Consider the following 72,089-nt stretch of genomic DNA (forward strand, 5'->3'; position numbering starts at 1 on the left):
TTGAATCTAGCCTGTGACATATATTGTCTGTGGGACCCTGGAAAAATCATTTTAATAATAGGCATTACAGACAATTCCTTAAGAAAAAATAACAGGGAATGTACAAATCTGAACTAGTATAAGGAATATTCTCACCTAGGAGCTCCTTATGCTAATGAAATCACAGACCTTGTCTGCAACGTCTGTCTGTCTCCAATCCTCTCAAATCATCATGGTCCAATTTATCGCTGTTGGTGGGTGTGTGACACACTAAGCATGTATGGAAGGCAGCTAGATGATTCAGTATATAGTTCAGCATTTTGAGTCAAGAAGATCTGAATTTGAATTCAGTCTCCGACACTATTTGGAGTAGTAAGCTGTGTGACAGATGGGCAAGTCACTTAAACCCATTTGCCTCAATTTTCTCATCTGTAGAGTGATCTAGAGAAGGAAATAGAAAAACACTTCAATATCTTTTCCAAGAAAACTCCAAATGGGGTCATGAAGAATTGAACATGACTGAAATGACCAAATAACAAAAAAGTGTCACTTTGTATTTTTCTTATGAGACTTAAATTCTACTTTGTGAAGCCTTATGAATTTATGAATGCATTATCCTATTCACTGACTAGAATGAGAGTATCTTATGGACAGTAATAGTATCTAATTAATATTTGTGCACTAGGTAGTGATGCATTGTAGAAAATTTTCCTATTTTTTAATGACATATTTTTTGAGTAAGATCTCCTGGGTCCAATTACCCACTCTGCCACTTACTACCTATAGACAAAACACATCCACATATTATACTGAGGTTAGACTAGATGACCTCTAAGGTGTCTTCTAGCTTTAAAGCTACGATACAATAATTTATGCTCTGGTAGATTGGACAGGGAATGGTGAGGACACAGATGGTTCTGTTATCAATATCTCTGTATATGCCATCTCTCTAATGGAAAAAAATACTTTTTTTGATCAACAAATTTCTCTTTTAAAGCAGCCCTTGGGAGAATTAAACTTCATTCACAATTAAGTGTGAATTACTTTTAATCAAATAAGTTCCTAACAATTAGTTTATTTAGTGTGTTAGAGGGATAAAAGACTTACTATTCTGGACTTATGTTGCTATTATTTTCTCTACCAAGTAGAATAATCTTCAGTTTGAGAAGGACAAAGCAAAATAACTAACATAGAGAAGAAAACCTAAAAGAGAAGGTGGTTTCCCCCTCAACACTCAACTGCTCATTAATGAGCTCAAGTCATCAGACTCGAACTAAATATATCCTTGGATACTGATATAACTACCCTGTGTAAAAGGTATTTTAAGTGATCTTTGAAATCTCATGGAGAGGCCCCGAGGAATTAGAGAAGAACAAACATTTTACTGATTTAAAAAGTTAGAAGGAGAAGATTGATTCTCTAAATGCAGATTGATGAGCTTGACTTTAATTTCTGGTTAAAATTATCATATATATTATTACCGGGATTATTGGTGAACATCTGGAAAAGAAAGCACAAAGGAAAAAGAACTAATGCGTCTTGATCAAGAAAAGGTCATGACAGACTAACTTTATTTCCCTTCTTTGGCAGAATAGATGAGAGAAATGTCATAGACAGAGCTTGCCTACATTTTAGCAAGCATTTCATGAGGTTTCTCTTGCTATTTTTGTGAAAAAGATGGCAAGATAAGGGTTAGATGATAGTACAATTGAGTGATGTAGGACAGGTGGAAGAACCAGGTTTAAAGAGCAGCCATGTGTGATTCATATCAGTTTTGAAGAGGAATGCCTTAGGGATCTATGCTGGAATCTACTAAATTGAACATGTTTTTAATCAGTGATATAGATAAAGGTATAAATAAAATCCTCATCAAATTGGTAGATGACACAAAGTTGGGAGGATAGCTAGTGTTTCATGACAAAGACAGGTTCTCTGAAGCGCTTGACAAAGCAGAATTTTGGGCCAAATCAAATGAGAAGAAATTTACTGAATATAAGTGCAAAAGCTTATCCTTGATTAAAAAAAATCTCATAGTTTCAAGATGGGACAACACTGGTAATTAATCTGGATTAAATTATTTCAATTGGATTGAAAACTAAATATAGCAGTGCAAAATGCTAATACAATGTTAGGCCATTTGAAGACATAGGATCCAGGATCAGAGCAGAGATTGATCCATTGTATTCCATCATGAATGGATCATATTTTGATTATTAAATTCTGTTCAGGACATCTTTGGAAAAGACATAGAGAATGTTCAGTAAAGTGTGATCAAAATGATTAAAGGGATCCAAATTGTGTAATATACAGAGTAGTTAAAGGAACAGGGGATGTTCAGCATGAGTATTAAAAATATATAATTCAAGTAATGATTATTTCATAGTGGTCAAGGCCCTCGAAATGAGACACAATTATCTCAGGCATCTTTTTTGTTGTTAAATCAATGACACAGATGCAAAAATGCAATTTTTATTTTTAATAAATATACTTATTTTTCCTCTCTGTTGGATCAGACAATAAGTGTCATGGTTATAGAATTTAAAGGTAAAATACACCTTAACTTGGAGGGCAATTATCAGGAACAAAAAAGTCTTAAGAAGTCGAATGAAGAGACAAAAAATAATTAAATTCGAGTAAATATATTTTTTTTCTAACTAAGAATGATGTACCAGGTATCATATTAAGTCAACATACAAAAAAAAATAACAAAAACAAACAAAACCAAACCAAAAAATAGTCTCTGTCTTTGGGTAGTATCCTGGTTTTCTAGTATATGTGTGTATGATGTGTGTATATAGATGAAAGAAGGTGAAGGTGGAATGTTTTATATGTAAATAAAGATGGTTATATATGTTGTTTATATGAAAGGGTGAGGTTGATTGAAACAATCAACCAATCAGCCACTCAACTTCACTTAAAGTAGCTACCCTTACGGTGAGAACTTGGCCACTGAATTAATCAATCAAAGGTTTTAAACTGGGCATGAAAAGTCTTTAGAACCATGATGGGCAAACTTTTTAAAGAGGGGCCCAAAGGAAAGGAAATACTCATCTGTCAGTCTGTTTCTAAAGCAATTCTTTTGAAGTTTCATTTTATTGTATCCTACTCATTGTATTTGTCAGATTAGGAATAATAAATATCATGTGGCTGGATAGAACATTTAAGGGGGCTGCATCTGACCCGCAGACCATAGTTTACCCATCACTGCCTTAGAAAATTTAGAAAGTGAGATCCATTGGATTAAGTTAAATAATACCTTAAGGAAGAATATTGGAATTGAAGACTCACTCACATCCCATGAATCATGAATAAAGGAGCCAGCGAATTTTGAGAACTGAGCATTGGAGTGTCAGGCCAGCTCTGTGGTAGAAAGAGTAGTAGCTAAAACACTTAAGCAAGGATGGTACAGGTCTGTCTCTGCAGGTAGCATGGCTTAATGAAATATACGGGGGAAAGATCAAATGATTTTAGTGCCCACAAATAAATTAATACAGTATGGCAACCAGAGTAACTAATGTGATGTTATTAAAAGTGAATAATTGAGAATGAAGGATAATACTCTTACTGTATTCTGTTTTCATTATCTCACGTTTGGATCATTTTGATTTTATATTAAGGTATGTTTCAGATAGAATATGGACAAATGGGATTATGCCTAAACAAGGGAAAGTTGGATTGTGATGATACCATGGAATTAACCAGAAATGTTTAACTTGAGGCAGAGAAGATTTAAGTGGAACATAAGATCATAGGTCATAGATTTATAACTTGGAGGTAACTTAAAAGTCTTCCAAACTGACCTTTTTATTTTATAATAGTGGCTTTCTTCCATTATTTGAAGCACTCTCATATGGAAATAGATGTAGGCAAATAAGCTGCACTGGTCAAAACCAGGACCAATTTGTGGAAGTTGAAATGAAATAGATTTTAGTATTACCTAAGGGAGCAAACAGACAACTTTCCAACAATTATATCTGCTGCCAAATAGAAAGAATTGCCTCAGGGGTAATGAATTCCCCATTCCTGGTAGATTACAGGTATGACCCGACTGGATATGTAGGAAAGCTGTATTAACCATGTGGATCCTATGAGATCAGAGATTCTTAAGTTTCTGTGTGACATAGATGTCCATGGGAGTCTGGTGATGCCTCTGGAGCCCATTTCAGTATAATAAAATGCTTAAAATAAAACACAAAATATATCAATATGTATAGCTATTTAGGATAAGGTTACACATAGGGAGATATAAAACACTTGCAATAATGCTATCAAGGCTGAATCTAAATAAAATTGTGAATTCTCTTCATTCTCCTGTCCAAAAGTCTTAAGGGACTTCCACTGTTATTTACTAATGTCTCCCTTTTCCAGGCAATACCCTACCTCTACATCCCTCTTTCCACTTTTCCTCTTTCATGTTTATTATGCAAGTATCTTATTCTATTGGGAGTTTATCTCTACTGGCTGTCCCTTTGGATCTGATAAATATTAATATATGATAAAGCTATTAACCTACAAAGCTGTGAGTGAGCTAATGAGACCATGCATCCAGATTTTCCAGGACAGTGTCCATTTTGAGAAAAGGAACTGTACTTTTAATGAGGCTTTGCAAGGCGAATATCCTTTGTCAGACCATTTGGCCTGATTTGGAGTTTGGAGCATAATACCAAGATCATTATCCTCATGTTATTGATTCAGTTCAATTCAACAGTGTGAAAACACATACATTAACCCACTGTGTGCATAAAACTCTACTGGGCATCAAAGGAGGAGCTACAAAGCTACATAAGATTGAATACATGCCTTCATGGAGCTTATCATTTATTTAACTATAAATATCTCTTTGTGTGTATGTTGCAGGAGGATGTCATGATGCAACAATTAACGAGCATTCAACAATTAATTTATAGGATCATAGATTTATATCTATGTAGGAAACTGAGAGGTCATCCAGTGAAACCTTTCATTTGGAGGATTGTATGAGTAAACTGATTTTAAGTGACTTACCCAAAGTCACACACTACCAAGTGTTGCTATATTATGGTGAAGTGATAGGATTGGTCATTTTGCAGTTGTCTGACTCTTTGTAACCTCCACTGGGATTTTCTTGGGAAAGGTACTGGAGTGGTTTGCCATTCCCTTCTCCAAAACATCTTTAAACCCTTACCTTCTGTCTTAGAAATGATAAAAAATATTAGTTTCAAGAAGAGTGGAAAGGGGAAGGCAATTGGATCTAAATGACTTGCCCAAGGTCACACAATTAGGGAGTGTCTGAGACCAGATTTGATCCCAGAGCTTCCCGTTTCTTAGTCTGGCTCTCTATCCACCGAGCCACATAGCTTCCCTTCTTCAACTCATTTTTACAGATGAAGAAACTGAGACAAAAATAATTAAGTGATTTTTTTTTTGCTTAGGATCACACTGCCAGTGAATGTCTCAGGCCAAATTTGGACTCATAAAGCTGAGTCTTCCTGATTCCATTGTGCAACATAGCTGAGATTATATAACATATATTTGTAGTGGATCTGATCAGTACAGCTTCATGATTTTTTTTTCTAGTTTTGTCCAGCAGCATGTGAATAGAAAAGCAAAAGAGTTGGGTGATGCAAATAATCCAATATTTGAATTTACCGAGTCAGTTGTAGGGAAAGTATCCATTGAGGTGGGAAGACTTTAAGAAAGCCAGAAAACTTTAAGAAATACGGAAGTCAGAAAGGAGTACATTCCAGTCAAAGGAGGCAATCTGTATAAAGGTTCAGAGATAGCAGATGCTTTATGAAGAATAACAAGTAGAATCATTTGCCTGAAATGTAGAGTGTGTGAAGAGTAGCCATGTATGATAAACTTAAGAACTCAGGTATTCCAGAGCCACGTCCTAAAAGCCTTTGGAGTTTATCCTTAAGGTAATAGTAAGTCACCATAGACTTTCTTTCTTTCTTTTTTTTTAAGTCTTTAGCTTTCATCTTAGAATCAATACTATGTAATGATACCAAGGCAGAAGAATGGTAAGGACTAGGCAATAGGGTTCAAGTGACTTACCCTGGGTCACACAGACAGAGAGTATCTGGGGCCAGATTTGAACCTAGGATCTCCAATATCTAAATCTGGCTCTCAATCTATCCAGCTGCCACCTCCCTCCCTCCCAAGATATTTTCAATCAGAGTCTAGTCTAGGTAAATATTGCTTTGGAAACTGTGTGGCCAATGGATTAGAAAAGGAAAACTGAAAGCAGGCAGATCAATTAGGGGGTTAAATTAATATTCCAATATGTTATTAACATTTCATCCATTTTGAGCCATCTTATATCTTTTGAAAATGTTTGCTTTGACTCTAAGGATTTTGTTATTTTCCTGAAAAATCCATTCACCCTCATTGATCAAGGTATAGGCCAAGTATTATTTTCTGGCCTCAATACAACATAGATATTGAAAGTTGATCCCAAACAGCCAATGCGAGGCTCCTAGCCCAAGAACCATGACTACTAGCCAATGACTCCAGGCATGCCCAGAGTCATATTTTATTTTTTTTAGTCTTAAAAAGTTTTAATTAATTAAGAATATTTTTCATGGTTACATAATTCAGGTTCTTTCTCTCCCCTCCTCTCACTTCCCTCCCACAGTCAACACATAATTCCACTGGGTTTTACATGGGTCATTGATCAAGACCTATTTTCATACTATTAATATTTGCATTAGAGTGATCATTTAGAGTCTACATCCCCAATCATATCCCCATCAACCCATGTGATCAAGCAGTTGTTTTTCTTGTGTGTTTCTGCTCTCACAGTTCTTCTTTTGGATTAGAGTCATATTCTAAGCTCTGGCATTTTTGGAATTTGGGCCATCTTTGAATGACTGGACTTGATGAGACACCAGACCTTGGATCTATGAAGATGGGGTTAACTCTACCCTACCCATCTTTTAGATTTAATCACCAGAAGCATATATATCCCACTTACACTTGAGTGGAGGAGGTCGGTAACCCATATGTGCAAAAATGAGTGATGAACCAGAATCGACTGACTGTCTCCTGGGCAGTCCTATACAAAGTTTTAGTTGTAATTAGTACATATAAAATGGGATAAAGGCACAGGAAGTGATGAAAGGAATGGTCTTTAAAAGTGACAAGAACTTAATATGACTCTTTTTTCACCTTGAACTGGAACCTAGAGGAGCTCTGGCTGAGGACCTTGGACTACTTTCTTTTTGAACTCCCACATGGGTGAGTGAAAAAGATTGACTTCTTCCTGGATTTTCTGAAGGAACTAGCCTCAGGAGAAGCCTTCCCTCTTGGGAGAGGCTTAGTGGCTGAAGCCTTTGCTTTATTCATCACCAGGCCCTCAGCTCAAGGTTGAGGCCCATCTGGTTGAGGAATAATTAGTCCTGCCTGGGTTGAGCCAGGGGCAGGAGCAAAATACTTAATGTGTTAGGTTAGATATTGTGCCCTCTCTTTTTTTCTCATTTTCTTGCTTTCACTCTCTCTTCCTATTTATAAATAAACTACCATAAAAGTCATTCTGACTTGAGTCTTTCATTTGGAATTAAGTACTTAATTCCTGGTGACCCTACTCTCTGAAAAATTTAGTCCAACCCTTTTATTTTTACCCCTTACACATCTCTCCCCCTTACAGATCTTTTTTTGTGGTATGAAGATGATATTAGAAAATAAGTCTTATTTCATTAATTTAGAGATAAGAAGTGAAGAAGCTGACTTGAGGAAGAATTGGAGTTTGAAGCACAGCTGAGACAGTATGTCAATTTCAAATTTTGGCAGTTGTAACCATTATTTTTGTGACAGTTACTCTCTCTGGGTGTGGCAGTCTGACAGTTGGTCTCTGGCAGTTGGCAGAGTTACACACAGGGACTTTCTCTCTCAGGGCTGGAGAAGGTAACATTTTTGCCTCTCTCTCTCTCTCTCTCCCTCTCTCTCTCTCTCTTTCTCTCTCTCTCTTTCTCTCTCTCTCTCTCTCTGTCTCTCTCTCTGTCTCTCTCTGTCTGAGTGAAAGACCTGAAGGAGCTTATTGCTTTCTTTTCCAACTTGGGAAACACTATTGATTATCTATTACTGTTTATAGATTGATTAAACTCTGAGAAGACCAAAGAAACCCTGGTCTTTGGTTTGGACTCAGAGTCTGTTAAGGTTCAGAGTCCTAATTTGATTCTTGTTGAGACTGGAGCAGCTAGCCATTGTTATTTTTATAACTTTAAGGCAAAATTAAGAAGTCTAAGGATAATAAGGGTAGTTTTATTTAGAATAGTATAAATTTGGGTTAGTCAGATCAGGGAGAATTAGTGTAGCCTGTGAAACCCAGGAAAAGCACTTCCTTGTGGAATCAGAGAGTTTTATTTGGGTGGAGTTAGAACCCCTTACAATTAGAAATCCTTTTATCCTTATATATTTTAAATAAATAGTTTATTTTTCTATAACAAGAATCTCTTCAGTGTTCCGTTCACTTGGCCCTGAAAGGAAGTTCATCTATGAGCTTCACTTCACTTAATCACTGAAGATACTTTTGATTACATCTATCAAAAGTATCTGAAATAATTTTAAAACTTAATTTACATAGTTTTTGACCTTTATTTATATAGTTTGCCTTATAATTTTTACAGTGGATTCAAGTAACTGATTCAGCCCATGAATCAGAAAAATTGGAAGTTGGGAAAGTTCCAACATAATAACTGTCATTTGACTGTGCTATCTGACTTCTTGTTTAGACCAGAGACAGTCAAAAGTTTCATATCACCCAGCTTCACTCAGGCTAATGCCAAAATGTCTTGGCCTAATTAGAAGACAAGAGCATGCTCCTTTTCCAGGAAATTATCTGGAATTTTTCTTCCTATTGACATCTCAGAATGAAACTACCCAAGCAGACAGAAACAAATATAAACTCATCCATAATAAAAAAATTCAAATATCAAATTAGATCTACTTACTTTATTTTACTTTTTTACTTGTTTATATATTTTTGAATACACTCCTGCCCATTTAGCTCTCCATAGGTGGGAACAAAAGAGTATCAATTGAAGTGCTCTCTCATTCTTACCTTTCATCTGGTTTACCAGAGAAAGATATCCTTCCTCAGTCATCACTTCCCAATATTTGTTTTCTCTTCTATTTGACTGTAACTTTTTTTGAGGGCAGAGGACAGTCTTCTACAAAGGCAGCTAAATGTTGAAGTAGCTAGAGTTCTTGGCCTAATGTCAGGAAAAAAGTGAGTTCAAATTAGGCCACAGAAAATTTCTAGTCGTGTGATCCAGATCAAGTCATTTAACTTCTGTCTGATTGGGTTTTCTCAACTGCAAAATGAACAATATAAAAGTACCTATCTCACAGAACCAAACGATATAATATTTATAAAGTACCTGGCAAACAATAGGTGTTTAATAAATATTTATTTTCTTCCCTTTATATTCATTCATTTATTTATTCATTCTTCACTTCTGCCTTTCAGAATCCTTTATATTCCTTCAAAACTCAGCTTAGGAGCAACCTCTTCTTTGAATCTTTCCCTCATCTATCCATTTGTTAGTCTCTGTCTTTCTGTCTCTGACTCTGTCTTACTCTGTCTGTCTGTCTGTCTCTTTTTTATTGTTAGGAGGCAGTTTGGAATAATGAGAAGGATAAGTTCTAAATGATAGATCTGAATATTGAAAAGTGAGCAAAGAAAGAATTATTTAATGTTGAAACTTGGGTTGAATTCACTTGGATTTATAGTTATGATTTAAAGCCACCGGATATATTTTTGTATCTTGGAATTTTCTTTTGCTATAGTAAAGTTTATTTGTGTAAATAAACTAACCTTAGGTGCCAGACCACAACTACAGCACCAAGGTAGAGTAGGAAATGGTGAAAAAAATACTGAGAATGCAAGGCTATAATCTCTGAAGAATGGCTCCCGTTTTTACTCTCAGGTATTGACAGCAAAAAGAGGAACCTGAAATCAGAAGGAACAAGAAACTTGAGTAGGAAGCTTTCTATTTCCTATTTGTCCATGGGAGCTGTTCCCATTTGTCACATTTAGGGAAGGATTTGGACCTGGAAACCCTTATGGGGTCATGGATATAGGCAACTCAGTCCCTGCCTACAAATGCACTATAAGTTATTCTCTGTTCAGGTCTGACCAGTCCTTGCCAGAACTATACAATCCACTTCACCTCTGAGAATTTGTAGAGACCATTCTCTATGTCTAGAATTTATTGTCTCTTCATTTACACACTTATTTTAGATCAAATTCAATTGAGGTGTCACTTTTTCCAGGTAACTTCCCCCATTTTCTCCACTGTAACTTGCACTATTTGGTTTTCTTTGTATTGTTTTTATTTTTGTATATATGTATTCTTTAATTAAAATGTAAGTTTTTTGAAGGCAGGATTTTAATCCCTCACCCACACTTTGGCATTCCTAATACCTAGAACAATGCCTGATATACAAAAGCATTTAATAACTTTTTATTGAAATTGCTTTATACTAAAGTCACTTTTGATATCTAAATTACACACACACACACACATACCTGAATATGTAATGTAGGCAATATGTCATATTTAGGGAGTGACAGGAATAGTCATATGGACAAAAGAATGTGGGGAGACTTGAACTTTGCTTCCAGTTGTGGTATCAATTAAGTAATTATTAAATTTCTATTTTGAGTTAGACACTGTCCTAAATACTCTGATACCCAGATTTGTGGCCTTAGAAAAGTCAATATACCTCTCTTATAAAAAAAAAAGTGATAGGAATTAATAACCTATTGGGTTCTTTCTATTACATAGATTTTATGATTCCATAAATGGAATCTAAAATAACTTTATACTCGATTTTGTTCTTCTGCTAATAGTTCCTAATGGGCTGAATTCAGAGTGCAATACACTGTAAGTGGGATATAGGCCCAGAGTGGACTGGAGATAGCTCCTACTGACTTAGAGATCCAATTGTTAAATTTTTTCAGTGTGAGCATTTACACCTTGGAAATTGGTAAATACTACAAATCAGGGTCTGATGTATTGATTTTTGACTGATAAGTCTTTAAAAAGTGATGAAGAAATGCTAATATTTCAGAATAAAGAGTATTATACATTCATTTTTAAGTAATCCAGTTGTTAAACAGCATGCCTCTGGATGTAGCAAATAAAATAGAACATAAAGCATAGTTTCTGTGGTTAGCATTATCCTATATCAATCTAGTACAGGAAGAGGAAGTTGACACTGTGACTCCAAGGAAAAATTAGGGGAGTGGAATACAATTCACTGAAATGGAATTCAGCCAGGATATGGAGCTACACATTCTTCCTACTGCATTAAACCTTATGGAATGTTTTTGATGACTAAACTGATTTTAACCCATTTTTAGATTATTTTTTTGAAAGATAGCATCTCCAAAGAAATAATAACCCATACCCTAGCCTAACATACAAATTCAAAATAAATGCCCGATTGGATATATAAGTACCAAAGTTTTTTGGATAGTTCCAGTGTGCATTTATTCATCAACCCCCTTAATGACACTTAATAATACTCCTAATAAGTTAAGAGTCCCATGTGGCAAAGACTTTGACATATGCAAACAATATACATAAGAATTCTCATAAAATATATTTCAGAAAAGAACTTCCAATAAGATGGTTGAAGAAAGGGAAAATAATTCTAAATATAACCAAAATAAATCTGTGTTTTGGAGTAGATAAATCTTTAAATGAACATTTTCCCCCTAGGGTAGTTGCAAAATGATTAACAGAGATTTGTCGAGTGATTTTCAAAATCAAGGGCACAAAAACATAACCCTTTGACTTTTGACATATTTCAAGCATCAAAGTCAGTAAGTCCCAGGGTAAATGGATTATAATTGTACATTTTAAATGGGAGTAACTGTACCTGAATCAAGTGTGATTACCATTGGGTCCCTGAAGGCAACTTTAGGTACTCAGCTCCTATTTGATTTCATATTCTATGACTTACAATCCACAGTTTTTTTTCATGAATCTTAACCAATCAGAACAATAGTCTTAGGACATCAAAGTAATGTGAAAAGACATTTATCTAAAATATAGTTGCAAAATAAAATATATAAAAAGGCTATATAATAAACAGAAAACATCACCTATTTCCCCTAAACCTTTTTCCTAACCTCTAGAAAACGAAATGCTGCAAGTTTATCTTATCCCTGCTTTGTGCTGTTAAATCAATAGGGTGAAGCCACTAGCTCCCAGCTTTTCTATTCTCTCCTCACTGTCTTTTTTTTTCATTCCTCTTTCAGTGGTCCTAATTCTACCATCAATACCTTTGATTTCTCTTTTGAAACTATACAAGCTTCTTTCTACATGAACAGCATACTATCATCCAACCAGAGTCCATATTTGGAGACCATCATTACCTGGCAAGCTTCCCATGAGCTCATGTCAGATGAAGTTCCCCCCTTCTAAAGCAAATTTACCCAATTCTACATTTCTATTTGTGCTATGTCACTGCCAAATGATGTTTGTTATGTTATTTCTAATGCATTTTCTAATTATGGTGGGGGGTTTATCTGGAAAGTACTTTCTTTATTTTGAACTTATTCTCAAAATACTTTCAATTATGAAATACTGAAACTTTGATGTGAGTGCTTACATTTAAGCTTAATAAATTGAAATACTTATATATCCTATGCTGAATATACACAGTAATCCATCTATAAATGTCCTTCCTTCCTTCTTCCCTTCCTCCCTTCCTCCTTTCCTTCCTTTCCTCATTCCTTCCTTCCTCCCTTTGTTCCTTCCTTCCTTCTCTTCCTTCCTTCCTCCATTTCTTTTTTCCTTCCTTCCTTCCTTCCTTCCTTCCTTCCTTCCTTCCTTCCTTCCTTCCTTCCTTCCTTCCTTCCTTTCTTCCTTCCTTCCTTCCTTCTTTCTTGTTTTTTCTTTCTTTTTTCTTCTACCTCTATTATTTTTTAAAAGAATTCTCACCTTCTGACTTAATATTTATTCTAAGACAGAAGGGCAGTTAAGCGATTGGAGTTAAGTGATTTCTCCTCAGTCACACAGCTAGTTTGTCTCTGAGACTAAATTAGAATCCAGGTCCGTTGAGAGGACTGCTCTGGTACTCTATTAACTGTGCTACCTGGCTATCTCCATTATTCTTACATGACAGAATGTTCTTCTAACATGATATATGACATTTAAAGATTACAATTTTAATGAAATCTAAACGAACAATTTCTGATATTCAGTTGGAAATTAAGTGTTAAATTTAATTGCCTCTTTCTATTTTGGCCTTTTCTGATATTGCTTCCAGAGTATAACACAATTTGAAGCAAATTCTATCCTCTTACATTTACTATTTGTTTGAGCCTCTCAAAAAAGTCAATAAACCTCTCCAGGTCCCAGAGAAATCTCTACAATTATTAGTTGAAGAGAATATACCTGTATACATTGGTAAAGGGAGTTTGGCAATTGTGGGTTATCCTATCTAATACAAATAAAATCACTGGTCTATCTTCTTCCTTCTCTGCCTTCCCCACTCATTTTTTTAACATCAAAAGCCTGGGTTCTTCAACCCCAGGAGTTTTCATAGGTTCCTTTAGACATATTTTGTATATTATGAACCCCTTCTCAGAAGTATGTTATTTAATATATAAAAGAAAAATTTAAGATTACAAAGAAAACCAAGTAAAACTAGGTATTTTGAAATATTTATCTATGTATATGTAATAACCCTCTTGAATTAATTATGTATATAATTTTAAAGTTTTTCAAAGTGTTTTATATATTCAAATGAACAAAGATATACTTTCAAGAGCCAGTAAGCTTTAGAACTATTTGGTTTATGGACCTCACATTAAAGACCTTTGTTCCATATGTATGTGGTCAAATCAGTTCTAAAAAAATGGTCCATTTTTCCTTTCAAACAGGATGTTCCACTCCTCCCTCCTCTAACCCATCCCCTTCTTCTGCAGAATGGAGAGCATGAGCTTCAGGCAGAGATTTAAATGCTGGAGTGGATCCAAGAACAAGGGAAAACTTGAAATGGAGTTATCACTGAAATAAACTCGCTGCTTCATTATGGAAGACCACAGTAATGCTTGTTTCTATGTCTGATAACAAAGTTTTATTTTTCTCCAACGATGAGTTACAAGAAATGTCTATGTAAGGCAGTTAACTCTTTCCAGCAGAGTCCTGCATTGAAGGCAGCCAGTGGAACGAAAGCATTTGGCCCGAGGCCTAGTGCTATTGGTAAACCACAATTTCTTGCACTGCCACTATAATTTAAATTAAGTAGAAGCCAGGCTTATAAACCCACATTATGACCCAAACTTTATGGTCCTTTTATATCTCCTGGGTTCTGATCACAATGAAACTTTCTCCGTCTAAAGCAATTTAATACAAACATTCCTTTGGCAGACTATAAAATGTGATTTTGCAGTCAACCTTTTATGGGTATGTTGGGTGCATATTGTATGCCCAGTTGGAAAAGAGGAAGAAAAAACAAGATGACAATGTAGGCATTGAAACACATGTGTTGGAGTTAGCAGAAAGCAAATTTACACATAAAAAAAAATGGATAAATCTATTCCTCCTTTCTGTTCCCCTCCACATCATTTCTTTTTTTGTTTTGTTTTGTTTTGTTTTTGTCTATAGAAAGCATGTGTCCAAAATTAAGGCTAAATTTTTTTGGCTTGCTTAAAAGGAATAAAAAGGAATCGGTAGAACTAAAAGTTCCCTACCTCTGAAACTTCTCTTGTCCTGTTTCCCCAGATTATTTCTCTTTGCAGGTAGTGGAAAATCCTGATTTTGCCTGTGGTTCTAGTTCTTAGCAATAACCCATGAAAATATGAGTTGCACATAGAATGAGAAGCATATAGCAAAGTTTTAGGTCCAAAACTTGTTTTTGTAGTTAAGCTAAAATAATGCCAGATGTTTCTTGAGATTTAGTAGAATTATATCATACGTATTTTTTAAAATCCTGAAAAATAAATCAATAATGAATCATGGAGATTGGAAATACAGCAGAGAATGATAAGAAATGGACTTTTTTTGAGTGTTACTGCTAGTGCCACACAAACTTAGTGGGCACTGAAATGTATGAATTGATGGAATTCTGGGAATTATAAGGCATTTGAGTATCCCAAAAGACCATTCGAAAGTAGAATAATCTCAACAGCAGAAACACTTACCAAAAAATGGCATAATTCAGATGTTCTATAATTCCCCCAGAGAAAAAAGAATCATTCCCTTTTCTTATTGGGTCTGGCTATTCTTCCTATATGTCAGAATAAGAGGAGACAGGTGGCTTTCTCACATCTGGCAAAGGTAATAAATATCCCTGTGTTAACGGCTCTAAAATGAACACTGGGAAACAAAGAAAGCAGTGGGGTGGTAAGGACCACCCGCCTATCACTTTAACATACACCAGCATTTGCTTGTTTGTTCTTTAACCAAGGATGCTGGTTAACATAGACAATAAATAGTGGTAAACAGCCACAAATGGAAATGCATAAGAACAAAAGAAAGAAACTAAGCTGATGAAAAGCTTTACTTGTTGAAAGATGAACATTTTGTCCATTGCCCAGGGCAAAAAACACTGACAGATGATGGGTGGATGAGCAAAGTTACATTCTGAAATCTGCTTGCTAAATACATTCAAACTTCCATCATTCCATTTATCTTCTCCAGTGGCTGCACTACCACTAATGTGGTTTTTTTTTGCCCTTTAAATGGCACTGTGCATCTCTGTAACCTCACTCAATAGTACTGGACCAATAATCAAGGAGATTAAGGGAAGAGATTGATGGGAATAACCTTGCAGGGATGGTCTTCAATAGGTGATCCCCTGCTGTTGAAACATTCAGGGGTAGGGGATGCTTAAGCACTGCTATTAACTCAGCATCTGCTCCCTTCAGTTTGTTCTTAAGTGTCTGCGGAGCCTCAGCAGGGGAAACAAGTGAAGATTCTACTTCTCTTTAGAAAACCTATCATGCCTTTCTTCAGAATGGCCAAGGGAAAACATAAGATTCCAACGCTGTGACAAGTGGTGAATCTAAAGGCCTATCCAGATGTGACTCCCATGATTTTCTTTTCATTAAATAAATTAAAAACTAATTTATTTTTGTTTGTTTGTAGTTGTATTTATCCTTCCAGTTCTGAATATATCCCTTCACTTCTATTTGGCAATGAACCAGTTCAACAAAAAGCATTTTATTAAGTACTTAGTATGTGTCAAGGACTGTGTTTTCATGCTGGGGATATTAAGAAAAGTTAAAACTGTCCTTGCCCTCCAGATATTCACTTTATAATGGCCAAAACAACATGTAGGTAACTAGGTGCATACCATTGGCCTACAGAATAAACAGAAAGTAATACCACAATGGAAGGCACAAATATCTGAGGGAGTAAATCAGAGCTTTTTAACAAAGATTTAAAAATTGAAAAAAAAAGTAAAACGATTAAAAAAAATCAATCAACACACTAATCGAGTTTGATAGTATAAGTAATAATCAAAACCCATAATTTCTCCACCACTGGAAAGAAGCATTATCTTTTCTTAAACAGAAATTGAGACATCAATTATATAAGATTAGGTTTTTCTTTGGTTTTAATTGTACTTTTCATTCATTTTATATAATCATTGTAGATTTTCCCTATTTCTGCTTAATTTACTCTGTGTCAATTCATTTAGGTCTTCCTATGATTCTTTGAATTCTTACATGTATCTATCTATATATGTATAGATATAACTTGTATTGTTATAATTCAATAATATTTAGTTCCATTCCTGAAACATGTTTTCTTTAGATATTCTTGTAAGGGATCATAGACTTTCATTTGGAAGTATTGCCACATTAAAACATAAAAGCCATACTTTAAAATTTTTAATTTTTCTTTTCTAGGTCTGCCAGATATCTTTCCAAATTCAATATGAGTCATGAATTCTTCCTCTGAAATTCTGAAGGACAATGATGGCAAAATGTTGAAACTACATCTTGACCTTCCTATGCCATGACTGCTGCAGAAAAATTTCAGTTGTAATAAGAAAGAACTCTGTTTTCACAGGAAAAGTTACTCTTTTCATGAAGCTATCATGAGCGTTACTGAGTAGGAGGTAATTGGCTTCTGCCCTTTCCAGAAAAACAACCATAATGGAAAATTTAACATTTTACTCATGGTAGGGCTCATAAAACCGCCACTGTACAATGCTCCCAACTGATGTTTCATATTTTGATTCATGATGGGGAAACATGCATTGTTGAACTTCAATATAATAATTAGGCTGAAAAACATTCAGAGCACTCAGAATTGACTTTACTAGAAAATGTTTGCTGTTTCCTACTTCCAGTTACATAAAAAGAAAATGTCTTGGCACCATAACTCAATTTGTACCAAAGTAGAAAAGAGGAGTAAAATTGAAAAATAACAGCCAATGGATTTTATTTTAATATGTCTCCCTCCAAAATTTATTATTGAGGAGACTTGGAAATATTAAGAAAGGACCCCATTGGGATAGTTCTCCAATGGCATGACTACTGCTATTTACAGGTCAATTGAAGGGTATAATGCCTCCAGATAGCAAAAGGATACAAATATTACGTGTAAGAACATTTCTATAGAACTTGATACAACATATACAAAATACTTATCCCTCAAGTTTGCACTGATTTCCATGATCAAAAACAAAGTTGGAAGGTATTGCAGATGTCATTTACTACAAGGAATAACTAGCTAATTTTTTTCTCCTTAACATTACTGGCAATAGGTTCATTCATTTTCTGATGGATGAACTAGAATAGTGAAGAGGAACTCACTGACTTCTAAGGTAATCTCGGCAACTTTTGAATCCTTCTTATTGTCAGGAATTGCATCCCTCGCCCCTAACCTCAACATTCATATCAAGCCTTGATAAATAGAACTATCTTCAGTATTCACTTATTGCTTCATATTCTGCCCCAATGCCAAGCAGAACATGTCTAACCTCTCTTCCAAATGACAACTCATCAAATATTTGGAAAGAATTTGTGTTCCCTTACATTTACCTACCACGCCCTCTGCACCTCCTGACTGGCAATCAATCTTTTCTTCACTTTTCTTCACAGGCTAAATATCCCCATATCCTTCAATTGTCTCTCAATTTAAAAGAACCTTTCAAAATCAGGATACCCCTCCTTTTTCTTCCTATCAAATTTCTTTTCAACCTATTTTTAAGCATGCAATCCAAACTTGAACATAACACTTCAGAACCAGATTTACTATAACAAAGAAAAATGGAAATTTCCCAAATGGATTGAATGAACGAATGGATTAATGACATTTTTAATTATTAAAAACTAATTATTTGGGGCAGCTGGATAGCTCAATGGATTGAGAGCCAGGGCTAGAGATGGGAGGTCCTAGGTTCAAATCCGGCCTCAGACACTTCCCAGCTGTGTGACCCTGGGCAAGTAACTTGACCCCCATTGCCTACCCTTACCACTCTTCCACCTATAAGTCAATACACAGAAGTTAAGGGTTTAAAAAAAAAACTAATTATTTGCCAATCACATGCTAAAAGAAAAAGATACTCCCTGCCTTCAAGGAGTTTACAATCCAATAGTTCTGTCAAGACAATGGTGTCTGACAATGGGATTTGTATTTCTGTAACATTACTTAAAAATACATTATGTTCCAAAATCTTAATGCAATTCTAAAGTGTTAAAACTTGATGGAAGAGGAATAATGGGAGTCTGGCAATGGATAGAGTTTACCTACATATGATCGTTGAGAATATATTTTTTTTGATCCCTGTGGATCTGACAAAAAAAGAACTTTTAACTGAAAACAAAAGAGTCTGAGGAAGAAAAAAAGAACTTTTAACTGAAAACAAAAGAGACTGAGGGTGAAAACTGAAAAAGAAAAACATTTATCCACCAAATTAGTTATATTTAATGAAGAAGACTTACCTTAATATTTCCAGAAAATCATAGAAGATTAAATTCAAGAAATAAGACAGTAATTAAATCCAAATTCCCATATACATATACACAAGTTCATAAAGTATAAAATGATATAAAGATGATTCAGAGCAGGCAAACTTTTTTAAAATTTATTTAATTAATTTAGGATATTTTTCCATGGTTATACGATTCATATTCTTTCCCTCCCTTCTTCCTTCCCCCCAATCATACCTAATGAGCAATTCAAGTTGGTTTTACAGGTATCATTGATCAAGACCTATTTCCATATTATTAATATTTCCCATGAATGGGAATATAGACTCTAAATGAATAAATATGGAAATAGGTCTTGATCAATGATACCTGTAAAATCAACTTGAGTGATCATGTAGAGTCTATATTCCCATTCGTGTCCCCATCTAACCATATGATCAAGGAGATATTATTCTTCTGTGTTTCTCCATCCACAGTTCTTTCTCTGGATGTGGAAAGCATTCTTTCTCTTAAGTCTCTCAGAATTGTCCTGTATCATTGCAATGCTGCTGGTAGAAAAGTCCATTACATTCAATTGTGCCATAGTGTAGCAGTCTCTCTGTACAGTGTTCTTCTGGTTCTTCTCCTTATGCTCTGTATCAATTCCTGCAGGTCCTTCCAGTTCACATGGAATTCCTCCAGTTCATTATTCCTTTTGGTACAATAGTATTCCATCACCAATAGAAACACAATTTGTGCAGCCATTCCCTGATCAATGGACAGCCCCTTCATTTTCCAAGTTTTTGTCACCACAAAGGGCACCACTATAAATATTTTTGTACAAGTGTTTTTCCCTATTATCTCTTTTGTATACAAACCCACGAATGGTATAGCTGGATCAAAGGGTAAGCAGTCATTTAAAGCCCTTTGGGCATAATTCCACATTGCTTTCCAGAACGGTTGGATAGATTCACAACTCCCCCAGCAAAGACATTAGTGTCCCAGTTTTACCACATCCTCTCCACCATTTATTACTTTCCTTTGCTGTCATATTAGCCAATCTGCTAGGTGTGAGGTGGTATCTCAGAGTTGGTTTGATTTATATCTCCCTAATTGAGAGAGATTTGGAAGACTTTTTCATATGCTTATTGATAGTTTTGATTTCTTTATCTGAAAACTATCTATTCTTGTCCCTTGCCCATTTATCAATTGAGAAATGGCTTGCTTTTATGTACAATTGATTTAGGTCCTCATAAATTTGAGAAATTAGACCTTTGTCAGAGGTTTCTGTTATGAAGAATTTTTCACAATTTGTTGCCTCCCTTCTAATTTTGGTTGCATTGGTTTTGTTTGTACAAAACCTTTTTAGTTTAATGTAATCAAAATTATTCATTTTGCATTTTATGATATTCTCTTTCTCTTGCTTGGTCTTAAAATCTTTCCTTTCCCATAGATCAGACAGGTATACCATTCAATGTTCACCTAATTTACTTATAGTTTCCTTCTTTATATTTAGGTCATTTACCCATTCTGAATTTATCTTGGCATAGGGTGTGAGATGTTGATCTAGACCTAATCTCTCCCATACTATTTTCCAATTATCCCAGAAGTTTTTGTCAAACAGTGGGTTCTTGTACCAAAAGCAGGGATCTTTAGGCTTATCGAATACTATCTTGCTGAGGGCATTTAATTCAAGTCTATTCCATTGATTCTTCCTCTGTCTCTTAGCCAGTACCATATTATTTTGATCACCACTGCTTTACAGTACAGTTTAAGATCTGGTACTGTTAGGCCCCCATCCTTAACATTTTTTTTCATTATTTCCCTTGATATACTTGATCTTTTGTTCTTCCAAATGAAATTTGTTATAACTTTTTTAATTAAATAAATTTCTTGGTAGTTTCATAGGTATGGCACTGAACAGGTAAATTAATTTGGGTAGGTTTGTCATTTTTATTATGTTAGCTCTTCCTACCCATGAAAAATTATTGCTTTTCCAATTGTTTAGATCTACTTTTAATTGTGTGAAAAGTATTTTGCACTCGTGTTCATATAATTCCCATGTTTGTCTTGGCAAATAGATTCCTAAATATTTTATATTGTCTAGAGTGATTTTGAATGAAGTTTTTCTTCCTAAATCTTGCTGCTGAGTTGTGTTGGAAATATATAGAAATGCTATTTATGTGGGTTTATTTTGTATCCTGCAACTTTACTAAAGTTGTTGATTATTTCCACTAGCTTTTTAGTTGATTCCCTAGGATTCTTTAAGTAGACCATCATATCATCTGCAAAGAGTGATAATTTAGTTTGTAATGTTGAAAATCACACTGCCATATTTGCATGGGGCAAGTTGGAAATTTGCCCCAGTTATAATGTGGAACTTGGCATGAGCCAGGCTGCTGTTGCCACCTGAGAAGTTGGAAGCCAGGGTATATAAAGAGCTGGCAAACCCTGCTTACTTCATTTCTCACTGGACTTCTCACTTCACTTCTCATTTTGCCTTATACACCTTTGGGATCCAGGGAGGTGGAAGTGAGAATATGGGTAGGATTATAGGATTTAGACTAGAAAAGGGTCAAACCAATCCTGCAGGACCATACTAACATCACATCTGGCAAACCAAACCAACCTTTAGCCAAAAAATAATTTTATTTTATTTTCAAAGAGACTACATCATTCTGGCCCAGGGCTATCTACCCTGGGTCAGCAGAGGAGCATTCAGGAAAGACCTTATATCATTTTAAGCCTGAGAAATCATCTATCCTAGTTCTTATTTTTACCTAAAACTCTCTCCAATCACCTTTACCTAAACTTGATTATCAATAAACCCTTAGCTTTAATCCAAGAACTAGTTGTTTGCTTACCTTCATCTTAAGTCTAATAGGGATAGCTGCTTGAACATCTAAGTGCTACAGCCAGAGGAAACTCCATTACTGTAGACAGGAAGTGCTACATCTCCCTTTCTGTCTTATTTCTCTAAATTCCAATACGGTTTCACTTCCTCATCAGGACAGGGGCTGTAGAACATTCACTTTAAAGGAGCTTGATGCCTAGGTTGAGAGAGTTTCTCCCATCACTCTGCTAGCCTGTGTGCTGGATCCTTGATTCATTTATATTCAATTTAAAGCCCAGCCCTGGTACTGACCAATATCATCCTCTCTATAGCTAGCTCCTCCTCCTTCCATTATTATTACTAGCTATAGCCCTTTATTAATTACAAGTTTCCTCATTGCCTATTTTAATCTCTTCAATTTCTTTTTCTTCTCTAACTGCTACTGCTAATGTTTCTAGTAAATGTTAAATAATAGAGGTGATAGTGGGCATCCTTGCTTCTGTCCTGATCTTACTGGGAAGACTTCTAACTTATCCCCATTACAGATGATACTTGCTGAAATTTTTAGAGCTTTTTATTATTTTTATGAAAGGTCCTTCTATTCCTATACTTTCTAGTGTTTTCAATAAGAATGAGTGTTATATTTTGTAAAAGACTTTTTCTGCATCTATTCTGTTGGTTTGGTTATTGATATGGTCAATTATGTGAATGGTTTTCCTAATATTAAACCATCTTTATATTGTTGGTATTAATCCCCCCTGATCATAATGAATAATTCTTATGATCACTTACTGGAGTCTTTTTGCTAGTATTCTATTTAGATTTTTGCATCTATGTTAATTAAGGAGACTGATGTGTAGTTCCTTTCTCTGTTTTTGGTTGGCCTGGCTTTGGAATCAGTACCATATTTATGTCATAAAAGGAACTTGGTAAAACACAATTTCTTCTTTGTCAAATAGTTTGTATAGTATTGGGATTAGTTATTCTTTAAATGTTTGATAGAATTCACTTGTGAATCCATCTGGCCTTGGGGATTTTTTCTTAGAGAGTTCTTTGATGGCTTGTTCAATTTCTTTTTTGATATAGGATTAAGTATTCAATTTCTTCTTCTGTTGATCTAGGCAATTTATATTTTTATAAATATTCAGGCATGTCATCTAGATTGTCATATTTATTGCCATGTAATTGGGCAAAAATTTTCTTAATAATTAACTTAATTTCCTCTTCATTAGAGGAGAGGTCTCCCTTTTCATCTTTCATACTATTAATTTTGATGTTTTTCTTTCCTTTTTATTAGATTAAATAGTACTTTATTTTATTTGTATTTTCAAAGTGTAAGCTTCTAGTCTTATTTATTAGTTCAATAGTTCTTTTACTTTCAATTTTATTAATTTCTCCTTTCATTTTTAGTATTTCCAATTTATTTTTTATCTAAGTATTTTTAAGTTGTTTGCTTTCTAGTTTTTTAATTTGCATGCCCAATTCATTTACCTCTTCTCTCTCTCATTTGTTGTTCTATGCTCTCTGAGATATGAATTTTCCCCTGAGTACTGCTTTGACAGCATCCAATAGATTTTGATATGATGTCTCCTCAATGTGATTCTCTTCAATGTAATTATTAATTATTTCTATGATTTGTTCTTTTGCCAACCAATTTTGGAGAATTTTCTTATTTAATTTCCAATTAATTTTTTATTTTATTTTATTTGTTATTATTTAATAAAAATGATATTATTAAATTTTTATTTTATTCCAATTAATATTTTTATTCTCCATATGCCTTTACTAATTATAATTTCATAGCTTTATAATATGAAAAGGAAGTATGTGTTTTTTCTGCTTTTTTGCATTTGTTTGCAATGTTTTTATAACCTAGTACATGGTCAATCTTTGTGAATGTTCCCTGTGCTCCTGAAAAGAGGGCGTATTCCTTTTTGTCCCTATTTATTTTTCTCCACATATCTATTAATCTAATTTTTCTAAGATTTAATTCACATCTCTTACCTCTTCCTTATTTATTTTTTTTGGTTTGATTTATCTAGATCTGATAGAAGAAGTTTCAGGTCTCCCAGTAGTATAGTTGTACTATATATTTCCTCTTTATGGTCTGTTAACAGAGTTTTTATTAATTTCTATCTTTCTCTATTTATAAGGCAAAGGAGTAATAAGATTTCTTAGTAAGAGACCTCCTGTTGCACTACTTGTCAGTTGGTCAACCCCTGCTGTATAGGTTGGCAGTTGGTGACAGTTAGAAGGGTGTGGCTGAGTGTGCTTTGTAAGTTGCAGACTGTTGGAAAAGGCTTTTGTCTCTAGGTCCCCTAGAGAAAGGAGTGTGTGTGGCTTGCTCTCTCTGGGACTGTGAGGGGACTGAGAAACAGATTTATTGCCTAAACAGCCTTATTGATTATTAATTAACTTGGATAGAATAGGTAGATAGATAGTGGTTATATTATTAGATAGTGAGAATAGGAGAGTAGGCAAGGGCTTTGACCTAACAGAAGATATTGCCCTCTGATGCAGATAGATTTAGGGTTTTTTTTTTTAGAGAAATTTACTTAGGATTGGGATATGGGGTATAGTTACAAGCTATTGTAAGATGACTTTCACTTTGCTCCTTCCTATTTTCTATCTGTATTTCTTAATAATAAACTAAGTGTTTTGCATTTAATCAAGTGTGCACTGACTTTTGATCAAATTCCTGCCCCCCCCCCAATTTAACCCTTCCTGGCCCCAATAGTTTCTCCTATAAAAATATTGATGATATACCATTTGGTGCATACATGTTGAGTGCTGCTATTTCCTCATTGTCTATAATGCTTTTTATCAGGATGTCATCACCTTCCCTATTTCTTTTAATCAGATTTATTTTTATTTTGGCTTTGTCAGATATCATGATTGCTACTCTTGCCTTCTTTTTCTCAGTTGATGCCCAATAGATTTTGCTCTAGCCTCTTATCTTTACTCTGTACCTGCCTCATCCGTGTTTCTTGTAGACAACATAGAATAAGATTTTGCTATTTGCTACTAATAGCTACTCTGCTATTTGCTTCTGTTTTATGGGTGATTTCATCCCATTCTCTTTCAGAGTTATAATTACCACCTGTCTATTCCCCATCATTTTGATTTCCTCTGCTAGTCCTGCCCTTTCTTCTTTCACTATTTCCTTCTACACCAGTCTTTTCCTTTTAATCAATATCCCTATTCCCCACCCTTATTTTACTTTACTTTCCACCCTCTCCCTTCTTATTCCCCTCTTATTTTTCTTTAAGGTCTATTAAATTCCCTCCCCCCTCTCTTTCCCTACTTTTTGATACTCCCCATTCCTCTTGCCTCATTGGTTTTTCCCTCTCAACTTCTCTGTAGGGAAAATTAGAATTCTATACTCCAGTAGATCTAGCTGCTCTTCCTGCTCAGAACTGATTCCACTGAGAGTAAGGTTTAAGTATTACATATTACCAGTCTCTTCTTCTCCTTCTTATAATAGTATTCCTCCCCCTCCCCCTTGCATGCACCTCTTTATATAGTAGAAATTATCCTATTTTTCCTTTTCCTTTAAGTTTCTCTAAGTGTCATTTTCTAGTACCAACCCCACCTTTTTTTTGCATATCATCTTAAACCACTTAGTACCCCGGCCTCTACTTATGAATAATTCTTCTATCTACTATGATAGTGAACATAGCTTTTTAGAGTTATAAAGATCATTTTTCTATATAGTAATATAAACATTTTGACCTTTCTAAAGACCTTAAAAATTTTTCCCCCTCTTTTTTATCTTTTCATGTTCCTCTTTTATTTTGTATTTGGACATCAACTTTTCCATTTAGTTCTGGTCTTTTCTTTAGGAATACTTGGAAATCCTCTGTTTCATTAAATGCCAACTCATTCCTCTGGAAGTATATAGTCAGTTTTGATGGGTAGATGATCCTTGGTTGTAGACCCACTTCTCTTGCCCTTCTGAATATCATATTTCAAACCTTGAGGTCCTTTAGTGTGAAGGCTGCCAGGTCCTGTATAATACTGACTAGTATTCCTTGATATCTGAATTGTCTGTTTCTGGCTTCTTGCAATATTTTCTCCTTGGCTTAGAAGGTTTTGAATTTGGCAATTACATTCCTCAGGATTGCCTTTTGAGTATTTAATAAGAGGGTGATTTTTGTATTCTTTCAATGTCCATTTTTCCCTCTTGTTCAAGAACATCGGGGCAGTTTTCTTAGAAAATTTCGTGTAATATGATGTCAAGGATTCTGTTTTTTTCTAAATGTTCAGGGAGACCTATGATTCTCAAATTGTCTCTCTTGGACCTGTTTTCCAGCTTGGTTTTCCTTTCAATGAGATATTTCATGTTTCCTTCTTTTTTGTCATTCTTTTGACTTTGCTTTATTAATTCTTACTGTCTTGTGAGATAATTAGCTTCTATTTTCCCAATTCTAGTCTTTAAAGACTGGTTTTCAGCAATGATCTTTTGATTTTCCTTTTCAGTTTGGTCTATCCTGCTTTTTTTGGCTTCCAGCAGGTCAATACTGGTCTCCAATTTGCTTATTATTTCATGTTCTTTCTGTGGCAACTTTTCCAAGTGGGAGATTCTGTTTTTTAAACTCTTATTTTCCTTTTAAATGACTTCATTATGTTAAAGCTAATAAATATTGAATAGCAGGTTGATAAAGTTGTCAGTGTTATTAGATATCGATAGGAAGTTGATAAAGGTCGCAGAGATCTTTTTGGTAAACCAGCAGCACTATTTATTACAGAGAAGTAATTTGGATAAGAGTAGGTGGTAGAAAAATGGGATAATATATCTCTTAATCCTTATGCTATATCTTAAATCTAAATCCTATACTAAATTATCTAAAAACTATATGAATGAAATCTTCTTGCCTGACAAAGCAGGCCTGAATAAAAATATTCTTTATAACTATGAATTAATTCACAATCTATCTTAACTTAACTAATAGATGAACATTTATCAGTAAAAACTCTTTAAATAATTCTTCTATTAACTGTCAGCTGAAATTGTCAATCACACAGACACAGACAGTTCTCTAGTTCCCCTCAAAGTCCTGTGGAGAAAAGGCCTCAGAGTCAGACCTTCCTCCCTCAGAGTACTTACTGAGAAGGAAAAACCCCTCAGTAACCAGAATCTTTCTCTTTTGATATCTATATCCCAATCTCACAAAAATAACTGTCATATCTTCTTGACTGAGAGAAAGACATCAAAATCCCCAGATACCCTATTCCCTAGGAAGACAGAGAATACGGAGTTCCTTAACTGACTCTTTCTCTTTTTTACAGTTTTCTCTTAAAGAGACAGAGTTCCAAACTGTCTGCTACTGCCTCTTAAAGAGATAGAGGGCAAGAGCTCTCTGTTGCTGCCTCTTAAGAAGACAGCATACAAAGTAAAATCCTTCCTCTAACATAAGACTTCTGCTCCTTATGTGACAGAATGTAATTATGAAATTCCTTATAAAAAGTACTTTCTCCCACTTTTCTTCCCATTATTCCTCCATCTTTCTTACTTGGTTTTATGGATTCTTCTAGAGTTCCTCAAGAGCTTGTAACCAATTTCCACTCGTTTTGGAGAGTTTTGATATATTTTCTTGTTTGTTGCTCTCTGCTGTCACCTCTGTACTCTGCTGTTTTTCTCCATAGATGTTCTCCAGATTCAAAGGCTTTTTCTATTACATATCATTTATTTATTTATTTAGGTACTTGTGGATTGTAGTTCTTGGGTGTTGGTGACCATTCCTGTGTTATTTTCTCTTCCCTTCCCAATCAGAAGTCTGAATGAGGAGGGCAGGAAGCAAGTGGTTTTTGCCCTGTAGCTATTTTTCTAGTCTCTGCAGTATCTTCTGTGACCAGCTCAACTCTGCCTTATTTTTGAGCCTGCACACCATTGTCCTCAGCCTCTGGTCTCAAGTTTGGCCACCAAAGCCTTGCCCTACTCTCAGAGATAAGTCTGTGGTACCCTCACCTAGCCCCTGAGAACATAGAGATTGCCCTGGCCCTCACTCTGACTCTGGCATGGTAGGTGGTGTGAGGGAGGGGTGATCAGCTCAAACTTTGGTAGGTGTAAAATTTCCCCCTTGTTAAGTGGAAATGCCCAAACCCTGCCTACCTTTTAGGCTGCTCCCTGCTTCCTTCACTCATCTGATTTTGACTTTTGTCCTTGAGAGTCTTTAGTTTGGTTGTGAGAACAAGAAGACCCTTCCTTCTACTCTTTAGCCTGGAAGTCCAGAGGAGGCAAACTTGACCTCTAAGGCTTGTAACTATTAGGACTCATGAGAAAATGTCTTTGGAAAAGGAATAGAGTAGGTAAATTGGAGAGGGAGTTGGTACAGTGGACTTATATGATTAATTTTTATTTTTTAAAACCCTTCTTTTCTGCCTTTGGTGGAATTCTAAGATAGCAGAGCAACAAGGGTTAGGCAGCTGGGATTGAGTGACTTGATTGGGGTCCATAGCTAGGAAGAATGTGAGGCCAGATTGAACCTAAGTTTTCCCAATGCCAGGGCTAGTCCTCTATCCATTATGCTACTTACTGTCCCAGATTAATATATTTTATAGATATTTGTGATTAAATTTAGGAATTAGAGAGAAGAAATAGTAGAGATCATTTAGGTAACAATCAATAGATCAAAAGTCATATTGCCATTAAAATATATTAAAGAACATATGAGCAAAAAGAAGCAGCTCAGGATATATCATGTCTGGGTTAGAAGTATAGAGTATTAATTATCATAATTAATGAAGAAGGCCAAATATGACCCAGGTTTAAAAAAATGTGTCAAGTAGAAAAGATCGTGGAGTGTACAAACTCTATAAAAATGGACTTGACATTGCTTCATGGTAAAATTCTCACCTAACATCAAAAGAAGTAGTGATCTGAAAGAGAAGGAAGACTTAATCAATAGTAAATCATTTATTCCCAGTTATTTTGGCACAAACTCATAATATTAGTCAGGAGGCTTAATATGATGGTTGCTTTGAGGTGAGGAGATGTAAAGTTACTGAAAGTTCTGAAAGTTCATGGAACACTTCATTCCCAAAGGACCCCACCTACTATATCAGTTATTAAATCTATGTTCTTGACAAAATCATTAATTAAAAGAGTGATTTTAGTATGAAAAAAGATAGAGTTGGAGAAAGAGGATTTTCTTTGTATAGCAAATTTGTGGAGAGGGAAAAAGAAGATTGCTCCAATAATTTTAAATATGCAGAAGTGAGGAAGAGAACATGGATAGTAAAAAGTCATAAAATGACTACTAAAATCACATAAACATGTAAAATATTAAATTAAATTTAAAAATAAGTATATAAATAAGTGGAAGGGTATTTGACCCATTCATTCAATACTCTATGACAATAATAATGATGATGAAGAAAAAAGAAGAAAGAAGAAAAAAGAAGAAGGAGGAGGAGGAAGAGGAGGAGAAGAAAAAGTGGAAGAAGAATTGAATTCCATATGCTATAGTTCAGTGGTTCCCAAATGTTTTTGGCCTACCACCCCCTTTCCAGAAAAATATTACTTAGCCCCCTGGAAATTAATTAAAAAATTAATAGCAATTAATAGGAAAGATAAATGCACCTGTGGCTATCACCACCCACCTCGATTGTTGCAGCACCCACCAGGGGGCAGTAGCCCCCACTTTGGGAATCATTGCAAAATTTGATAGAGAACTAATCTTGGAAGTAGGAGGTTTTGGGATTAAGTACCACCTTTGACACATAATGAGCAGTTCATTTAACCTCTCAGTTCCTCAGGTAACTTGAAGAGAAGGTAGAGATATGCATTAGTAAATGGAATTTCCTCATCTAGGAATTTCCTGGACCAATGAAATAATAGGCTCAGTCCTCATCCTCAATAAAAATAAAGTCTTACTTTTGTGTCAGTTAAAGAATTTTGATCTGATTCTTTGGATTGAAGAGAGATAATAAAATACTTAAAACAAATTAATAAAAAAAAACCTGGAGAGCAAAATGAATGACTAAATCAATATAGTAAGTGGAAAAGGTAGACTTGAATTTATTTTTGATTCTAATTTTAGACCTTTTTGTTTCCCAACTTCAGTACTTAGAACAATACAAATAGAAATAGATTTCAAAATAAAAAAGTAAAGAAAATTAGACTTTATTAAATATTCAGCTTAGGTAGTATAGAAATGCAGACTTGTTGACTTTTGATTGTTTTTCAATCATAATTAGCATACCACAATCATAAATAGCAGCAAAGCATTTTAAGATATTTCTATTAAAATATGAGCTTAATATTTAGAAGTAAATGATATGTATGCATATATATATATATTCTAGCTGGAAAGAGAACTCAAAAAATTTGGATTTGAATTTTATTTTAGGCAAATATTATCTCTGATCATGGACAAGTAACAACTTCTCTGAGCCTTAGTTTCCTCATTTGTGAGGAGATAATGATAGCTCTTAACTCAGAGAACTATCCTTGGAATCAAATGTCTCAGAGTATGTCAATTGCTTTGTAAATTTTAAAGTACTCTCTGTAAAGATAAGCAATTATTAATAATTTATGATTCACATTTGATAAACTGAACATTTTTGCAATGCTACTTTAATTCTGAACCATAATTCTAATTGTTGTAAAAGAACAACATGATATAATGAATAGAGTGCTAGACCTCAAATCCCAAACTCAAAAGTTAAAATTGTACCTCTGAAATTTAGTAGCTGTTTGGCCATAGACAAGTCACAACCTTTTTGAATTTTAGCCAGCACTGCAAGACTTATCTATTAAATTATAGATGACTTGTAACCTCCCAGTGGGAAGTCCCTTAGGTATAAAAGCAAATATTTCTGAATAGGAAAGTTTACAGGGGCACATAGCCTGAATGTAAGGTAACATGCCTTAAATACTCAAATAGATACATCTGGTGGACAGGGAAAGTTTTCCTGGATTTTATGACTCACAAACTTCATAATATTCAAATTCCATATGGTATAATAACCTAATGTGGGATTATTAGAACTAGTCTCAAGTGAATGAATAAAAGGATCTAAGCAGGTAATTATAATACACACAAGTATGGCTTTACATGGAGCTTTTAAAGTGTTGACTAATGTTTCAATGCTCTTGTGACTTGGTGAGCTATGAGCACAATTCCCATTTTGTAGGTATAGAAATCAACATCTCACAATTCAATATTAGAGAGAATTAGGTTCTTGGGAATGGGGTGGGCTGCAGTATTCTCAGGCATTGTTCAAATTCAGGGGAAAAAAGTGTATACACCTGGAATTGAATGATAAACTGAGAAGATATTATGTATATACATACACATGTGTATATATATATGTATGATACATTTCTATCAAATACCTACATAGATATTTTATATATGTATATATATATATATTAGACATAGCTATCAAGTAACTATATACAAGGTATTTAAACATAAATGTGTTTGTACACATATTCAGAAAAATAGAATGATCATATAAAAAAGTCAGATAACTATTTTTGGACTATATCTGTGACATCATTCATTTAGAGAACTCCTAATGACAAACTTCCTTTGCCAATGTAAATCATTACCTTCTTTATAGTTTAAAATCTTAGTTTCCTAAGGTACTGAGAGACAAAGTGATGTTATATGCAATATACCATACCCATGAGTTCTATTATCTACCACCATCTCTGCAAACAAACCAGAAGTATTATCTACTCACATATCTTGTTAGAGGCTAAGCTAAGTCTTTATAATTTGCAACATTCAGTTTTTATTATCTTTATATCAGTGTTCATTCTATTTGCATCTTCATAATAATTCCTTGTTCACTTTGTTTTGTTTACTTCATTTTGCATTAAATTATATGATTTCTTATCTTTTACCAGATTCATCATTTTGTAAGACCCAGAAATAATCCATTATATTCGTTATTTGCTAACTATTCCCTACTTGATAGGCATCTTCTTTGTTTCTAATTCCTACTACAAAAAAGCATCACCATGTTTTATTTTGTTCTGTTTTGCTATTATATGGGTCCTTATTTTGCCACTGCCATCCTTGTAGGTGTGCAACCAATAGGGTCTCTAGATTCCATGTCGACATTCCCTTACTTTCTGCCTTAAAATTGATACTGTTTCCAAGGAATAAAAGTGGCAAGAGCTAGGAATTTTTGTTAAGTAACTTGCCAGGGTCACATAGTTGTCTGAGGGCAGATTTGAATCCAGGACTTTCCATCTCCAGGACTGGTTCTATTTGCCCTGAGCCACCTAGTTGCCCCATCAGTATAATTTTAAATAATAGTTTTCTGACTTTTTATGCTCCATGTCCTCCCCCTCTTTTCCTATCCCCAAGATGGCAGGATAATATGATAGGGGTTGTACCTGTGCTATTATACAATATATATCTTCATGTTTGTCATATTGTGAAAGAAGATACATATCACTTACACTAGAGAAAAATTCATGGAGGAAATAAAGTGAAGGGTGGTATGCTTTAATCTGCTTTCAGGCATTTGCATTTCTAAGATTTGCTTTATGCATGCATAATTGAAATAAGTAAACAAATGTGGGTCATCCTGGTGATTTAACTTTTGCCAATCACACAGGGAGAATCAAAAACATCAAATGGTATATACATAATGCTTTTAAGTTTGCAAAATACCTTACACAGGTTATATTATTTGAGCACTCTCTAAGACTAGCATCTACAGCAATACCATCCCTGTTTTATAGCTATTTGGAAATGGAGCCATGATTTGATTGTTATTGAGAATGCCTAAGTAAGCAAAGTTCCTCTATGAGTGCACCTTCCCTATAACTTGGTCTTAGAGAGTTGTTGAGAGAGCTGAGGAGTTGTGTCTGATTCTGGGTCACAAAGAAAGAACTGGTTGGATGGACAACTGTAATCTAGGACTTTCTGACTTCAAGGCCAATTCTCCATCCATTATACCATGTTGACCACCTCTTACCACTTTTTAGACAAAGTGAGGTTCAGAAAATTTATTATATATCTTGCATTTGCATTTGTGTATACATCGGTCTCCCTGACAAGATCATCTCCTTCAGACAGGAAAGGCTATTTCATTTTTGTTGTTGCATATAACTAGCTCCTAACACCCAGCCTGCTAAATAATAAATGATTAATGGGCACTTGTTAATTGATTAATTCAATTGAGATGAACCAATTAACGTTCTTTGTAAATATTAAAATGCTTTGCATACATTAAAATGTATATGCATGTCATTTATTATTATTTATTATTTTAAATACTGCTATACTGCCCATTAGACACAAGCAAGACAGTAAGCTATATAACGGGCCTGATTTACATTAAATATTGCTATTTTTGTCATTGAACCATTTCTTTACTTGTATATTTATGTATGTGTGTGTGTGTGTGTGTATTGATGTTCTGACTTAGGACTTGAACTGAAAGTTACATTACAACCCATACCAGGACACTACCCTCTCTTTTACAAATATTGTACAGATTTATTGCTCATAAACTATATTCTCAGTCCAATTTATTGTAAAATGAATTTTTAAAGCTCAAAGGGAAAAAAAAGAGGTGATACGTTTTTTAAATGAAATAAAAATTTGCCTTTAGGCCACCTTGCAGGTTTGTAATTCAGTAGAACATAAAAATACATGACTGTGGTTTATACAAGCAAACCAATCAGTTTTCTGAGTAGAGATGGGACTCCAGAAAGAGCAGCTTAGTATATTAAATAAGGTTTTCAGAAGCTCCCTAGTTATTTGCAAACCATGCTTAAGTTTAAACTTAATATTTTGAGCCTAGAGAAAGAGCTCCCCATAAACTAGTCTCATCTGTCAAATAGACAATCCACAAGAGCTTTTTAATACTCCAGTAGCATGAATCTTAGGACTGGCTGCCAAAAGTGGTAAGTCTGTAGGAGACTGGGGGAAATTAACATACAGCTTAATTTAGCAGGTAAAGTCATTGCCCAAGTACAAATGTTACTGATATGATATACAGAGAATAAAAGGTTGAGAAGATACCATTGGGATCACTACTCATATCTTAAGTCATACCATTATTAATTTATTTCCGTTTTGTTTTATATTTATGTATTGCTTTTCTATTTCTCTATATTATGATTTCTAAAATACCATTTCTCGTCCAAAGGAATCCTATTCTAAAACAAATATTAAAGTGAGATAAATCAAAGCTTTAGTTATTTCCAACAATATATTCTATGCCTCTAGCCCAAAACCTACCAAGAAGAGGAAGGCATGGCTCCGCTATAGCTGGTAAGTCATATTTCCTTTCCAAATCCCATATGCTATATATCTAAAGACATGGTTGGTATATATCTAAGGAAATACAGAGCTATATACCCCACTGGTTTGCATCCCTCCCACAATGATTATTTGTTGTTATCCATTAGTCAGCCACATTTAGGTAGCTTTTAGAAACATGTATTTACTACAGTACTACACTGTAGTATAAAAAGGCCCAAGTCTATGCTCAACTTTTTCCCACAAACACATACCGATTCTGAAAGAAAGTGGGGTACACTTTAGAGCTGTTGTTCAGTTTTTTCAGGCCCATTCAACTCCTCATAAGCCCATTCAGAGTTTTCTTGGCAAGATATTAGAGTGTTTTGACATTTCCTTCTCTAGCTAATTTTACAAATGAAGAAAAGGAAACAAATGGGGTAAAGAGACTTGCTTATAAGCATCTATGACCAAAGTTGAACTAAGGGAGATAGATCACTTTTCCTGATTCCTGGCTTGGTATCTACTCTGTGATTTACCTGTACTTTTGAGAACTTGCAATAAAATGAACAACTCAGAGCTTCCAGTTGCTGGAAGTTCTATTGTTCTCTTTGAAGGATATTCATCAAGTTCTCATAATTGGATATGACTTTTGTGCTGAACTACACATGGAGTCCTGAAGCTATGATTCCTTAATGTGCCTACCTTTTTCTCTGCCCCACAAATGCAAGCCCTACACCAGCTGTTTCAGGACTAAGAAGCTGATGGATAATTCCAAATCATCTGAAATTCTAAAGCTTACAACATCTCAAGGAGAAGGGAGATCAAAGCAAAGACTCTTTACTTCCTCTTCTAAGTGATTCCTTTTCTGGGGCTTGGTTGCAATCTTCCTCTATTCAGGCATATTCCTAAATATGTTAATATTCTCTAAGTTCTATTTTATAGAAAATCTACAGGGCATGAAGGGTTTCTTCAACTACTTAGTGCCATCATTGTACTTTGCTCAGTGGCTTTCAAGGACTTCTATATTGAGCAAGGATTTGAAGAAAAAAATGTTTAAAGCCTATGATTGATTGATTCATGTCTAATTCACATTCATACCTCTGATTGATTGATTGTTCTCACCAGACAAAGGTATCAGTGTGTATCATCTTGTCACTTACCTTAAGCAGGCTATGATAATTGATTGACTGACTTGAGAGACCCACACCCTTATGAAATAATAATATTTACTCTGTCTATCCCAAAGTATTTTCAAAGTATATATGAATGTGACCTAATTCATGACCTGAGTCTTATAAGTGATATTATCATAGATCTGTAAGTAAAAATAAAAATGATGGAAAGGGTGAGAGAGCGACATTGATAACATTACTTTCCACAAAAACCTAATCCATCATACATGTTGTGAAGTACATACCTTGGGAGGAGCATGAGGCAGTGGCAAAGTAAGGGAAGGCCAGTCATAATGATATCCAGCAGAGATTGTGTCTGTCCTGAGACTGCTGAAAAGAAAATAGCTGCGGTGGCCTGGCAGGAACTCTAAAATACTTTACCATTGTGCCTTAGTGCTATCACTGATTAGGTTGGCACCTCAGGCATTGTGATGAAATTGCTCCTATGAATCTACAAAATAGTTTGGGCAGCATAGCATTGCAGGCTGGTCCTGCACAGAACAGTCATAATAATCTGTTGACATTAAGGACAGTGGAGCAAGTAGCTTTCTTTTTTGGTCTATTACCACGAGTAGGCAATATTCAGTATAATGAATCAAGCATACCAACATCTTGCCCATTAAGAATGATTCAGTATAGATGGTACTTACCTCTTAAGTGCGCAAACCATGAGAACCCATGAAATGAACTGAAGACATGAATAGTTACATATGTATGAGTATTATATCAAAATACAATTGGAAACAATTATAAGTAAAAACATTATTTTTCCCAATCGTACCCTAACATCCAAGTTATACATCAGCATATTGTGATCCAGTACTGGGCAAACATAAAGCAACAATAATCACAACTTTATTCATTAACCTAAGTTAAATAAAATAAGAGATCAGTTCAAGGAGCCACTATAATCAGAAGAGGGAAACTGAAATATCTGAGGTCATTGAGAAACTTTAGTCCATCAGCCACTGTTTTTAGTCTTTACAGAGAATGATAACTAAAAATGAAAGGGGTTTAGCAGAACTGGAATCTCAAATAATTCTGAAAAGCTGATGGGCATATTTAGAGGGGAATTGTGAAATGTTCTTCTTTGAGTTTCATATGGTGAATGAATAGAATTGGTACACCAATTGTACCAGAAGAGAGAAATTTAACAAAACTGGCATTTACACTAACCATTAAGATTAATGTTTTCTTCCATGATTCTGGACAGAAAGTCTAAAAACATTTCAAGACTCCCCTAGCACCATATATGGAGATTGCAGCCATTTTAGGAAGATGCAAGTAAGGTGGAAAAGAAGAACTGTCAAGGGATATCCTTTGGGCAGGAATTGAATACTACTCTGGCACAAGTAGCAGAGCTAGTGAATGTTTGTTGAAGGGCACCAGAAGATAAAAACAGTATCTAGATGAGAGGTACAGAAGAAGACTTGAAGACTAAACTGTCCAATTGAAGCAGGTAGAGGCTATGGAAAGAAAACAAGGTATCTGGAAACAAAACACAAAAATCTGAGAAGTGGCATCTGATAGTGGATAGAGACCATGTATCACAACCTTTTTTAATATTTAAAGTCAAATTTATTAGACTTGATCTTGGCACTATGATATAATGGATAGAAAGATGCCCTTCTATTCAAGAAAAACGACTACAGGTACATAAATTATTTTTTAAAAATTAGATTCCATTTTCATTTGTTAGCCATGAAGCAAAAAAAAAATCCCAAGGGAAATAAAGTGAAATATGCTTTAAATTGTACTCAGACTTCATCAGTTTTCTTTCTGGAGGAGGATGGAACTTTAATCATGGCTCCTTTAGAATTTTTGTGAATCAGGGTAGCTGGGTAGCTCAGTGGATTGAGAGTTAGGCCTAGAGATGGGAGGTCCTAGGTTCAAATCCAGCCTCAGACACTTCCCAGCTGTGTGATTTGACCCCCATTGCCCACCCTTACCACTCTTCCACCTAGGAGCCAATATACAGAAGTTAAGAGTTTAAAAAAAAAAAGAATAGTTGTGAATCATTGTATTGATCAGAACAGCTAAATTTTTCACAATGATAATCATTCCAGTATTGTTGTTACTGTGTACAGTGTTTTCCTGGTTCTACTCATTTTACTTTGCATCAGAAACTATTTCCTCTAATTCCATGTGAACTAGAAGGACCTCCAGGAATTGATGCAGAGAGAAAGGAGCAGAACCAGGAGAACATTGTACACAGAGACTGATACATTATGGCACAATTGAATGTAATAGATTTTTCTACCAGTAGCAATGCAATGACCTAGGATAATCCAGAGGAACTTGTGAGAAAGAATGCTATCCACATCCAGAGAAAGAACTCTGGAACCAGAAATGCATTAAAAATATATGCTCAATCACATTGTGTGCTAGGGATGTGATTAGGGTTTTGATGTTAAAAGATCACTCTACTGCAAATACGAATAACATAGAAATGTGTTTTGAACAATGATACATGTATAACCCATTGGAATTGCTTGTCAGCTTTGGGAGGGGGGAGGAGGGAGTGGTGTAGGGTGATTATAAATCATGTAACCATGGAAAATATTCTAAATAAAAACTAATAAAAAAGAAACCATTCCCTTCATAATAATATTCTATAACTTGTTCAATCATTCCACAATTGATGGATACTCCCTCAATTTCCAATTCTTTGCCACCACAAAAAAAATCTGCTATAAATATATTTGTGTATATATATATATATATATATCCTTTTCCTTTTCCTTTGATCTCTTTGGGAATACCTAGACCTAGTACTGTTATTGGTGGGTCAAAGGTTCTATAGAGTATTTTAGCCTTTGGACATAGTTCCAAATTGTTCTACACTGCTTTAAAATCAGTTCAGAATTCCACCAATGATACATTAGTGTACCTGTTTTTCCACATCCCCTTTAGCATTGTCATTCTTCTTTTTGCCAGGCCAATCTGATAAAACTGGAGTGATACCTCAGAGTTGTTTAATTTGCATTTCTCTGTTAATGATTTGGAGCATTTTTTCATGACTATTTATTGATTTGGATTCTTCTGAAACCTACTGCTCATATCTTTTGACATTTTATGGTAAAAGGCTCTTATTTTTATAATTTTGGTTATTTCTTCCTTATTTGAGAAATACAGCTTTATCAGAGAAATTTTCGGTGATTCCCTCCTCTTCCCCCATTTTCCTTCTAATTTTATCTTATTTCATTTGTACAAAACCTTTTTTATTTTCATGCCATTAAAATTATCCATTTTACTTTCTGGAAGACTCCCTAACTCTTGTCTGGTCATAAACATATCTTTCATTCATAGATATGAGAAGTAAATGTTTTCATGTTCTTAATTTGCTTGTGATATTACTTTTTATGTTTAAATCATATACTCATCTTGACCTTATCTTGATATAAAATGTGAAATGGTACTCTATGCCTAGTTTTCAGTGGACTACTTTCTAATTTTCCCAGAAGTTTTTGTCAACTGGACAGCTCTTGCCCCCAAAGCTTGGATCTTTTGGGTTACTTTGGTTTACTATGGTCATTCAATTCTGTATGTCATATACCTACTTAATCTTTTCCATGGGGTAGCTAAATGATATAGTGAATAAAACACTGGGCCTGGAGTTAGAAAGATGTGAGTTCAAGTCTGGTCTTAGACACTCAATAGGTGCATGATCCTGGGCAAGTCACTTAACTCTGTTTCCTTATCTATAAAATATTTTAGGGAGGGAAATGTCAAAACACTTTAGTATATTCACCAAGAAGACCCCCAAAGAGGTTATGAAGTATCAGAGATGAGTAAAATTAGTAAACAACAACAAAACTTTTTCTACTGATCAACTATTCTATTTCTTAGTACCAGTTTGTTCTGTTTATTACTACTTAGTAATATAGTTTGAAATATAATACTGATAGTGGGTCTTCCTTTACTTTTCACTTCATTGATTCCCTTGATATTCTTGGCCTTTTTCGTTCTTCTAGATGAATTTTGTGTCTTTTTTTCTCTCCATAAAATAAGTCTTTGGTAATTTAATTGGTATAATTAATTGGTATAATTTAATTGAATAAGTAAATTAATTCAAGTAGAATTGTCATTTTTATTATGTTGCCTAGGCCTACCCATGAACAATTAATATTTTCCAATTGTTTAAGTCTGTCTTTTTGTGAAAAAGCATTTATTAATCGTGCTCATATATTTACTTATTTTAACTTGACAGGTAGATCGCCAATTATTTTATATTTCATAGTTATTTTAGTTGAAATTTCTTTTTCTGTCCCTACATTGATCATTCCATTTCCCTTCCTACTCATATCAGTACCTTTCCTCCCTTTCCTTCTCCTACTCTTCTTTACCATACCATTCCTGATCCACTGTTTTATTGTTAACATATCGCCTTTCATTTTAGACCTCTGCTTTTTCCATGCAATTATTTTGTATACATTTGAACATTTGATACTTATTCATATGTGTATGTGTCCTCCCCCCAAAAAACACCCTCTAACAATAAAATACAAGCTATTTCAGCAAGCTTCATAATTTAAATTATATCTTCCAATCCTAATGCAATGTCTACCATACAGTAGGGGTTTATTCATTTAATTGCTTTGAAAATGTAGAACTACAAATGTTCCTCAATGCACTGCCTTTAGAGTGTTATATGGAGGCACTGAGAGATTAAGTGATTTCCCCATTGTTAAATGATATGATCAAATGACTTCCTCTATTCCTAAAATGTGTTCCTTTCTCATTTTTGCTCACTGACTTTCTTAGCTTCCTTTAAATCCTAAAGAAATCAATCCCTCTTAATTCTAATGTCTTACCTTATTACCTTATTATTATCTTTATTTTTATGTCTCTTAATTTTTTTTCTATTTATTCTGTATATGCCTTGTTTCCAATATTTGTTTGGTTGTCATCTCTCCCATTAGACTGTGACCTCCTTGAGAAAACAGGGATATGGAAAAAAAGAGTGGTTTAAGAAACAACAATGTCTATTACTCTATATGCAAAGCCAGACTTTTTATGAATGTCAATAAAATAATCATGTTAAAAGTATCATGTATAAATAGTTTTCTTGGCCTTCAACTGTATATTTTAACCCCACATTTTTCAAATTTACAGATGTAGAAAAATGGCATGCAATGAATGAATCTGTACTTCTGGCTAGAGGGACTGTGGTTTGAATCACAATCATAACATTTACCAACTCTGTGATGCTAAGTGAGTCACTTGACTTCTGGGAGTGTCAGTTTCTGCAAATCTGCAAAATGAGCCTAATAATAGCAACAATTTCACAGAGTTCTTGCAAGGTTCCAATAAGTTATATACCTACCTATATACATACATATATAAAACTTTACAAACCATAAAACTTTGTATAAATATTAGATTTTTTAATGTGTCTACACAGGGTTAAATATATAGAACTGTGTTCTTGTGAGATATATCTAAAAATAATGATATCCATTTCACAATCCACATGTGGGATATTATTTTATAATCTTACCTTGGGCTGCAATGAGTATCGATTCACTATAATTTGAGTTGAACACAAAATACTTTAACAACACCATAGAAAAGAGGGAGGCAGACCCTGTCTCATTTCTGAATAATGGAAAGAGATGTTTGTTACTCCCCCTTTTTCATGCTACAAAGACACCAGGGACTCAAATGGAAGAAATTGTATAAAGGAAAAAGAAAACTGGTTAAAACATCATTTTTCTCCCAAGTATTGAGTCCTTCATTTCAATGTCCTTTCCAAGATTAGTGACTCTTTCCAGAAACACATTTCTTGAGCTTCACCAACATTTTAATATTTTAATTCATGTAACTTTATCATGCTTAGTACTCTAGGTTTGATTTTTTTGGCAGAAGGCAATCAGAGGAATCTAATAAATAGTCAAAATAAAGTGTTTAAGCCGCAAACCACAAAAATGTATCAGAGAAGTTAAAGAATACAGGGGGGTTGACATGGAGACTCTCCCTACTCCAATGATGATTTTGTTCAGATTTATGTTGGGATACAAAGCTTTGAGAATGAAGGGAAAATATGATGCTCCGTATGATGAAATGCTATCAGCATCCAGGGATGTAATGGACAATGTAATCATGATCTTCCCTTAACTAACTTTTAACAACTGAAATTCTCTCTGTACACTCTGTTCAATGGTTAGCACATTCTTATCCCCTTCCTTATACTTATTCCAACGGAGGGAGTCTGAATGTCTAGCTGCTTATGTGCAAACAGGTTTCTCATCCTGTCTGACTTCTGCCTAATTCTATCCATGTTAACCTTAATAACTTCCCCTATCCCACACTCCTGATCTGCCTGCCCCTCCAATATGCTCTCTGGAATTCCAGTCTCATAATGAACATTCTTTCATCTTAAACCACTTCTGTCCATTTTCTGGTCCTCAGTGAGATATTAATTCTTCCTGATGATGTCATTTCCCTCTCATAACTCCTACTTAGGCTACACAAACCAATGCAAAAACACGCAGTCCAATTCCTTGGCTTAGTGATTCCAAATACAGAGTTTGGAGGCTGAGAAGATACTGCAAAAAGCAAAGTATATCCCATATTTGGGAGGCTGAAAAGTTGGTGTCCTGAACACTTTGTTCCTAATTATTAAGTTAAATTCTTTCTGTACCATTTCTACTGAGGAGCCTTTTTTTTTCTCTAAGGCTCAAAGTATCAAAATTTATTACCCAATCCAGATAATCGTGTCATTGTGGCTAGTATTTACTAACTCCCATCTACTCCTAGATATCCTCCTTCTCTCCTAAATGATTTCAGTGTTTATCTGGCATTTCCCTCCCTGTTATCCATCTCCTAACCCTCATATTAGGAGTCTCTGACAAACATATTTATGACCTCTCTTTTTTTTTTTGTTTATACTTTAAAAAAAAGCCATTTAATTAATTAATTAATTAGTTAAGAGCATTTTTCCATGGTTAAATGATTCGTGTTCTTTCCCTCTCCTCCTCTCACCCCCTCCTGTAGCCAATGAGCAATTCCATTGCATTTTACATGTATCACTGATCAAGATCTATTTCCATATTATTAGTACTTGCGATAGAGTAATCATCTAGAGTCTACATCTCCAGTCATATCCCCATCAAACCACATCATCGATCATATGTTTTTCTTCTGTGTTTCTACTTCCACAATTCTTTCTCTGGATGTGGATAATGTTGTTTTACCTAAGTCCCTCGGAATTATCCTGGATCATTGCATTGATGCTAGTAGAGAAGTCCATTATGTTCGATTGTGCCATAGATGAGCTCTCTTTTGGCAGTTTGTGTTTGAAACTATAAAACTAAGACTGTTTTATCTGATTGTAATCTTCAACTTTTATATTTCCTTGAGTCTTAAAACCCCAAACTCTATTTTCCTCTTTATTGTGTTTTCTCCCTCTATATTTCTGTTCTTCTCAAGGCATTGACTCTTTATTTTCTTGATCCTTTTTATAGCGACTCCACTCAATGCTGTTTTCTACTCTCAAATATCTTGATTCCTATATTACTGTTCATAATTTCTTGTTAAACCTTGTGACAGATGAAATTTGAAATTACTGAAGAAACAAAAGTTAGAGCATCTGAATATAGTGATGTTTTTAGGGAATTCATGCCAATAGTATAACAAATAGGGACCAACTCTCCTCAAATTGGCACCAGACTTCAAATACAAATAGATTTTTATGCCTTAACAGAATACATACTAGGATGCAAGTTTGGGGAATTTAGTTTCTAATTGGAGGAAAAATTACAGACCTTTCCATGTTAGAAGAGGGATGAGCAAGCAGGAGGACTTTTGCAGATGCGAAACTGGATGTAGCTCAATTCCCACACTTAACAGGTTGTATTTACAGAAAAATGAAATTTAAGTTTCAAAATAGTTATATAAAATGGACTAAGTTTAGTTCTCACAATTCCCAGAATTTTCTCAATCTGAACCTATATTATACCTACTACTTGACTCATTTGTTTCTATTAATTGCTAATGAAAGAAAGTGGAAAAATCATGAAACCACACTTACTGTGTTGACTACCAATTTAGATTATCTAATCTCAATGGCACTTTCACCATAGTAAGGCAAAAAATAATCTGTTTCTCCTTGATCAATTTGCTATCACAATCTCCACAGTAGTCCTTCTAAACCTTCTCATCTTGGCTCAAGCTTCTCATTATACTTCCACCTTCTGGCCACTCAGCCGAGGACTTTGCCTTCCTATTCATAGAAAAAAAAAATAGCTCACTCGTCAAAAATGCTCTCCTTTCCTATTCCTCCTGTCTGAAAAAAAGTGTAGAAAGAAGGAATAAATGCTTAATTCCAGCTATATGCCTGATATTCACAATTTGGAAGTTTATATTATGTATATATTATGTGTATATTTGTATATATTATATATATATTTAATATATTTATATATTATATATATCTACTGACCTATTCTATTTCTTCTCTAATGATATCTGCAAATTTCTTGTTATCAAATATTTACATTATTTGCTCTTCCTTAATTGGTTTCAAATTAGTTGTTAATAATATTCTATAATATTATTTTGAAGCAACATATTTCACAAAATTCCAGGATCTCATAGGTCATCTAACTCATCTCTGTCAAACAAAAGGCCTGCTGGCCAGACAGCCACCACACTCCTGACTAGATTAAAATGTAATTGGGAAATGTTCCACAAAATTAAAAAAACAACCTATAAGTGAGAAGGAATGAACTACCATGCAGGAAAGCTGATTCTACTTTTTGATAGCTCTGGTTGTTAGGAAAGTGTTTTATATTGAACTGAAATCTGTAGTTTAGAAACTTTTTTTCTTTCTTGTTCTCATTACTGTCTTTTGGGCCAATGCAGAAATATTTACTACCTTTTCCGTATATCAATCAGTCAGTTATTTGAACATAGTATTCATATTTCCAAATTTTTATCCTCTTGAATATTTCCAGTCCTTTTAACTTGTTCATAGAGGACATGTCTTCAAAATCTCTCTCTTTTTTTTTCAAGAAGAAGCACAATTCATGGCCAGAGGAATTGAACCTTAATCACTGAATTTTGTATTCATGGTACCTGATGTTTACCTTCTTAACTGTGTAAAGTGGATAAGGCATTTTAAACTTAATTGTTTGTTAGTTTTCCCATCTATAAAATAAAGAGGTTGTGCTAGATAACCTCTGATTTGATTCTAGACATTTGATCTTGGCAATATACCGGCACATTTGTCTTTGCTGATTTCTTCCCTAAAATGTAGTGCCAAGAATTAAATACAAAGAGTTATTCATCATAATAACTACACACTGATCCTAGATTCCAGTGGGATCAGGTAGAGAAACTTTCCAACATCACTATATCATGTGTTTATGTTTCAGGAGGGAAAAGATGGGATCAGCATTAAAGTTAAAGCTCATGGCCAAATTACTACTGAGAACAAACACATCATTACCATTACATAAGTGTTAAAGTTATGACGTGCTCTAATCCTCACAAAATGTTAATATCAAAAATACTTCATACATGAGAGAAAGTTCATTGAAAAATGGCCACTTTTTTTCTGAAGCTAGTAACTTAGGAACATATTGAAAAACAAAGCAAACAAAAGGGTTAGGTAAATAGCAAACCCGTTCAGCATGTAAGTCTTTCTTGAACTATTGACATATTGACTTTTCTCTAAATAATAGAACAAATTCTATAGAAACTTCTTAATAGTACAGAGGTGTTTATTGTCATTCAATGCACTTGGTACACTACAGAGTATTTCAGAGAGATTGAACTCTGCAGTAAAGCAAATGTCAACAGTATTTATATGCCTGAAAAGATGGTTAGTACATATCTATTATATGATTATTTTAATCTTTAAAAGAAAATATGCAGATGTCTTTAGCTTTTATTGAACTGATAAACAAAGTGTTGATATTTCTTCATGATGAGTCAGTTAAAACAAATGTCTCCAGGAAATAAGTAAATGTAGAGAAGGATTGATGATCCAATATGCTATGCCTGTATGTTTGTAAGGATCTAATTTAATTGTTTTCCTTTAGAACAACAACCCTTCCCTCATGTCCTCTTGACCTGATTCATTCCATTTTGGACAATAAAAATCTTAATTTTCAATTACTGCCCTTCTTATGATCAACTTTTCACTCTATTCTGTCTTCTACCCAAAAGAATTCAAGTTCATTCAAATACTTTCTTGACCTTTGGTTCAGTTGTTATTCAGTTATGTCTGACTCTTTGTAACACCATATGTTAATTATTTATTGACAAAAATACTGCAGTGGTTTGTATTTCCTTCTTCAGCTAATTCTACAGATGAAGAACCTGAGGCAAAAAAATTAAATGACTTGCCCAGGGACACAGAGCTAGTATAGATCTGAGAACATATTTGAACTGAAGATGAGTCTTCCTGACTCTAGAGTTACACTTTATCCACTGTGCCACTTAGTTATTCTCTTGACCTTAGATTAAGTCTATTATAGGAAATGTTTCATTGATAAATAGTGCTTTTCTTTTCCTTTCATCTTTCCAAATTTCATAACAACTGAGATCACCAGAAATCTCACAAGGGGGCTTGTGAACTTGGATGGGGAATTTACACTGTAAAAAGTAGCCTCTCTCTCTCTCTCTCTCTCTCTCTCTCTCTCTCTCTCTCTCTCTCTCTCTCACACACACACACACACACACACACACAAACATACACACACATAGAAATAAAACAACTAGAGGAAGCCCCATGGCACAGTGGAAAGAATGCTGAATTTCAAGTTAAAAGAGTCCTTGGCTCAAATCCCACTTTTCCCCAAATAAAAATGTTATCTGACCTTTGGCCAGACACTTAGCTTTTTTAAGATCTCAGTTTCTTCATCAGTATTTATAAATAAAATCAAATATCTAGGTGGCATGATGAGTAGAGTACTATAATTTGGCATATGGAAGAACTGAAGTCAGATTCTGCCTGAAATCCTTATAGGATGCACGAGTCAAATAATTAATTTCATTTTCCTCATTCATATAATAGGGATAATAAGAGTACCTCCTTCATGGGATTGTTGTGAGAATCAAGTGAGGTAACTTATACACAATTATTTACAAACCTCAAGATACTACATTAATAGTAATTTCCTGATTAGTGAGTTCCAAGCTCAGAACACCATTTCATGAAGGGTCCAAGGCATGCTCACTTACCTCTCAAATTTGACCAAGTATCTAGACTTCTTTCCCTTCTCATTAGTAGCCTTATCCTTGCAACTTGAGTATCCTCTATCTTTATTCTTCAATCTTTCCATTTGACTTTATCCTCAGGGTTTTTTCCTATTCCTACTGGTTTTCTATTGTTTCTAGGGGGAAAATACATAAATTATTCTGTTTAGTTTCTATAAATCTACACAACTTGAGTCCAATCTGTCTTTCTAATCTCACTGGACATTACTTCCACAAATTCAAACTTAATGATCCAGGCAAATTGGCCTTCTTTCTGTTACTCCTACATGATGGTACTAGCTCTCCTACCTGTACCCTGAAGGAGTTCCTTTTCATGACTTCTATATCAAAATTCTTTTTTCTTTCTAAGATAAAACTTTGCTACAATCTTCTGAATAAAGCATTTTCTGATTCTCCATACAACATACATACATAGTAGTAACAGTATTAGAGTGGGAGTAGCTAAGTGGCTCAGTGGATAAGAGAGCTAGTCTAAAGTTGAAAGCACCTTGTTCAAATCTGACCTCAGACACATCTCATTGGGTTAGTGAGTAAGTCACTTAACCCTATTTTCTAGCCCTTTCCCCTCTATCTTAAAGTTGATACTAAGATAAAAAGTGAGGCCTTATAAAAAGAGAATTAGTATGGCTACATACGTCCCTTTTTACTGATATTTTATGACTACAAGAAATACATTCTTACTCCTCTTTTTCTCTATAAATTCAAAAAAGAATCTGACCAGCTACTGAAGGACTTCTTTATTATATTGACATGTAATCTGGAAAAAATAATAATTAAAAATAAAATATAATTTCATGACATGTACTTATATATTCAATTCAAATGTTAGTTAAGCAATGGCAAATCATGGTAGTTGAACAAGATATTTGGCTAAATATAATGATTCATTATTTCAAGGAGTGCCACAAAATTATTTTACTTTCATCACTCAGAACAGTATATAAAAGTTAATATTTAAGTAGCTTCAAGAATGTCAGAAAATCAAATAATAGCTGTCTTTAAGTATTTGAAAGGCTGTCAAGTAGAAGAGTGATTACATTTGTTCTGCTTGGCCCCTATGGGCAGAAACAAAAGGGATGGGTTAAAGTTATACAGAGATAAACTTAGATTTCATACAATTCAAAATTTTTTATAGTTAGAAACATTCTGAAGTGGGAAAGAACACCTTGAGATGTGATCTGTTCACCCTCATTGGAAGTCGTGAAGATAACTTTGGATGCTTATGTGTCAGGTATGGTTTAGATTACAGTGATGGACAAACTATGGCCCGTGGGGCAGATGTGGCCCCTTGAAATGTTCTATCTGGCTGAGGGACATTATTCCTAATATGATGAATACAATGAGTAGGATACAATACAATGAAACTTCGAAAGAGTTGCCTTAGAAACAGACTGACAGATGAGCATTTCCTTTCCTTTGGTCCCCTCTTTAAAATGTTTGCCCATCACTGGGTTAGAAGAAATTCTCTCTCAGGTATACACTGGACTAGAGGACTACTTCCATCCCATCCAACTCTAAGGTTCTCTAATGATAAGATGACTCAATTTCTAAAAGTGTGAAAACATTGATCTAAAAGTTGCTTTATGTTTAGGTCTCAGTGGAAGTCTTACCCTGGGAATTTCTTTGTTTTGTGATGTAGAGGAAGAAACTTAAACTCTCTGAGAAGCATTTTTTTGATCTGGAAATTGACAGGTCTAGGCACAATAGCCTATAGGGTCTCTTTAATTTCTTATTCTTTGATGGGGAGAACATTGTACACAGTGACAACAATATTTTATGATGATTAACTGTCATAGACTTAGCTGCTCTCAGCAATACAATTATCAGAGGCAATTCTGAAGGACTTAGGACAAAGAATGCCATCCAACTCCAGAGAAAGAACTGTTGGAGTCAGATGCAGATCAAACCATTTCCAACTAGTTTATTTACAGTTTTTATTTTGGATTTTGTTTTTATTTGAGTATCTTCTTACAAAAATGACCAATATGGATGTATGTTTTGAATGATAAAACATTCATTACCCAGATCAAATTGCTTACCATCTCTCTGAGAGGGGAAGGAAGGAAAACATATTTCAGAAAACATACGTTGACGATTGTTATTACATGTAATTGGAAAAATAAAATATCTTTGAATAAAAAAATCTAATTCTGTGACACAATACTCTTGAACCCCTAAGGTCTCTTCAGATCCTCAAGCTATGATCCTATTATTTTCATTTCCATTCTACATAGGAGAGCTGACCAGAATTCTTCCTTATAACCCCTCATTTTGCAATTTCTTAATATTTTATGAATCTGAGATATTGTTGGTGTGAATCCTTCCCTGCTACTCCAGATGGCCACCCATCCATGGCTTATTATTTTTCATGATTCTTGTTCATACTCTTCAATAAAACTTCCATAGAGTATATACCCAACATATTAGAGCCCCTATTCTGGGTCTCATAACATTCTGTGAACTCTAATGAAGTCCTTTGTCTGCCTATCTGTTATTCTCAAAGGATATAAGTTTTCTAATGAAATTGTAGAAACTTTGCTCAGTCAATCACAGCCAAGTTCACTGTACTAAAACATTCGGTTTCTAATTCTCATTAGAAGGAAATTATTTTTCAGATTGAACCTAAATCCCTCAGCTTAAACCCATTTCCTCTTATTCAGTCCTCAGATAGATGAAATGCAGCTGGCGGCCATCCTGTGTGAAAATTTTTCAGACATTAAAGTCCTTGGTTAAGGTCATTTTTTGCCATTCACTGTTCAGTTTAAATAGTTGTAATTCATAGGTGTACATAAAGCATGCATCAGGTCAATCCTATATTCTATGGTAGTATTGGTGGTACGATCATTTTGTGTGATTACTTTATTGAATAGAAAATTTTAATAATCAACATTTAAGATTATGACAGATTCACTTTACTATATTTATAATAATGCCTTCAAGTATACTTTCTCTATTTTCTGTCATCTGGAAAACAGAAAGATTAAGTAAAGAACGGAGTGGTAGAAAATAAAGGGAGTTCTTTCAGACATTATCATTGAAATACCAAAGGGAATGTGTCTTAATTTTACAAATGCAGATGACTCTATTAAAATTTAGTATGCAATACAATTATCATACAAAATGATCATGGGCCATCACAAGGTAGATTCACTTTGACAGATCTGAACTGTTGCTCCTTATATGTTAAACTGACTGAAGAGGGGATGAGAATAGGACTGAGATACATAATGGGAGGCAAAAAGTTCCTCTATATGTTACTTTAGATCTTCACCAGGCCCTGGAAAAACCATTTATTCACTCTTTCAATGCGTCAAAATAACAGTGGACTATGACTTTGCTAGTTTGGTTACCTTATCCATGAACAAAGACTGGAACCTCTCCATGACTTTCTAGATAATCTTGGAGGGTTGTTTTCGGCAAGATACTAGATTGAGAAGCATGATCTATTTAGTCTCATTCTTCACAAATAAAGCACTTAATAGTTGCTAAATGAACAAATTAATAGATATAACACAATATACAATTATTTATAATAACAAACAGATATTGCCTAAAAGTTTAGAAAATGCTATAATCTTAATTGATCTCCATAACAGCCCTATGAGATAGGTTCTATTATTATCCCCATTTTGCAGATGAGGAAAATAAGATTAGAGAAATTGAGTAGTTTTTCCATACTCATACTTCTTCAGGCAGGATTTTTAACTTAATCTTCCTAACTCCAAGTCCAACATTCTTTGCCGCTGTGCTGCTTAGCTACTATTATATAAGTAAAATAATAAAAATATACACAGAGATCTCTGATAAATATATATATATATATATATATACATATATATGTATGTGTATGTGTATGTTTGTACACAGATTTACTTGCACATATACATCTACATCCATACATATTTTGCCAACATAGAGAGCTAAAACTATAGGAAATCTCTCCAATAAACTTGAGTGAAAACCATTTATAACTTAATAGGTAAATAAGTCTAATTCGCTATGTCATGCTGACCTTTATAAATATAATAAATACTTCAGACATATTCTGATCAATTTACTGGCATTCTGTAATAAAAGAGCTCCATTTGCATACATGGAGTGTATTGTTTGTTTGTTTGTTTTTGGACTCACACTAGAACCTTCCCCTAAAGATACACATACTCAAGAGGAACCTTTTTTTCCCTCTGTGAATTTCACAGTACAGTATTCATTTACAGTTTTAGATGGGAATCTGAGAAGTGGCTTGACAGTTCACCCAATGAGTTAGAACACCACACAATTAGTCTTAAGTAATTCAGGTAAAGATCCCATATGACTAGTGATGGTAATACCTAATGAGAGGGTCATTTATCCATTTAGAACAAAATATGGCATTGGAGAAAATGAGTTGCAAGTTTGGAATGGGTGGAGAAAGCTACATATGACAAAATTTAGGAGATTGTGACACCAGGCTGGTACCCAAACCCATCTGTTATTCTGTGTGGGACAGAGGACATATTGTTACGGTGATTAGGACAGGTGGTACTTCATTTGATAGCACAGCTGCGCAAAACTTCTACACTGAAACCTAAAACCATGTGAAACGTTCCAGCTTTGGGGTCACACACATACAAAAATGTAGAAGCAGCTGGGTCCTGTTCTGAAAAATTTTGTCTGACCAAGAGATTCTAGTTAGTGTTAGAAATCAAAACTTTTACACTGTTAGAGCAGATCCAGAAGCTTTCCAAGACTGAGCCTTGTGGATTCTTTCCCTTAATTTCTAACTAGTTATATGGATACAACGTTAGGCCTATGAAGGGCATCAATGAGTCAATCAGCACAGGATAAAGAAAACCAAGTATCTTATATGTTCAATATGATCTAAAGTAACATATTCTTGCAAGACCTACCTTGAATTTATTTTGTATATATTCTGTAGATACTTATAAAAATATGTTATATTCCCATAAAGGATATAAATTCTTTGGTAACAATGACTTTTATTTTTGTCTTTGTGTGCACAGTGCTGCTATGAGTAAGATGATAGAGAGGCTGTATAACCATTCCCCAAAACAGGAAGACCTGAGTTCCAGTACTGCCTCTAATGCATACTGGATATGTGACCAGGCAGATCTCTTAAACCTCCAGTCGCCTAGGCTGTTCTCTGAGACTACAGGTTGTAGAGAAGTTAATAGTCAATCTCGGTAAATATAGTTTTCTTAACTAGGATTTTATTGTAATTTAATATTATTCTCATTTATTTTAATTTAATCACAGGTCCAATTCCTAAAATTTTCCCAGTTTCTAGCCCATATAGGATATTTAACAAACTCTTTTAATATAATGAGTACTTCATATATCTGTGCTATAGTGAAACATTAGGAGAGTCACACACACACACACACACACACACATATACAGAAAGAGAGCGAGACAGAGATACACACACTCAGAGAGAAAGAGAAAGAGACAGAGACAGAGACAGAGAAAGGCAGAGACAGAGAGAGAGAGAGAGACAGAGAGAGAGACAGAGAGAGAACTGAGAGCTTTTGAGAGAGAGCTGAGAGCTTTTGATTAATAAAATTAACCCATGGAATATAAATGAGAATAACTGATATTTACATATAACTTTTAAATTTGTGAAGTACTTTCTTACATTGTTAGATTTGAACCTCACAACCACCCTATGAGAGAGATATGTTATAAGTATTATCAGCATCTGAAAGATGAAGAAACAGAGGAATTGAGGGTTAAGTTTCTAGATAAGGGTCACCTAGCAGGTAAGTCAAGATGAGATTTGATCCCAAGTCTTTCAGATTCAAAGTTCAATACCCTATTTTGTACCAAACTTTTTTTCTTAGATCCAAATTCATGGAAAATTTAGTACTTTTCATGAGATAAAAGGTTATCTTTCTGTATTACTTAAATGATAGATACATTTATTTTTGAAAATTAGATGGTGATGTATGAAACTAAAAAAAACTAATTTGAAAAAATTGACAAGTTCTATATATGTAAAAATGTTTGTATTAAAATACCAATATCACATATTGGTCATCTGATATTAATGTAAATTATATGGTTCACTTAATGATCATTTTGTTATGGAAGCTTATATATATTTGAAAGGAATGCCCCCAGCAGAGATCATGTGGCAAATTGTCTAGAGACAACACTTGATTTCAAAACTTGCTTCAGATACTTAATAGTTGAGAGACCCTAGATAAGTCACCTAAAGTCTTTTGAGTCTAAATTTTCTCATCTGTTTAATGAAATAACACTTATAGTGCTTTATTTCAAAGTGTTGGATGATACTGATCCAAATATGATTCCTTTGATCAACATACATTTTTGCGTATTTGAGTGTTATTTTTCTTAGTACTGAATTGAGTGTTATTGGAAATGTGAATATAATACATGGCCCCTATTCTCAGGGAAGTTAATATATACACAATTAAATAACATTACAAAGCTCAAAAATATGATCGCATTCTATTATGGTAAATGATAGTTAATATATACAGTGATTAGGATGTCATGAATAAATAAGTAAACACATCTAAGAATGAATGAACAAAAGAATGAATAACTTGATAAAAAAGAATATTAAGCATTTAACTATGAATAAAGAACTGTACTCAGTACAAGGTAAATAAAGACTTCATGTACTCCCATGAAACCCACATTGGGAGAGATCTCATGTATAGGAGGTTATAGCAGGAAGTCATATAGAAAGGTTCAGTAGTCCTTAGCTTGTAACAGCAAAGTAGGTGGGAGTTTATTTTTTCACTATAATTACAATTGATAAAATTCTATCCATTGCTAATAAGGAATATGTCAATGATGCCACAGACTTTAGTATCAAGAACAGTTTTTGTCTGTTTTTCTGTGTCTTCAGTAGCTATGGCTTTGGAGAATGAGGGGAACAGTAGTGCCTACCGAGGTAATTTTCAAGTCAATTCTCTAAGATTTTCCCTTGGATGATTGCTGCATTAACCCAGCTGGTAGCGAGATTGGTGGTCCAAAGAGCACTGAGAATTATGAGACCTTGTGCTCTGGATGCTCAACTGTTTTCAACAGTTTCAGAGGGGACCTGGCAGTTGTGGTCATAATGGCTTAATCTACCTAATATAAGTCAGAGCAAGTCTCTCCCTCATGGGAGAAGTGGGAAATGCATTGACCGCTAAATAATGTGTAGCATTTGGAAAGGGGAATACCATCAGAGGAAGATGAGCCAAATCACATTCTCTAGTTGTAAGCTCTTGAAATTGTATATATGATGTCCCCAATAAAAATGATAGTAACCCCTCAGGAACTTGCATAGCTTATCTTTGCAAGGAGGAGCTTCAGAAGTGATTCTAAAGAGTTTGGCTCTTTTATTACACATTTTATATTTTAAACATATTTTTTAAAGTGAAGTACATGAATACTATGATGGGTATAGGATCTCACTGATGCAAACACTCTGCAATAGTGCTGATCACCATTTATTCATGTCTTCTCATTTTATGAGACCCTGGATCAAGTCCTACAAATAAATTATCCGTAGGATGTCTAATTACCATCTAGGGTCTTGTTCACTTTTCATGGATTCCATTAGAGCATGAAAGCTATTATCAGTTGCTTTTTTTTTTGCTTCTTTGTCCTCACCACCTACTTTTGTGAACATGCTTCTGTAAATATATACTAAATAAACTCCTGTATAATTTGGTAACATACAGTATTCTACTTATACCCATTATTACATTCAATTTTAATTCCCCTGAGAATATGTTTCCAAGACTCCCACTTCATTTGGCATCACTGAAATTAAAATTATTTGTTTCAGCCAGAAGCTGGGGACATTATAAATACTGTCCAATTTCTCAAGTATAATTGAGTCTATTCTCAGTCTCTTATTAATTGTGGGCCGAACTAATTGTCTGTCAAATCTGATAATACAGGCTCTTATTTCAAATAAATAGGGAATAAGCAAAACTTTGACCATAATAAAAGCTGTAATAAGGAACTTCTGGGACAAAACGATCCTGTCACTCAAGATGTTCTCCATGTTGTCCCAGAAGTTCCTTATTACAAAGCTAACATCTACCTGGTATCATAAGATCTGCAAAGCATTTACTTATATCATCTCATTTGAACCTCATCACAAACAAGTAAGTTAGTTGCTTTTTTCTCTCTGCTTTATAGGTGGAGAAACTGAGGCTGAGGGAACTTAAGTAACTTCTAAGGATCAAGTGTCTGAGGCAAGATTCAAACTCAGATATCTGCTCTGTCTACTGGAACCAGCTAACTGCTTCTATTAACAAAATTGTTGCTGTTCATACTTTGTTTTCAAAGAGGGCCAATGACATCATGAAGTAAGGTCTTGACTTGAGCATGAATGGGTTTTAAGTGAACTAGAGATGCACAAAATTAACAGTCTCATGCTCTCTTCAAGAGTCATCAAAGTCCAATGGTAAATGGCAGTACAAAAGTCAAGAGGACTGGTACTGGATTGGGATGCAGCAGATGATCTTGGGGGGCTTCAATATCTCACCAATCACTAAGAGATCCATAGCATCTGCTTCAGTCACTGTCCTGGAGGTTGAATGAGTGGTCTTTATCTGCCCATTCCACCAGAGGATGTCTACTCAAGTTTGCAATAGACAACCTGCTAACTCACCAATCTCACCAATGGGTTTGAAGCCTTTCAATTGCCCTTAAAATGACTTAGCCTATCTGCCAAGACAATTTTAGTGTGGTATGACAACTGCTAAAATAATAGATGAAATTTTAAAATCTCTAAATATTATGTTAGTTAATCTCATTAAACTCAATAGTTATATTAACTAATGATAATATGCCATGTAGCAATCTGTCCCCCAGGGACGTCCTCTGTTTACTAGGACTTTTTTTGGCCTGTTTCTCAGAGGAGATACTTTCAGATCAGAAGCTTCCCATTTGTAAAACTCTGGGAAACCGTATGTTTAAATATTACATTCTCTGCATCTAAGCCTGTGTTATTAGGGGAAATAACTAACAATTTCTGGAGTACAGGTTCCCAGGAAACAAGCAGAAGGTCACAGAAGCTGAGGTCTGTAGTTCTGGTAAATCAATTAAAGATAATTGCAGAAAGTTATCAATGACGTCTATCCCAGTTCAGCCCTGAGGTTCTGACTTTCCCAAAAGTAAGAGAAAAAGTTTACCCAGCCCAGAGTAAATTTATCTATTTTTAATTAAATGAGCTGGGGAATAGAATCAAATTACCATCTCTTAAAATTATTCCAATAAGCTAATTCACTCTACTTGCATCTTGGACTCATATGTTATTAATACTGTTTATCAGATTTCAAATGGATCCAATATTTTCTTGTTTGAATGGATTTGTCTCACTCTATTGGAACATAGAAAAGCACAATCCTGCCATCTCAAATTGCCATAGCAACAAGTATAGGCCCTGCTTTGGCTAGTAAAGTGTGTCACTGCCATTTTGAAGCACCCTACAAAGTCCCATTATGTTATTTTTTTTGGCATGGCGGTAAAACTGGGTTCTCAAAGCCTATAGCACCAGAAAAGAAGCTATAAAGGTTTTTTTTCCAGGAGAAAAGGATTTGAATATAGGATTCATAAGTCTTCTTCCCCAGGCCAATTTAGCTATGAACTGAGAAACCTATAATCAGCAACTTGGATACTTGATCAATTCTTTGGCCATGGCAACTGACAATAACAATAACAAAAAATATACCTCAGAATCCTGGGAAGATGACAGCATAAGAGGTTTCCTTAGTGAAACTTTCTATTCATTATGCCATATAATATAGATTAACACACACACACACACACAGAGAAAAGAGGAAGAGGAATAATAAAAGCACTTAGGACAAAACAATTTTAACAAGAAACAAGAACTGAAAGATAATCCATCAACTAATCTCTTCCAGAGCTCATGTGGCATTTCCGTAGTTCCTTCCTTTATATACTTTTATATTCTTTCATAACTTCTAGTGGTGCGAGGTGATGCTGAGAGGCCCAGGGCAACAAAAATTTCAGATAATGAATTTGGAGTTCCAAGGTTGTATCCCTCTTAGAAGTCCCATCATTCTGGGTCCTGTCCTCTCAACCCACTTTAACCCATTCAATGAAATTAGTGACTAATGTGGTGGGATACTTTTAGATATCTGGCTTTCAGAGTTAATTTCTCATCATTTTCCCAGGTGTCAAAAAGGAGAGTCTAGGTGATTGTAGAGGAGTTTAGAGCTTTGGAGTCAACAAAGTGAACTAGGAATGAAACCAGAAAAGTAAGTGGCAATGATTATTATATAAAAAAGGAGGAGTAGGTCACCACCAGAGGGAGAAAGATAAAAAAGTTAAATAATAATGAAGATTTTCAATATATCCTTTCTTTTAAGTAGAGTCTTCTCATAATATATTTATAATGAGCCAAGAGGAATTAACTTACTGCTCAAAGACAGAAGTTACAGCAAGGGTGTTGGAGATCAGAAAAATGAGAACGGTAAAGGTAGAGATTAACTTTATTGCAGTAATTAATTGGAGTGTCCACATAATATGTTCCACCTGGTTATATTTATATTTTATGGAAAAGAAACCATGTCCATTCCTGATGATTAAAGAGAACAGAGAATAGAGAGAAATGGGGCAGAGGGATGTATGCAGTACTTGAGGGGGAAAAAAGTCAACAAGAAGCACATTTTCTACAAATACCATAGAAAAACTAACAGATGGAATAAAACAAAACAAAGCAAAGCAAAATAAAGCAAAGTTTACTGAAAATGTAAATATTCCAAGGAAAGAGCCATCTCAACGGACAAATACTTGGCAATAAGATAAATTAAGGTAAAACCCCCAAAGTAAAGATATCAATAAAATAACTGAGTAATGCCACATTAAATGGCAACATGGATCTCCAAGGATCACCAAAATGATGACCCCAATTGGAAAAGAAATCAAAGAATAGGAAGGACACACAAAATAAATTATAACTTTTAAGAAATAAATGGGATGTCAACATCATTCTTCAACAGATAGAATCTTGGACTCAGAGTTAGGAAGATGTGGGATCAAATCATATCATAAAAACTTACAAGTTATGTGGCCCTAGAAAAGTGAATTAAATTCTGGACTTTTCTTGCTAATTATTAATTTGAATGAGTTGGATATAATGAGCTCTTAGGTTTCTTCCAGCTCCAAATCTCAGATCTCATAATTGTTTAAAATTAGGAAATATAGTTAAAGAGTAGAAATTTCAGAACAAGGGATAAAACCCCTCTAATGATAATACTTTGAATTAAAAATCATGAAATTGGAAGATAAAACATAGATAGGTAGAAGGAAAAAATACATGAGCACAATTTTTGGAGCAATATTAGATGAACAAATGTTAATAAAGAATTCTGAACTTGAAGATAGAATGCAAGAATAAATAGTCTAAAGATAATGGGTCTTCTAGGGCAAAAATGGTGTAAGAAAACTAAAAATAAATAAATCCAGAAATATTTTATGAAAATATCTTTAGAAATAGCAAAATCAGTTCATAATGCACAGATTGAAACTCTGTAAAACATCAACCTAAAACTCAATAATATCTCAAGGGAGCATCTAGGGGACTCAGTGGTTTGAGAGCCAGATCTGAACATGGGAGGTCCCGAATTCATATCTGTCCTCAGATACTCCCTAGCTATGTGACCTTGGGCAAATCACAACTCCAATTGCTTAGCCTTTATAATTCTTCTATTTTGGAACAAATATACAGTATTAATTCTAAGAATGAAGGTAAAGATTTAAAAAAGCATATCTCAAGAAATATTTTCATTAAAATTTAAAAATTAAAGGGGAAAGAAACAATTTGGATTTTATAACTTTAGAAAATATATGTAGAAAATTATTACATATAATTGGAAAAATAAAATATCTTTAATAATATTTTAAACTAAAACATCAAAGAACAAATTTTGCAAGAACAAGAGGAAAAAATCTTTCCATTCCCATGAGAATATATCAAAATAGCACAGTATTACCCATGATTACATGAATTCAAAGAATTGATGGATTATGAATTCTAAAGAGCAAAAGAGACTAATTGGCACTTCAAAATAACATATTTTACAAAATTGAGCCTAATCAACACAGAAAATAATTGGACATTTAATTAAAGGAAAGAATTTGAATCATTGTTTCAAAAACCCCAGAGATAAACAAAATATTTAACAAAAACTGACCAAATAGAAGAATTTATCTAATTTCAGATAAAAATAAAAGAATAAGAAATGGAATGTTTGTTTTTCATGTAGCTAGAACTAGACAGTGATATAAATGTGGAGCAGGAGAAACAAGGCTTTTTTTTCATGAAAAATCAAAATGTTTGAGTAATACAGAAAATTTGAAGACATCATAAATAGTCTAAAATATGTTTAAGGAACAAAATATATAATGGGAAAAATAGGACCAGAACTGAGAAATAAATAGATTAATGTTTAAGGAGTTATTCACATAGGATTGGAGAGGGTTGGTGGATTTGTTCCACCTGCCTTATGGATATTTGAAGAATAAGGGGAGAACAGAAGGGGCAGATCACAGAGGAGAGAGGGGGAATCAGATTTGATTAGTTAAATGGAATGGCTCAGAATCAGCAGAAATAGTCTCTCAAATGTGGTATTGGGTGAGATGAAATTCTCCAGTGAGGGTTTGGAGACTGGACACTTTGGATACTGAATTCTATATGATAACATTGCATGACTCGTTATTAACTGTCAACACATAGGAGGGAATGGTTAAGATCTTAGAAAAAGTATGATCATTGTTGAGTTAGGAAGCCATAGTTTTAAGAGATATAACAAGAAAAAGGATAAATGTTGAAGGAAAAGACAAAGATCATCACAATCTAGACACTCATAGAGAATAAAAAAATAAACAATCAAACAAAAACTTCTTAACAGAGTTGTTCAAAAATAGGTTGGGCTCACTCTTTTTAGAGATATTCAACGAGTAGTTTAATGGTCACTGTTGGTATATTAAGATAGGAACTGCTTTCATGTACTGGTTGGGCTAGATAGCCTCTGATGTGTCTTCTAAATATCAAATTCTATTATTCTCTGAAAATGTTTTGTGAACTCTTTTTTTGTTTGTTTCCTCCAATGAGGCCAATTACAATCTTTCTATGTCTGCCTTTGCTGGGTGACTCTTGTCTAGCTATCCAATAAGTGCCTCAGGGAAGTTCATTAAATGCATTAGAAGTCTCCCTATCTTTCTTCTGATATTGTGAGACTATAATTGAGACATATTTATGTTAAAATTTATCAGAAGAAAACACAAAATTTAATATTATAACACTAAATATAAATGTCATGTTATGTGGTTGAATAGCTAAAGGTATGTATATGGTATTTTGAAAACCTGAAAACTTCTGGCTTTGTGACGACTGGACAACTCCAAAATATTATAAGTAGCAGAGACTATGTCTATATTCATAAAAGTTTCCTTATCTGAGAGTTCCTTTTCTTGCCAAAATCACAGATTTACTTTCTTTCCTGATACTTATGAACATATTATATTATTATAATAAAAGAAGAAAATAAGACAACATGTATGAAAATGGAATCCAACAACATACAACACATAAAAGTCCTCTTCATTAGAAAATCAAAACATATATATTTATAATTAAAATGTAGAAATATAATGAAATATATTTGGCTTGAAGAGACTAAAAAGCAAGGCCTACAAACATGATCTCAGATAAGACAACAATAAAAACAATTGTAAATCAAAAGAAAAGCAGGGAGACTAACTTCAAAATTGATAAATTTAACATTATTAATGTCCATATATATCCCAAATTTAAAAACATGAAAAATGACTTCAAATATAAAGGATAGAAAATTAGATAATATATGATTACTCTGTATTTGCAAAAAAACACCAAGGTGAATGGAACAGTATATTCACAAAAGCAAAGGAGATTAAATTATAATGCAAAATGTCAAACATACTGTCTTGATATGAAAAATCATAATAAAAAAGATCAATATTCAACAAAAGAGAGACATTTGAGGCATGCCTGCAAACAGATATGTACAAAATCTATGACTTGAACATACTACAAGCAACAGAAATGAAAGGCACGAAACAACAAGTAATCAAATAAATTACTCATGTTTAGAGATTATTTGAGGGTTCAGTGAAATCTATATATTTTAAAAAGAATCATCAAGCGATAAACTGTATTTTCAGAATATGCCAAAAGGGAAGATAATCAAGAAAGTGACCGAATCAATGACAATTTCTTTGAAAGGGTTGCAGGAAAATAGAGTTAAGAAAGAAGTTGGAGGGAAATAGAGGAGATTGTGAATTTAAACATTTAATAGAGAGGGAATGAGAAAAGGAAATAAAAGCATATTATTATTTTAAAAATAATTCAACTAAAACTTCCAAAACAGGAAAGGAATAACAAAGGGGAATGAAGGGGATATTTATATATACTGGCCTAGGGGAGGAATGAGGTGGGTAGAACATGTGGGGGAGATATCCTGCTGTAATCTACTTGCATCAAAGTTATTTATATGAAACTAATTTTAGGAAAAATAAAGTGTCTTGAAAACAGAAGTGATTTTAAAAAAAAACAATAATAAATTAACAAATGAAATAAAACAAAATAAAAGCTTCACAACATCTGACTCTGAATAGAGGAAATATAATAAATGTAATCAACAGGATGGATAAGAAGACAAAAAATTACAGTGTGTTTTTATAAGGAAAAAAATCTGAAAAGCAGACAATCATAGAATCCAAGTAAGAATTTAAAATATAATTTACTGTGAATTATATGAATCCAGAGCAAGAATTGCAATCAACAGAAATTACAGAGAAATAACATTTTGTTAAAGAAACTATAAAATATGAACCTATAGTAATATTATACATGTATTCAGTAAATACCATAAAAGATAACTGCAGGATATGTAGACATGTGTATTTATAATTTTCATGTATGTATATATGTGTATATATCTTAATAGAATAATAATGTTACTCTCTTAGAAAAAGATAAATATAATGAAATTATTTTTAAAATGAGTTGGACAAAGAGGAAAGAAAAATAATTACATGAAATTCAATCAAAATGATGCCCTGTCTCCCATCACATACCTCTTCCAGCCTTATAGTGCTATTTAGTAGTGGCCCCTCACCAAAAAATGTTGAGACATATTTTATTCACCTTCCTTTCTGCTGCCTTCCTGTTATTTGGCAGCCCCTCTTTTACTGCGAGGCTATAGGACTCATAATCTTTGGTCCTTCATTAACTAGATGTTTTGATTACTCACATCCCTGCTTCCATTATCTATTCTCCCTGATTTATACACACACACACACACACACACACACACACACACACACACACACATATATATATATATATATATATATATATATATATACACATACTCCTCCTACTATTCTACAATATTTTCATATTAAATATATCATTTGCTTGCATGAAAGTTGTGGGGTTTAGTTCATAATACTTCACTTTTTTTCTCTTATACTTTCACTATTCCAATTTATTTAAATTCCATTTACAAATTTTTTCTTTTTCTTTCTTAAAAAATATAGGTTTTTTTCTTCAAAAATATAAGAATAGAATAACTTGTATTCTTCCTTATAGCCTCTTTTTGAATTATACACTACAGTGGACAGAACAGTGGAACTGGAGTTAGAAAGAGCTTAGTTCAGCGCCTACTTCAGAGATTAAAAAAAAAAAAAAACAATTGTGAGACCTATAACCCCTTGATTTTTTCCCTCCACTTCTTGACTTTTTAGCTTTACATAGAAAACATTCTTTATTTTCAGAGTATTGTCTTTTGCTTTTATTCTAACAACTTTTCCTCTATTGCTGTTTATTTATTCATTTTATTAATTTTAAATATATTTTTTCTTTATTTATTTGGAGAAATTCATCATTGTGTATTCATTTTCCTCCTAATATGATAATTGAGCTTTGCTATACTGAGATGTAATATCTGATATATCACCATTTCTAATTGCTTCTTATGCATTTAATTTCACTTTTGAAACATTCTATAGTTTCTTGTTGCTTATTCTGCTCCTTTGACATGCCACATGATTCCGTTTAACCAGAAGTTGCTTCACTTTTCTTTGTCTTCTAATATTTAAGAAAGCTATGTGATCATTCTATGTATTTCATACATTTCTTCATTATTATCTTAGTATAATCTCTGCTGATTTACCTGTTTTATGCTATAGATTTTTGTTGATTTCTTCTCTTAAACATCTTTTTTTCAGTCATTTCCCCTAATATCTTACCTCTCCTCTCACTCGTTTTCTTCTTCCATCCTTTTGCTTGTGATATACCACTAAGGCTAATCTGCAAAGCTGCTTCAGCTGCCTTTCATGTTGTATAATTTAGATTTCAGGAAATATGGTTCCTGTAAAGAAACATTATTCTATACACTTAGTAGTCTTGGAGAAGGGGAAGGCTGAGAGTCAAGAAAATAGAATGTTGAACCTGACCTAGCTAGGTATCTGGCTCCTTCCATTTTGCCACATCACAATTATTCAATGGGCAGGTAGAGGGCTCAGTGGATAGGTAGCTGGCTTTGGAGTCAGGAGTACCTGAGTTCAATTCCTGCCTTAGACACTTACTAGCTATGTGATCTTAGGCAAGTCACTTAAATATTATTTATATGTCTCCTCATTTATAAAATGAGCTGGAAAAGAAAATGGCAAACCACTCCATTAGTTTTGCCAAGACATCCTCAAGTAAGATCATGAAGAGTTCAAAATTACTGAAAAATGACCGAATAACAACAAAATTTTATCATACTACCTCCCAGTTCAGGCTTTTCCTTGACTCTCCTTCATTAACTAGATTAAATAACAATATGATTTTTCAGTTATTGGAGGGAATAAAGGGGCATCCAAGAAGTTTTTATATAGGTTTGTGGATCCATAATCTAGAGACCACTCCAGGCAGAAGGTAAAACATTTTCCTCTTCCTTATACTCCCCACTCAACTGTCTTCCCTACTTGATTGGGCTACCTTTTATTACTGGTTTGAGCAAAGTTCCTCCATAACCTCTTCATTCCTCTCCTCCATCCCCAAATGGAACTCTGTTTCTGAGCTCTGGTAGGTTATCCTTTTTTTCATTTTGCCCTGAACATGACCTTTTCACTATTTTGAGGGTATTCCCAAACTATATTGCTGCAAGTGAATTGTCTTCTTCCCTTTCTACCTTCTCTTTGTTAGCTGCTTTCCCCATTAGAAGTAAGCTCAAGTCAGGGATTTTATTGTTTGCTTTTCTTTCTATTGCCACCATATAGAACACTGCCAAATGATATTAAGCATTTAATAAAAGCCTTATTCATTCATAAATAACTAGTGCATAATATTTTAAGAGTTAATAAAGACTAAGGAAAATATCTAGTCTGTCATCTTGATCATATACCTCTTAATTTTTCTTGCATTTACAACAATATTGAAATGATGCATCCCTTAGTAGAAAACATATTCCTTAAGGATGGAGATTATTGTCTATTCTTTTTATTATAAATATTATTTTGGTATTTGTATCTCTAGTACAAGGACATTCCTTTTTTCAAAGAAAAAGAATATTAAGTATTTACTGTGGCCCAGGGAATGTATTAGACAGTGGGAATTTAAAAATAAAAATGGAAACAGAACCTTATCTCAAGGTAGAGAAATCTACAAACTATATTCAAAGTAAATCCAAAGCACATTTAGAAAGAGGACAGTAGCAATTGGAGAAATTGGAAATGGTCTCTAGGAAATGTAATGCTTAGTAAGTGCATAATGACTATTTGCGAGATTGAATTAATTTTTCCCTTTTTGTCTTTTTTTCATTACTAGCTTGGGTTTCTGTGCTTCCACTTTCCAATTTTCCTACCTAACTTTCATTGCTGGCCTTTCCTTTTCTGCTACTTTATGTTAGTAAGAGAGATAAAAAGAAGAAAATTATAAATTACACTAGCCAATGTATTAAAGAAAATGAGGAATAGTTCAGTAATTTTTATTAATCACTTTCCCACCATTTCTACTAAGCTGACAAATATGGATAATATATATTCACTGAATATTGATATAAAGATTTTATCAATCATTCCCTATCTATAGGCAGAGCAGATTCTAGTACAGAGAGGGAGATGCTAAAGAATAAACAACTGTGCCCTGGGAAAGCTCTATTTAAGGCATCTCCATTGTGCAGGGCACTTAGTGGCATAATATAACTCCTAGCTGAAGATAATAATTAAATGATCAACAGCACTGTTGATGTGATTGAACTGGAGGGGATTGAGGAACATGTTTCCAGGAAGAGCAATAATTTTGAAACAATTAATACCAATGGAGATTGGTCTTATTACCCAGTAAGAAACTTACTAATGATAGCAACTATCCAAAAAGTGGAATGGGTTCCTACAGGAGATCATGCCCCATTTTCCTAGCCTATATATAGAAGTCTCCAAATAAAGACTGAATGACTTGTTGGCATATTTTTGAGAGGATTCTTTTTGAGTATATGATTGCCTCTGAAATCCCTTCAGTGCTGAGATTCTGCTATATCCTGTATAAGCATGGTGCTTTATATATAGCAAGAAAGGAGAAACCAGTCCCATGATTTCAGGAATAAAAGGACCTCCTGGATGAAGAAACTGCCTCTACCTCTGGACTTTAGCTCCTTCTTAAAAAGTCTTAGGGCATTGTCTAGGGCACTAAGAGTACTCCCCAGACAGTCTTAGTCAGAAGCAGTATTTGAACTGAAGTTTTGCTGGGTCTAAGATTCAGGCTCAACCACTCTGCCATATTGTTTCTCATACCTTTCTTGCTTTCCACATAGAGGGATTCAATAAATGTTTCTTGAGTTAAGTTGAAGAGTGCTAGAAAATAAACAAAATCTTTCCAAGGAGTATGGTTCCAAAGATTGTCTGAGGACAAAAGTTTTTGCTACATGGAAATATCAATTTCTGGGAGACTATGAAGAGATCAACATAAGTAGAGGTCCAGAAACATGACGGCTAATATAGTTTTTAAGACATGGCCAACTTCTAACAAAGTAAAAAAAAAAGATCATTCTTTCTTTCTTGAGTCCTATTTTTGACATACTCTTACTTTCAGCATCTCCAAGATGATTTCTAGGCTACTTCTCTGTCCATTTCTATCACCTGTCTTGCAGCTTTGCCATTTTTCCCATACCACGGAAGTACTTACTTGTGTTTTTGACATTTATTTAAAAACAAATTCCCAAAGACTTGTAGCATAATAGCAATGAGAAGAGCGTCGGGCTGTTTTACGAGGCAATAACCCGGTTCTCTTATTGCAATCCTCTAACCAGCCTTCAGCCTTATAGTTTATCCACCCGGGAACCAGATTATTGCCTCATAAAACAGCTCGGTGCTCCTATTATGGCTTAAATATAATTGTATTTAAAGACCTTGTTGATTCCATTTAGCAAAATTAGTTTTTATCTTATTTCATCACAATAGTAGCCCAAATAACCTTGATTTGGGGTGCAGGGTTAAATTTCAATGATACTGTCAAACTTGGGGGGATGAACATTTTTAAACCTCAATTTCTATTATTTTAGAAATTATTTTATTTTATTTAGTTCTGTTGTGCTAGTTCCACTTGCATTTTGAAAAGCAAATTATTTTTGTATGAATATAATTTAAAGTGCATATTCAGAATAATAGGATGAACAATTCAAATTTATTTATCTTAAGAATTTTATGAATTATGGCTGTCTTCCTTATCCTCTCTTTTTAATTGGTGTATGAAAACAGTAATATTTAAATAGATGTAATAAAATTACATTTAATTTCTCATAATAACACAGTTCCAAGTTGTCATTACCTATGTTCAAGCACAACTCATTCATGTAATTTTAGTATATCATAGGGAAAAGGTATTGCTCTATAAATGTAGAAGTGTAAAAAGAGAGAAGGAACTGAGAAAAAAAAAACTGTTTAGGAGAGCTCTTTTCTAGTAAGGTTATATCAGGGACTGCCACAAAAAACTTCAGATATTATGCTATAATCGCCACAGGATAAATAAACTGTTTTGCCAATAACAGGAAATCTGAATTATTTGGGATTTAGAATACCTTTATATATGAAAAAATATCTTTACCTTGCCAAGATTATGGTGGAACAAAACATCCTACATCTTTCCTTGAACATCATCAATGAAGACCCCGTAGCCTACCTGAATAGATTTCAAGGTATCATTTTTCTTTTTACCTTGAATTTCATCATTATGTTTATAAATAGAGTTATCTTACTACTAAGTAGCAAAGGCTTGGGATGTTATGAGTGGCAGGTTTCAGTGACTGTCCTTTTGCCTGAAGTATGAAATATACTCTGGGCACTAGTTCAGGAATTACCCATCCTTTTGATTGCTTGCCATTTGTAACCATCATTCATGTGATCCAAGGCCTTTTGGTCTTCAGATGATTAAGCTTTTAATAGTATAGACATTATTGCTCAGACATATTTATACTATGGAAGATCTCTTTCCTTAAGGGTCCTTCAAGAATTTTTTCCCCCTTAACAGTACAGTATATAACTCTTACAATCAGAGAGTAATCTTTACTTTCTTTGAAATCAAAACTGGGCCCTATTGACTTTCAACCAACTTAACAAAAAATCATTCCCTTAGCTTGACAGTTGAAGCTTTCAGTTAAAAATGTGAAATATGGAGACATTTTATTAATCTTAAATTCTTCAAGCATGTTAGAGTATGTTATATTAATGTCTTCAGCTTATGTTTTTCATCTTGTATATCTTTTCAATTATTTTTATAATTCTGCATTTAATTCATAATTCACTGTCTTTTCTGTTATCTTCATTGTGTAATAAAATATAATCTTGGTTTTTGCCTAAAAGGAAAAGCTTTCCATTACTCCATGTTTGGAGAGAAATTTAAAGGGAAAATGAAAAACAAAATATAGGAAGGATAAATAAGAAGTGATTTATCTTACCTTTATGAAAGGTATATCAACCCAAAGTTATACCTTGTAAAGAAAATCTAATTGATGGATAATGCCAATTATCAAATGAGAAACCAATAGAACAGAAGTTACTTATATTTTTGCACATTCCTTTAACAACTTTTTGTTCCTTATACTTTAAGGTTTCATAATTAAAATATTTTTATGTCTACTGAAAAATGGCATAAGAAAGTTTCCCAAAGCTAACTGTCCTGCATCTCATAAGGTAATGTGAAAATTTGTATCATAATTTATAGATTTACTTGAGTTCCTAAAAGGCTAGACAATTTCTATGGACAAAACAACATAGTTTAAAAATAAATACTTGGATAATTTAACTGTACGTGAAAAAGAGAAATATGAATTGAATTCCCTGTAGAGTACAAAATTAAAGACAAGGTAGGGTAGAGGTCTTAACAACATATCATTTAGAAGTCTTATTGAATTTGAAACATTTTAAAAAGTGTTTGAAATTCTCCAAAATCCAAAGGATAGCCACATTTGCCAATCTCTAATACAAATTAGAAATCTCTCTCAATGATTCCAAGAGTGACTGAAGAGGCGTTCTTACTTGGAAAAAAAGAAATCTTATAAATTCCCAAGAACTGGTTACATTGGTGAACAAATATATGTTTCTCTAAGGAAATTAGTGCTTTAATTGTACTCTTTAAATACTCACCAGAAATTTAAGAAAATCCCATTCTCTAATCTGAAAATACCAACATGTTTAATCTAAAATGAAATTACAATTCCTTGTACCCAGTAGGTGCTTAATTAATATTTGTTAAGAAATGCTGAATGTTTGAATAGCTGAGTAAATTATTTCAATAGAAAGCAGTGACATCATCCTTAGATGCCTCAAGGCAAGGTATTTAATGGGCCTCAGAAGAATGGGAAGAGAGATTAAAATGCAATTTTAAGTGATCTTGCCATAGTCTATCCATAATTGGCTTTAAATCATAGGCTCAATTTATTGCCCTAGACCACTATACTCTTGTTTATGTTTCCAACAAGGGCGAGGGCTAGGAAAAAAGACTATAAAAATGGTAAAAAGCTTTACACAGGCATTAAACTATACTTGAATTTGATTACCCCAGGATTGTCAAACAATAGAAAATGGCTTTGTATGCAAGAAAGGAAAGGCATTTTCCTATTTTGGATGCAATTCTTGATGATGGAGAGTTTCTGCAGACAGTTTCTTAGTAGGCCATCAAAAGAGGTAAAAACTGGTTCTCAGTAGCTATACAGAAGAAATGACTTCCAGCAGATAATATAATAAGCATGTAACTTTTTTCTTTTCCAGAAGAATTTTCATCTAATCTTATATGACTCCATTTTTGAGAATCCATTAATTACTTCAAGTCCAATAACAGAAAAATATGTAAAATATTACTACAAGCATGTTTTCATCTACTGTTTCTTTTTTTGATAATTGGTCTTATTTGCTAATTCGTTCTTCAGCAGATGACATAAATCTAGATTGATAAACTTATATAGAGTTAGGACAATTCACTTCCTACATCACATTCTTAAACCGTTCTCTCCAACTCTGCCTTGACTTACACCATTCTCATCATTCATGTCTTTGCTCTCCATTTTTCTTCTCAACTTTCATGAAATTTTCCTAGTTGTGCTGGGCCTTGAGGATGCAGTAACAATACAATAACAGGCATTGCCCTCATGGAGTTTATAAGTCTACTTGAGGCACATAATACTATGCAAAAAAATTGAGGAAAGAGAAGTGGAGGAGAGAGAAAAAATATTGACAACTTCCTTACTTTAGGTCTTAATACATTGCAATTCATTTTTATTTTCTCTTTTCTAATTCTGAAGTCAATATCTTTAGTATAGAAAAAAAGAATAAGGTAAACCAGTTCTGACTTGTCTCCTATATCAATAACCATCATCCTTCTCCATCCAGAGAATAAGCAATCTCTCTCTTTTCTCCAAGATAGAAAAAATGCTTTTTTTTCTTTCTTTTCCTTGCCATGATTGCTACATTTTACCATCAAGCAGGACTTGTAATCTGTTTCCTGAACTCCTCAAAGAACTACTTCTTCCTGTCCAGGTTGTCTATGGCATATACTAATGACAAAAACAATTGTTTCATTTTTTTCATCCATTAATTCTCATTTAAATGCTCTCCTTCATGCTTTCTACCCTGGTTCCTAAATTTATTCAAATGAATTCAGTTTATTAATATATAGTGATACTCCTTTTAACTATCCTGTTTCTTTTGAATGAAAAATTTACCCAACTGGAATCACAGTCCAAGCATGAGTCTTTTAACATCAAGTATCAGTTGTACCTATTTAAGTATGGATTTGTCTCCTTACCTTTGGATCTCAAATTCACTCTACTGGTCTTTTTTATATATACATTTTTGCGTACGTATTTGAGACCTTGGATCTTTCTATTGGTTCCTTGATTGGATATTATTTCTCTTGAACTTCTGAGAGATAAAATGTAAATTAAAACATTATGTTACAAATATATGTGCATATTTACACATATATAGATCTATACAGTATTATATACACTATTTCTAGTATATATTCTTACATAACATATATACATACAAATGTTATGCTATAGATATATACATACATATTCTTGCCTCTCAGTTCATGACCCACTCTCATACTCTCACTCAATAACCAGACAACTCATTTTTCAATTTTTAAATGATATTTGCCTTCAATTAGTAATTTTTCATTTGTTCTAATGTCAAGATTGGCGATTTCATGTTCAAATTTTCTCTTTAATTTGCTCCCATGGTCAATACTCTTGCCCAGATTTTCATTAACTTTTTCCTTGGACTTTTCTAACCCATCTCCTTGCCTCTATTCTCTCTCTCTCTCTCTCTCTCTCTCCCTTCTTCTTCCTCTTTCTCATACATATACACATATACATATGCATATCTGTTCATCTATGTCTAGAGAATATTATGTTTATTTGCACATTTGATGTGAAATCCAACATTGGGAACTTTCTGAATACCAGTATTGTATCTTGCTACTTCCTGAATCTTTTCTAATATGTAATATAGGGCTCCATAAAAATGGGACAGGGCTTGGAATTGTGCGTTCCTTAGCACACAGAACTCTTGGATTACACGATTTCCCAATAGTGACCACTTTTCTGTAACTTTTAGCCTAGAAGAAATGACTATAGCACTGGGATATTACATATCTAGCTCAGAAGCAAAATGTGATCCCAAGTTTTTATGGTGCGAGAACTAGTTCACTCTCCACTTTATCAAGATGTCACTCATAGTATAGAGTGATTACTTAATAATTGTCTACTGAAAAAATTGAAATTAGAGATTGAAAAATACTTTGTGATTTAAAATTATAGTAAGTTAATGAAACATGATATTCTCTGAACTTCTTTGGACAGACCTTCCTAAAAAGGACAAGAAGCAATAATTGACTTCAGTTTTTGTTCCATTCTTATTTCTGTCAGTGACATCCTCATTGAAGAGAGATGGAGGGGGAGAAAGGAAGAAAAAAAAAGAAGATTTCTCTGATGACAAGTCAATTTAGAGAAGCCTCTGATCAGCAACTATTCTTGGCTGAGACCCACATATCTGGTTCCTTTTATAGAGCTGGAATGCCAGCATATCCTTAAGGGCTTGTAGAAACTGTGAGTGCAGGATCCTAAAGAGACCTCGAGAGTGAGGCTTTCTTCAGTGTCCGGACTTCATTTTCCAAAGTTGAAAACACTTTTGGTTTAATTAATGACAAAAAAGAAAGGAAATGACATGCAAAAGTCAGAATTAAAATTCTTCATCAGAAAAGACACAATAATTAACATTACTTAAAGACAAATTAAATTATATTAATAAAGAAAAGACTTTATTTTTTTTCCATTTGCATACGTGTGCACACATCTTTCAAGCTGTCCTTACTCCACCTGCCCCATTTCATGAACCAATGAAATGAGTGGTTTTGAAGGCTAAATTTTGTTTCATGATTTGCACACTGATAGTTATCTCCAGATCTACAAAATATTAAGCACCTACCCTTTCCTTTCTGGACTACTGCAATAGCTGCTGATTGATCTCTATTTTTTCAGTCTTCCCTACATGAAATCTATCTTCCACACAGCTATAAACATAGACTTCTTAAAAGGTTGATCCTGACATTTCTCTGGTCAAGAAACCCCAAATAGCTCTGCATTGCCTTTAAGTACAAATAAGAACTCTTTTTTCTGACATTCACAATCTCATTCCAATCTACCTTTCCAGATATATAATTCTCTTCATCTCATGTACTCCACTTTCCAGCAAAATGAATCTGTTTGCTGCTTCCCATTCACAAAGCCTTTTCTGATACTCAATGCTATCTGCATTTTACTTTTATATTACTTTTTTTTTTTTATGGAAGACATAGCACCCTATCAGTTACTAGAATGGCAATTTCAAGATGAAAGTATATTTCAGCAGCCCTTTCTTATGCAATAATACCTCTAAAGGTCTTTTATTCCTACTGCATTCCCAAATATTTTTGTAGCCTTTCATTTTGATGATTACTATAAAATGGAAAATTTGAAGAATAAGAAGCACAATTTTTAGATTGCCCATTAAATGCTATTAATCAGAGGGGGTTACCTTGACCCCACTCATCTCATGATTGGGACAAGTCTTGTGATATCTCTGGAAACTTACCACTCTTTGAGCCTTTTATTTCATCAGATTTTAAACATTTTGATTCTATCACTCCTTCCAGTGACTCTTTCCTGATGCCACTTAATAAAAGCTAGAGCTTTAGATTTCACCAAATGATGGTCATTTATTGCTAGTGC

This window comes from Gracilinanus agilis, chromosome 4, assembly GCF_016433145.1.
Source record: "Gracilinanus agilis isolate LMUSP501 chromosome 4, AgileGrace, whole genome shotgun sequence".
In the NCBI taxonomy this organism is placed as follows: Eukaryota; Metazoa; Chordata; class Mammalia; order Didelphimorphia; family Didelphidae; genus Gracilinanus; species Gracilinanus agilis.